Below are 72,089 nucleotides of genomic sequence, written 5' to 3'. Positions count from 1 at the left end.
TTATGTAAAGCTCAAATAAGCAGGGGTAAGGATCTTGCCCACCTAGGAACATCCTCCCTTATACGTCACCTGAATAACCTTCATAGTTCAGTGGTTAGTTCAGGAACTGGGGCTAGGACCCTCATCGGTGAAGGGACACCTAAATCCCGTGGTCCAGTTGGATACACACCAGCAACACCCTCCTCGTCAACTTCCTCCACAATCTCCATCAGATTCAGTCCTGCAGCCCAAGTCAGCAGCCAGACTGAGTCCTCCTCAATACGGGATTCATCCGAGGAATCCTGCAGCGGTACGCCTACTACTGCCACTGCTGCTGTTGCTGCTGTTAGTCGGTCATCTTCCCAGAGGGGAAGTCGTAAGACCGCTAAGTCTTTCACAAAACAATTGACCGTCCAACAGTCGTTTGCCATGACCACAAAATACGATAGTAGTCACCCTATTGCAAAGCGTATAACTGCGGCTGTAACTGCAATGTTGGTGTTAGACGTGCGCCCGGTGTCCGCCATCAGTGGAGTGGGATTTAGAGGGTTGATGGAGGTATTGTGGCCCCGGCACCAAATTTACTACCGGGGCCACTCCACTGTGCAGTCCATATTTAGGTGTATCAGATATTAAACAACGGTGACAGTTGATGCCCAATTTTTTAATTATATTGTGGCCTCGGTACCAAATTGTGTACCGGGGCCACCACACTACGCAGTCCAGATACTTGTTTGGTGGAATTCAGACCAGTTGAGGGTTTTATTATTATATTGTGGGGACCACTCTATCTATACCACACTACAACTCTATACCACTCTATTTAATACTTTAATTCTATTTAATACTTTAATTCTATTTTATACTTTAATTCTATTTAATACTTTAATTCTATTTCATACTTTAATTCTATTTAATACTTTAATTCTATTACTAATTACCATAAAGAGGAACTGCCGCTTCTATTTAATACTTTAATTCTATTAGTAGTTACCATAAAGAGGAACAAAATAAACCAATTTTACCAAAAGTATAATATGACTTAGACTTACAAACACTACACTTGAAAGATGGTGCCTTTAAATGAAAAAGTCAGTCTTCATTGCACGACTATGTGCAACAGGGACAGTTTTTTGGTTTACAAAGTCAACCAATAACACTTGGACCCTGTCTGTCTTTAACATACTTGATGGGATCTCAATGACGAATTGTCTGTACCATGTTTGGAGGAGGTATTGTGGCCCCGGTATCAAATTGGGTACCGGGGCCACCCCACTACGCAGTCCAGATACTTGTTTGGTGGAATTCTGACACGTGGAGGGTGTATTTATTTTATTGTGGCCCCGGTATCAAATTGGGTACCGGGGCCACCCCACTACGCAGTCCAGATACTTGTTTGGTGGAATTCTGACACGTGGAGGGTTTTTTAATTATATTGTGGCCTCGGTACCAAATTGTGTACCGGGGCCACCACACTACGCAGTCAAGATAGATAGATGCGTATCATAGATAAAGTACATTCAGTGGTGTGGGGCAAATTAAAAAATATTCAAAATGCACTGACATTATCAAAAACAAGAGGTTGTCACACGCTAAAACTCCAACATGTATATGATGGAGAGGATGGAGGAGCAGCCGTATGTGTAGTGTAATGCAGACCTGTTGAAGGTTTTTTATATATTTTATTGTGGTGCCCAGTGCCCACTCCTCTAGGCAGTCCAGGTACATTTATTGGTGCGATTCATAAAAGTTCAGGGTTTTTAATATATTGTGGTGACCCACTCCTCTACGCAGTCCAGGTACATTTATTGGTGCGATTCATAAAAGTTCAGGGTTTTTAATATATTGTGGTGACCCACTCCTCTACGCAGTCCAGGTACATTTATTGGTGCGAATCAAACTAGTTGATGGTTTTCTTATTATATATATTGTGGTGACCCACTCCTCTACGCAGTCCAGGTACATTTATTGGTGCGAATCAAACAAGTTGATGGTTTTCTTATTATATATATTGTGGTGACCCACTCCTCTACGCAGTCCAGGTACATTTATTGGTGCGATTCATAAAAGTTCAGGGTTTTTAATATATTGTGGTGACCCACTCCTCTACGCAGTCCAGGTACATTTATTGGTGCGAATCAAACAAGTTGATGGTTTTCTTATTATATATATTGTGGTGACCCACTCCTCTACGCAGTCCAGGTACATTTATTGGTCTGATTCATAAAAGTTCAGGGTTTTTAATATATTGTGGTGACCCACTCCTCTACGCAGTCCAGGTACATTTATTGGTGCGAATCATAAAAGTTCAGGGTTTTTAATATATATTGTGGTGACCCACTCCTCTACGCAGTCCAGAAAGATACCTTGTTGCAACGTTTTGGACTAATAACTATATTGTGAGGTGTTCAGAATACACTGTAAATTAGTGGAAATGCTTGTTATTGAATGTTATTGAGGTTAATAATAGCCTAGGAGTGAAAATAAGCCCAAAAACTTGATTTTTAAACTTTTTATGTTTTTTTCAAAAAAAATCCGAATCCAAAACCTTAAATCCGAACCGAGACCTTTCGTCAAGTGTTTTGCGAGACAAATCCGAACCCCAAAAATAACGAAAATCCGGATCCAAAACACAAAACACAAAACACGAGACCTCAAAAGTCGCCGGTGCACATCCCTACTTTTTAAGGCTACGTGTTGATAAAAAAGTGTTGTATATTCTTGTGCTTTATCCATGCCCACCTCCATTACACCTTACTTAAAATTCTTGGGGGCATATTGAATTAGGTCTGTGATCACGGATAATAAGCCTTTTTGCAGTTCTACAGATTACCTTCGCGCCCTGCGTTACCCCGATCCCGGGATGTATTTGAATATGCTCCTGATCTCTGTTCTCTAGATGCTGCTATTACTTTAAAGTTTGGTTACATTTTGGTATTGCATATTAATGTGTTAGTTAGCAATGCTAAATCGACAACCCTGTTACAGAACTGCCAATAATTTCAATCATGTGATGTCATAATGTTCTGTATACGCTTCCCCAAATTATTTCCAACATATTACAAGTTTAAATTGTGACATATTCTGGAAGAAGAAAAGCAGTGAAGTTTCATCATCATAGTGTAATGCCGGTGTCCAAGATGGGCCACACATGCACAACTCACCTGGTCCCGACTATCACAGAACTATATCTCCTAGCATGCCTAGGGATGACATCTGACATTCACAGTCACACAGTGGTGATGCAGATTGGGAACGTAAGGGATGCTGGGAAGAAGAAAGGCTGAGCTTGCAACCAAAGAGAGGATCAAGTGTCACCTGGGCAGAGAGAGGATGAGAAAAAGTCTGTCAGAGGTGAGAAATGGAGCTGGTGACTGAAGCACCAAGATGAGAGAGCAGGAGAGTGGAAGAAGAGGTGAAGAAAGGGAGAAAGAGATTGTTTGGAGAGAAGTGGATGCAACTGTCAGGTTCCATACCTGAGAGAGGCCATGCTGCCAGCGGAAGCTGGAGTCCAGTGAAATAAGAAGCAACCAATTTCTATGTTATATACTTGAAAGGACCGAGTCTTTTGTTGTTGTTAGTTAGACAGGGAACTGGTAGGGAGACCTGAAAATTTATGAGTAAAAAACATTTTGCAGAACTATGCTTTAGTATCAAAGGTGTAGTGCAAGGAGAGATAGATAGGAACTTTGAGACTGAGACACTAAAGAGAAAGAGTGATAAAATCACTAAAAGCAAATTCCTTCCAGTGGAAACCTTACAAGTGTGAATTGTGACACAGGTTAATGTGGAGGAGACAATGAGTTGCAGCATCACAGTAAAAAGAAGGGTACAGTCTGCATTTATTACATACGTTTTCCTGCATCCATTTTGGATTATTCTTATGTGACAGAGAAGGAGTGTTGTTCATAGAATATTCAGAAGGGATCTATTGTTCTATCAGGAAATGATAACCAAAAGTGCTATTACTAAAACGTTTGTGTGATTTGTCAAGTTAAGTGATTCAGAAAATACTGCTGTTGGTTTGTTCATCCCTATTGTATTTGTGTATGTCAGAACTGGGAAAAAGTGGAGAGGATCCACTCTCTGACATCAAAGATGTGAACCTTTATTTTTACTTTTTTGAATGATATTACATTATATATGTTGTTCTTTTTGAAGCAAGGTTGAGTGTGATAATAGTTCATTAGTGTGGCTGGATAACTTATAAATAACTTATAGTATAAATATACTTAAAATATTATTGCACTTTTCCATAGGAAATGTATTTATTTATGAGACAGTGCAAGGGGAGGAAATTTGCTTTTTGTTTTGTAACTTCTGAAGGCAGACTAATCATGCTGATTTTCAGGTGCCGTTTGCACACTGACACTAGGGGGTAAATGTATGAAGCTCCGGGTTCTTCCACTCCAGCGAGTTTGGCGTCTTCAGCGCTTAAATTTAAAGCGGCGCTGCCTTGTAAAGGGAAGTTTCCCTTTACAAGGCAGCGCCGCTTTAAATTTAAGCGCTGAAGACGTCGAACTCGCGGGTGTTGAAGAATGCGGAGCTTCATACATTTACCTCTAGGTGTGAGAGGCGGCCGCCTCCTTGCCCCGATCTTTGCGTCCCGATGCTATTCGGCTTCCTGTCGGCGGTGACCACCAATAACCACCCACCTATCAAGGCTAATCCCTGAGATTAAATAGCAGCCTCTGGCACCAATAGGGTGCCAAAGTATTGGTTCTCTCCTGCTACGGCACCTTGTTTGTTTACCTAAACCTGCTTCCATTGTTACCCGGCTTTCTCCTTGACTTCCCTTTGGATTACATTTTGGCACCCTATCGCTAGTTCTGGCTTTCTGACTCCTGGCTTGCTTTAGACTCTCCTTCAGATCTCCCCTTGTACCTAGCTACTTGGCTGGTTCTGACCCGGAATGATTGACTATGCCCGTCCACTATATTACTACATCGGAGGCAGTCTCGGAGAACCGCGACCTACGCACCCTCTTGCAGCGAAGCCCAAACTCCCTTGCGGCGTTCCCTGGTGAACACCAGGGGTATTTTTAGAATCCATAATACAAAAATTTGGGGTTCGCGCTTCTAAACCTATGTATAAGCAGTCAATAGGAAGTGAATGGGGCTAGTCCTATTCCCCAGCAATATAGTTGATAGAAGAGATAATCCCAGGCGCTAGTGTATAAAAAGGTATAGAAATGTTAACAATCGGCTAGAAGCCTGATGTCACGACACAGTATAGCGTACCTGCTATCGTTGGCACTACTCGGAGGAAGGTGCGGAGTCTAACGTGCCCCTGGTGTTCACCAGGGACCCCCTGCAAGGAGGTATGGACTCAGCTGCAGGGAACACGCAGGTCGCGGTCCTTCCACGAGTCAGATAGCGAAGCACGAGAGAAATGTCAGACAGGCCGGTTCAGCAATGGTGCGGGCAATGCAGGTACACAAGGAGAATCCGAAGGGGTGGTGAGTCAAGCCGGGTCGGTAGCGTTCTGGCAGCGAGGTACAAAGGGGAGATCCAAAAGGGTAGTCAAGGCAATCCGGGTCACAAGGGTCACAGGCAAACGGCAGATAATCAGGAAGCAGGCAAAGGTCAGGAGACTAGTAATCACAGGTACACAGGAAACGCTGGAGGACAGGTAGACCTGAAACTCTGGCACTGGAGGTGGACCAAAGAGAGGCTTAAATGTATCCATTAGCCAATGAGGCTCAGCGCCGCAGCTCTTGTCATAATCTTAGTGCCATAGCGCTTCCGCAATACAGCGCCAACGGGGACGCTACTACTCTGTAGCCGGACGGCCGAGCGGGGCGGAAGTGACGCGTCTGGTTGCTAGGCAACCAGACGCTCTGAGCAGCACAGCGGGACATCCATCCCGATCTCACAGGCGGTGCCTGACACCTGATTTATTTGACACAATAATGGTAACCAGTAAATGATGTGCCGGCACACATAAAAACAATAACAATGTATTGAAAAGCACAGTACTTCAATAAACTTGTGTAGAGGTATAAGACAATGCTGTAACACTGGTACTACACCATAGTGGCTCAATAGTTGCGTGTACCAGATGATTGGTGACAGAAAGTCAGATAGAGTCCAAAACTGTATGTAAATAAGTGCAATAGTCTTTATGATTGTTGGAGGAACAATTAAATTCACAAAGGTAAACGCGGTAATTACTCCTGAAAAACATGCACTGGAGGTGCAGATAGATAGACACTAAGTGTGATCATGGATAATGAGTTCATACACATAGTGTGAGACCGGTGATACTGAGCAGGCACTAACCTAGATCCGGAGGTAATACCCAGAACGATCCTGGTCCGGACTTCAGGTTTTCACGTGCAGCTGGACTGCTTTCCCGGGTCTTGTAGCAGAACGTTATGGAGCTCCCGGCCGGCCGCCCCTCTTCTCTGTGCAGCTGGATGTCCGCGTCTCTCTAGGTTGCCACGAGTGATGCGCATGCACAGAGGCGCGATATCGATGTGAGAGTAAAATAGAGAACGATGATGCTCATGAGCTTAGTAGTAAATGGTGTGTATCAAACCTACGCGTTTCGCCCACGTGGGGCTTCGTCAGGGAGAATAAGACGAAGCCCTACGTGGAATGGAAAATGGAACGTTGAAGCTCTGACGACCACCTTTTGGCAGGGTATGTCTGAACAAATTAAGGATGCTCTAACCTCCCGGGATCTTCCTTCTAACCTGAACGATTTGATTTCCCTGAGTATCAAGGTGTCACGGGCACTAGGAGTCTTTGCCCAGGATATCACCAGATGATGATCTTACCAGAGTAGTGTGGGTTACACAGTGGTCCTCTGGTAGCAGGGTGACTAGCGGAACATATGACTCAGCAGATGGTGAGAGGATGCAAATAGAAAAGTCAATGACTAGCAGCAATCTGGTTAATGATTAGGTAGATATGAACACGAGGATCTTGATGGACGTGAAGAAGTGCAGGAAGGTAACAGGGAAGTCAGTGGTCTGCGTACAGCAAGTTGTACCACTGCTTATGGTGAAGAGACTTGTCCAGGTGCAGGTAGGTAGCGGGGAAGTCAGTGGTCTGCGTATAGCAAGTTGTACCACTGCTTATGGTGAGAGGACTTGTCCAGGTGCAGGTAGGTAGCGGGGAAGTCAGTGGTCTGCGTATAGCAAGTTGTACCACTGCTTATGGTGAGAAGACTTGTCCAGGTGCAGGTAGGTAGCGGGGAAGTCAGTGGTCTGCGTATAGCAAGTTGTACCACAGCTTATGGTGAGAGGACTTGTCCAGGTGCGGGTAGGTAACTGGGAGTCAGTGGTCTGCGTACAGCAAGTTGTACCACTGCTATAGGTGGGGATAGGTACAGGTGTCGATGAGTGGAAACATAGAATGTAGACACTGAGAGCACAAGGAACTTGATCCCAACCAGTATGCACAAGTCTATGTTGGTGTGGCAGGTGCTGCTTGACAGAAACGAATTCACTACTGGAATCCAGGCTAATAGCAGAAGGTCAATTAGCATAGGTATCTTACGACTGAACAAAGAGGTAAACTTCCCAGCAGATATGCGGAGTAATAACACAGTCTCAGGGAGATAGAGGATTCCGTGGGTAAGTGGAGAACAGTCCAAGCGGATATGCAGTAAACAAATACAATCAATAGAAAGTAAGCATACCGCGGTTCAGTTGAGCAGGCTGTCCACGAGAGGATACAGGAACAGATGAGCGGCTGCACGCCAGCACGAGTAAAGAAACCACAGGTGAGTGGTAGCGGTAATCGGGGTCCGGGTCAGCACACAGAGAACTTGACACGGGTAGAACAACGATGAGCAATGCAGGAATCACTGGAGATAGAGAAAACGAGTAGAACACTGGAGGTAGCAGCGGTCTGGAAACCGGCAATGAGTTGAGCAGGAATCAGCAGGAAGCTGAAGACATAGTAGAACACAGGAGACTTGAAGCGGTCTGGAAACCGGCAGGAATCAGCAGGGAACTGAAGACATAATAGAACACAGGAGACTTGAAGCGGTCTGGAAACCGGCAATGAGTTGAGCAGGAATCAGCAGGAAGCTGAAGACACGGAGGAGTACACAGGAACACCTTCAGAGACTCACAGGGAATGAGACTCCAAGATCAGGCAACGAGGTAATGAACACAGGTGCTTTAAATAGGGAGCGTTGCCTGATCAACCAATTAACTAAAAGCAAAGGTCAGAAGAGTTCTTAGGAACTGCGCATGCGCAGACCATCAGGATGGCGGGCGGCCACGGTTCAGGATAGGTGCTGGCAGGAATACTGGAGAGCCACGCACCAGTGAAGAGGCACTCACGGTCCGGTGAGTGACACAAGGTTGATATTCGCCACCAAGAACGTTCCCTGGAGAGGGAGCAGAGCTGACGCGATTAGCTCCCTGCTTCCAGTCTCCTGTCCCCCCGACTTATGAGCCTATGCAAATTTGATGCTCCCGTCTCACCCAGGATGAACGGGAGCGCCGGATAAAGAACCATCTTTGTCTTTATTGCGGAGAGTCCGTCTGTCACGAACACGCTCCCAGCTGCTGTGACTTTATTGTGTTCGCTGTATGATGTCACACACGATTTCAGCCCGCAGTCTCTCTCTACCTATCAAACAGGTTATAGACCTATGGAATCGCCTCCCAAACACACAAACACAGCGCTCTCACACCGCCAGACACTTCAGATTTGCCACTACCTATTGAATATGGGCAATAGGACCCCAATACACTGTCCCACACTGGCACACAGGCTTCTAGCTATTCACAGACTAGCAAGACCCACACCAGCACACAATGAGTTACCTCTTCACACCTCCAGACTGTTACAGAAATGTAAATACAAGCACACACAGCTTGTTAATCAAATGTATCAACAAATCACACACTGGCATTCCAAGGGTTAACTTGGTCGAACAATCTCTTCTAATAGGCTAATGAATTTGTTTAGAGCAATAAGGACAGAACTATTAAATTTTCGATTTAATATACAAAAAGTACAATGCTTACAGAGAATAAAAAAACAGTTAGATAAAGATTCGACATACAAATAAAAAATGGCAAACAGTTATAAAAACAAAAGGGATAACAGTACAGAGCATAACTTACTTATAATCTGTATGCCTGGGGGTAGGCAGAAAAGATGATTCCCCAAGAAGTGGACCGTTTGTCCGTTCAAAACACAGGTTTTTAAGCAAAATGAAATGGAATGGTCTTCACAGGGGCAGAGTTTAATGCTAATCGGGGGTTGTGGCCTGCAACAATTTTTCAATCACCATTTTCATGTTGCCTGATTTACTAACCAATTCTACTATGTGATATATTTTTTTCTGTAGAGCGTTACATCGATCCAGTTTTATCATTAATAAATCCCCTATGACTCTGTCCATCTTTTGATATCAAACACGCCTTACTACAGTGTATTCGCAGAGCTTACACTCATTTCCTTCATTTCTCTGTGGGGCAGAATTCTTAATTTAACATATGAGCTGCCCTTCATCATACTACTGAGGAATATGTGGTTGCTCACTACTTTTATTGATTTTAAGTAGCATTTTTTTTAAAACTGACTTTTTGTCTATGTTACATATAGGCTATGTCAGCACATGGCCTCTTTGAGCCAGACCACTTGCTGAGCGGTACCTAAACGTCTATTCAAGTGTCACAACCAGGCCATATGTCACCCCGGGAGCTCTTTGAAGCTGCCCCCCAGGTGACACTTCTATCTTCTCACACTGGGATGTGCAAAGCCATCAAATATATTTACATCAGACTCTCTGGCTTCACATTTTACACTTCAAATTTATCAATGGATTCATTTTATATAACCTAATTACACTGCAGTTATGATTTATCCCTTATAAACAACTGCAAGCTCTCTATGTTCACGACACCGGCCATTTGTTATCTGCATGCACCAAGAGGCCAGGAAATGCCACCTCCTAGACGATAACAGGGAGGTCGTCCTAGGATCCAGTTTCAATACTCCCTGCTCTCTCAAAGATTCCAACTTCTTGATGCCTGTCACCCCTATACTTCGGATGCCTTCTTGGAATGTTCCGCCTTCGTGGATTCTGGATCCGCAGGGAACTTGATATCCGCTACTCTCATGTCTAAACTCCATGTTGCCTCCCATCCGTTGCCGCAACCGTTGGTGCTGACCGCAGTGGATGGCAATCCCATCAGCAACGGTTCCATCTCGTAGGTAGGTAGGGGTTCTCCATCACGAGTGTATCAATTTCCTGGTAATTCCGCAATGCGTAAATTGCATCATTCTGGGGTTGCCGTGGCTGAGAACACATTCTCCTCAATTTGATTAGCATCATGATCAGGTTTCCTCCTGGGGGTCCTCCTACATTCAAGCTTGCCTTTCTAAAGTTTGTCCACCTGCTCATCTGCCGTGTCATTCGCTCTTCCCTCCGACTACACTCCCTGAATCATACTTGGATTTTCTTGATGTCTTTAGCAAGTCAGCTTCTGAGAGACTACCTCCATATCATACTTGGGATTGTCCCATTGAGCTCATTCCTGGCAAGACCATCCCTAAGGGTAGGGTGTATCCTCTATCTGTACCACAGACGAGAGCCATGTCCCAGTACATCGCTGAGAACCTCCAGCGAGGTTTCATCCTCCTCTCCTGCTGGGGCCGGATTCTTTTTTGTCAAGAAGAAGGATGGTTCTTTAAGACCCTGCATTGACTATCGCCGCCTGAATGCCATAACTGTCAAGAATTGTTATTCTCTTCCCCTCATTCGAGAATTATTTGACTGCATCCACGGTTCTCAAGTCTTCACCAAGCTTGACCTCAGGGGAGCTTACAACCTAGTACGCATTCGTAAAGGGGATGAGTGGAAGACAGCCTTCAATACTCGGGATGGACACTACAAGTACTATACCCCTGCTGTGTTCCAAGAATTTGTTAACGACATCTTCTTTACCAATCGGTGATTGTCTATCAGGATGATATCCTGATCTTTTCTTTTCTCCTGACCAGCGCTCCCATCGGGGTCATGTTAGGGTGGTTCTCTCATGCCTACGGATTCACTCCCTGTATTGTAAGCTTGACAAATGACTCTTTGAATGCTCCCAAGCTCCCTTCCTTGGCTACTTCGTCTCTGGATCCGGTCTCCAAATAGACCCCCTAAAGGTGGATTCTATTCTCAATTGGCCACAACCATGTGGTCTGAAAGCCACCCAGCGGTTCATCAGGCTCGCTAACTACTACTACTACAGTTTATCAAAAAATTCTCATCCCTCATCGCTCCCATCACAGCCTTGACTCGTATTGGAGCCTGTTGCAAGATCTGGCCTCAGGATGCTGTTGCCGCCTTTAAATCCCTTAAGGAGGCCTTTATTTCCGCTTCTATTCTCAAGCAACCTGACCAAGGGAGACCCTTTTTTTTTAGAGGTCGACGCCTTCTCCGTAGGAATAGGGGCTGTCCTGTCTCAAAAATCTTCTGGCTCACTTGAGACATGTGGGTTTCTCTCTAAGAAATATCCCTCCTCTGAATGGAACTATGGGATCGGGGATAAGGAGCTCCTTGCCGTCAAGATTGCCTTGGAGAAGTGAAGTTATCTTTTGGAGGGGGCCCAACACCTAACGGTAATGACCGACCACAAGAAATTGAGCTACCTCCAGGAGGCTCAATGTCTCAATCTTCACCAGGGGCAGAGTATGTGCTCATCACAAGGTTCCTATACAGAGTCCTTCTGGTCTTCTCCTCCCCCTCCCTATTCCAGATTCTCCCTGCACCAACATCACCATGGACTTTATCACCGAATTACCTCAGAGTCATGGCTATAACACTATCTGGGTTGTTGTAGACCGATTTTCTAAGATGGTCCATTTCACTCCTTGTAAAGGTCTACCCTCGGCTCCTGATCTTGCATGTTTGTTCTTGAAGAATGTTTTTTAACCCACGGTTGCCCCCAGGAGATAATCTCCATGGAGTCCAATTTGCGGCGAGGTTCTGGATAGCCTTTTGTGGGAACCTTGGAATCCAGCTTAAATTTTCCTCCGGCTATCACCCCCAGACCAATGGGCAGACCGAGCGTGTCAATCAAGAGTTGGAATGTTTCTTGCGATGCTATTCCTCTTAAACATCAATCCTCCTGAAGTGATCTTCTCTGTTGGGCGGAATTTGCACACCATAATCACATACACTCTTCCTCGGGTTGCTCTCCCTTCTTCACAGTCTACGGCAAGCATCCTACACCTACTGTCTTGTCAAGACTTTAGAGGCCGCTCTGCAGTATAAGGGAGCTGCTGATGGCCATCATAGAAACTTACCCGTCCAGAAGGTTGGAGATCGAGTATGGTTAGCCACTCGTAATCTCCGACTCCATGTCCCCACTATGAAGTTAGCTCCTCGATTTATTGGCGCCTTCTCCATTTCTCAAGTCATTAATCCTGTCTCTTACAAACTCTCCTTACCTCCTTCCCTCAAGATCCACAATGCCGTCCACATCTCCTTGTTAAAACCCCTGATCCTCAACAGATTTATCAAGGAACCAGCCATGCTTCCTCCTATCAAGACCACTCTAGGAGATGAATATGAAGTAAAGAGAATATTGTAGGCTTGCTCTCTCCGTGGCAAGATCCAGTACCTGGTACATTGGAAAGGCTACGGCCCGGAGGAGAGATCTTGGGTTCATGAAACTGACCTTCACGCCCATTGCTGAGTTCAGAGAGAGCTCCAACCCTTCTTTGAGGGAGAGAAGGGGAGGGGGTACTGTCAGGTGCCGTCCAAGGCTTCTTCCCTGCAGTGCAGGGACGGCCGCCTGACAGACTCGGCCAGTGGCGTCCTGTTGCCAAGCAACAGGCATGCAGCGTCCCCGGCCGTACTCTGCCTGCCAGGCGCAGGCGCTCTTACGTGTCCCGTTGCTAGGCAATAGGACGCTTCCTGTCGGCGATCAGCGTGTTCTACACCGGCAACTGGCTAGTGAGAACGTGACCTGCGTTCCTTGCGTAGCTAAGTCTAAATCTCCTTGCAAGGGTTCCTGGAGAATACCAGGCTCATGTTAGACTCCGCACCCGCTAGTTCAGTGGCGTTAATACCGGTTAATGGAACCTGTACTTCTGCACTTCAGCCGAGCCTGACAAATATAGTGTCACTCACTAGACTTCTAGATCTAGAGCTGGCCCAGTTGTCCCTCTGCCGGCGCTTGTGCTGCGCCGCGGCCGTCCACCATCTTGACTAGGCTTCTGCGCATGTGCAGATTAGGAGGTCTCTTTATAACCTTTCCTTTATTGGTATTGGCTATCCATTAGTCTTGTCTCTATTTAAGGCACTCCTGACCCCTCCTTAATTGTCTGATCTTGATTTTCACCTCCTCGTGTCAGCTATGTACCTTGTTTCTGTGGCTGGTGATAAACCTGCCTCCTGCTGTATGCTGTAGTGACCGCTGATTCTCACCTGTTGGCCGGATACTCTTAGCCACATCCGTGGTAAACCTGCCTCCTGCTGTATGCTGTAGTGACCGCTGCTTCTTACCTGTTGGTCGGAAACTCTTAGCCACATCCGTGGTAAACCTGCCTCCTGCTGTATGCTGTAGTGACCGCTGCTTCTCACCTGTTGGACGGATACTCTTAGCCACATTCATGGTAAACCTGCCTCCTGCTGTAGTGACCGCTGCTTCTCACCTTTTGGCCGGATACTCTTAGCCACATCCGTGGTAAACCTGCCTCCTGCTATATACTGTAGTGACTTCTGCTTCTCACCTGTTGGCCGGATACTCTTAGCCACATCCGTGGTAAATCTGCCTCCTGCTATATGCTGTAGTGACTGCTATTTCTTACCTGTTGGCCGGATACTTTTAGCCACATCTGTGGTAAACCTGCCTCCTGCTGTATGCCGTAGTGACCGCTGCTTCTCACTTGTTGTCCGGATACTCTTAGCCACATTCGTGGTAAACCTGCCTCCCGCTGTATGCTGTAGTGACCGCTGCTTCTCACCTGTTGGCCGGATACTCTTAGCCACATCTGTGGTAAACCTGCCTACCGTTGTATGCTGTAGTGACCGCTGCTTCTCACCTGTTGGCCAGATACTCTTAGCCACATCCGTGGTAAATCTGCCTCCTGCTATATGCTGTAGTGAACGCTGCTTCTCATCTGTTGGCTGGATACTCTTAGCCACATCCGTGGTAAACCTGCCTACCGTTGTATGCTGTAGTGACCGCTGCTTCTCACCTGTTGGCCAGATACTCTTAGCCACATCTGTGGTAAACCTGCCTACCGTTGTATGCTGTAGTGACCGCTGCTTCTCACCTGTTGGCCGGATACTTTTAGCCACATCCGTGGTAAACCTGCCTCCCGCTGTATGCTGTAGTGACCACTGCTTCTCACCTGTTGGCCGGATACTCTTAGCCACATCCGTGGTAAACTAGCCTCCTGTTGAAGGCTGAAGTGACTGTTACCTATTACGTGTTGGTCACCTTTCATTCAATCAGCATTCATCATTTCTGGCCAATTGTCTCTATTGTGTTATATCTTTCTCATTGGACTTATTTGCTTTAGTGTTGTTGGGATAACATTACCTCTATTTGCTTATCCTATAGTTTATGTTTCATTATCTTTCCTGCCGGACAAGTGTTGTTACCCTCATTGTATATATCTACATTCACCTGAGTACCTTCACATTGTTTCTATTATCAACGTTATAGTTAGCTGTACACCGTTGCTCTGCGGCACTCTCTTGAGGACCGCGACCTGCGCTGTGATGCCGCGAAACCCAAAGCCTCTTGTGGGGGTTCCTGGAGAAGACCAGTCACTGCGTTAGACTCCACGCCTCAAGAGTAGTGATAACAACTAGCAGAGCATTGGGTCAAGAACTCTAGTGACCGTGACATATAGACTTATGATGAAAGTGATACAGAAAACTCAACAACCAGTTTTAGGAAATCAATAGATTGATGTAAATTTTGTTAAAGCTCAAATTGCGTTAGCTCCATGGTAAAAGAATATATTACATCCTAATGTTAATTATTGAATGTGATTTATAAGTCTTTGCAGAGCCAGGATCAGGGGGTGGTTACCCCCTACTAACATGTGGCTCATAATGTGTATAAAAATGGCCCTGTTTGACCATGTAATGTATTATACCATCTGTACTTCTGGAGATCACTAGTACCTTAAACTAGTATATGTAACTGTCCTTGTTAGGACACTTAAGCTAATAAAACATCAGTGCTTGAAGAGCTTGCCTTGACGCTTACTTGCCTGCTATAAATCCTGTGACCTGCAGATTAGACCAAATCTAATCCGTTATCCAGCTGTCCTGAGGTTGGGATCCAGCATTCTAGTTCCAACACTCTGCCCACTACCGTGCAGCTGGCCAGTGTCATAGGCCAGGAGGAACCATCCACAGCAACCCTGATCTATAGGACGAGTTCAGGGATACCAGCCCAGGTGCCCAGTGAGGGTACACCAGTAGTAAAAGTTACCCAGAAGGAAGCGGCTCTAGATGCCTGCGAAGGAGCTTCGTGGGGGCAGCAGGCTCCTCCTACTGGGACAGGAGGGGCGCATTCAGGATAAAAAAAGGCGGGTTTTAGTGCACCAGTCAGGAGAGCCGAGTTATTCAGGAGAGGAATAACTGCCGCCAGGAGAACACACAGGATGTCTGATTACGCAACATGTCCAGGGCAGACCTTGATACTCTGTGCATTGGCAAGGGCATTGATATCAGGCATTCGTCAAAAGGCAGATATGAGAGAAATGGCACCTACAGCATAGTATCCCAACAGAGAAAACTCATGTCAGCAGTTGCCAAGGCGGCAGCCCAGTTGATAACCGGGAACAAGGTGAACCAGACCCCTAGACAGTAGCAACCTTTTCTCAACAAACTGTACCCGCAGAACCACTCCCTCTGTCCTATGATGAGGGTAGGGCAGCCGGGCTAAAGATCCAGCTGGCGGACTTAGGTGACAAGGCAGTGGAAGTTGAGCGGGCACAGGCCATCGAGGCATGGTGCCAAGTGGGAAGGGCACAGCCATGTAGCCCAGGAGGGAGGCGCACCTAGGGGATCAGGACTGTCATTTTTACCTTACCCTAAATTTGAGGACAGTGTTGGGAATATTGATGAACACCTACAGGTAATTGATAGGACCTGACGGCTACTCGTTGTACCCAGAGAGGAATGGGGTAAGCATTTGGTGCCCACACTGCAAGGACGTGCAGTGGAGGCCTACTGTGAGGTGCCCTCAGAGGACTGTGTGCACTATGATATAGTAAAAAAGGCACTTCTTATATGGTACACTATTACCCCAGAGACCAACTCTCAGAAGTTTCTGGACTTTGCCAAGAACCTTCACGCCACTCATGAGGAATTTGCCAACCTGTTGCGGGGATCGGTCGGAAAGTGGGTGCACGGAACTGGTGCCCAGATGGTGGAGGAGGTAATAGACCTAATGTGTCAAGAACAGTTTCACCGCCGGTGCACACCGCAGGTGAAAGAATGGGTGCTGGACAGGAAGTCAGCCACCTTTGAAGCAGCTGTCCAATTGGCGGATCAATATGTGGCTGTTAGGCCACACTGGCAGAAGCACCAGGTTAACAGTCAACCCCAAAGGACTGTACAATGAAGGGGACACCCCTCTTCTTCTCACCCCCAAAAGTCAGTATCTAACCCTCCTGGTGTCTTTCGCCAGCCACCGCCCCGCCTTGTCCCTGGGAGTTATCAAAGAACATCAGAGCCCAGGCTGGAGAAGAAGTGCTACAGCTGCGGGAAAACCGGTCACCTAAGGATGTATTGTTCCACAACCCCAACACCATAGACTTGTGCCTCTAATCCGAGTCCCGGGGCCCAGCTGACTTGCTTAACTGGCGAAGGTGAGCCAGTAGAGACTGTTTCAACCCCTGCCAGCTCAATGGAGTTTGGCATGTCTGAAGGTGACTCAGTGGAGAGTCACTTGTTTACCCAAAAGACCCCCCAAAAACATGTGGAAGAACCTGCAGCCTGACCCCTGCAAGGAGAATTACTGTGGTGAGCCCCAACTTATCGATCCTGCCGCGGTATTGCAGGGTTGCACTGTGAGAGTTACTGTGACAGATGGACTTGAGAAGGAAGTGCATGTAGCTAGGGTGTATCTGGAATGGGGAGATGGCCAGGAGTTGTGAGATGTTGCCGTTATGGATAACCTCACAACCTATGTGATCTTGGGCAACGATTTTGGGGGTAGAATTGTGACTGCATTTCTTAACCAGAGCTAAGCTGCCAGACTACACTCTTCAGGATCTCCAGCACAACCCAGCCCAGAGGAACAGACCACAGCTGCTAGACAACATCCATCGCCAGCAACCACAGCATCAGCCAGCTGAGTCTCAAGCTGCTATTTCTTCTGGAACCAGCCAACTCTTTGCCTCTGGAAAGACTAGGTCCCCTAGCGACACAGATGATGTTGTCTCCGGCCAATCTGATCTTGTTAGGGTGCCCAGTGATGCTTCTGTTCCTAGCAGTATGCCAGCTCCAGCGGTGAGTATAGCTGACCACAGTGACCTCCCTTTGACTGGCCCTTTTACTGATCCTAGTAACCCTAACATAGACCCCCCTGCAGAGTGTCCCAACTCAGTCAATAGTGAGGGCCACAGGAAAGAGTTCAGCGCAGCTCAGCTCTCTGATCCCTCCCTGGAAGGCATGAGGCACCAAGCTGGCACCAGCCTTCCAGGGATGGAGGTGGGGAGTGTGACCTGGCGTAAAGGGTTGCTGTAACGGATAGCTAGAAATGTAGATGAGGATAGACCAGTCCGGGAAAAAGTTCAATTGGTGGTACCACAGAGCTTTTGTGCGCAACTGATGTTAGTTGCGCATGAAATCCCTATTGCTGTCACACACCGCTCCTATAACTAGATATTGTTGTGTGACTTTCCCTTTAAGGAACGTTGTTGGTGCATATCTCCTGCTTCAGAGTCTCTACCCTTTGCATGGCTGTTTTCCATCACCTTAATTGGAACCTCCCTCTGAAGCTAATTGGTTGCCACATACTATTTTAACCTCCTGTGATCAGGGATTCATTGCCTGATCTTCATGTTACTTACCTTGCCGTGGTTCTGGCTGTATACCTGATTCTCTGAGTGTTCCCTGGAGTACCGGTTACCGTGATTGCCTGACATCGCTGATCACCATTTGGCTCTGTGATATTTCATCTCGTTGGTTATCTACAAGCTGTAACTATTCTTTGAACTTTCATCAGCACATTGAACTATTCTGTGAGCTGCCTGTTACAACTGTGCTTATACTGATTGCTCAGCTACTCCTGTATCAACTATCTGCATTTCTTATTTGAACTACAATTAAACTCTTGTCATCTGTGGTTCTAAGACCAGCCGGCCGTTTCTACTACTGCTGCTATTATTGCTGGACTATTTATAAGAAGTGTCTCCGAGTTAGGAGTGAGCTCTGCCAATTAAGTTCTGTGCTTTGCAGCTGTATCGTTATCAACCGATGAACTTTTAATGCTATTTGGATTTCCTGATTTCCACGATTACTCATCGTCTGATTATTATTGTCACACTGTACTTCCAAGCAACCTTCCGCTGCATGCTCCTGTGTTACCGTTATATCTGGACTGCATATAACATCTATTGTTCCGCTGTTATGAACTATGATTTGCCTATAACCATTCGCTACTGAATCACATTCTATCTGGATCAGCAAGTCTACATACATCTTTTATTGACTTTCAGCTGTGTCAGTGATTCTTCCTATTTGCTGTTTGTATATTAAGGCTCATGAGTTCGAATTCCATCTCAGCATTTTGAACTGTATTTGCTTGTCCTCGTGCCATTGCTACTGGTTACCAACTGAAGTACTATTGGGTGATATTATTATTTATGAACTGCCATGTGTTCAGCATAGCTGAATTGTACCAACTTATCAACTGCTGTTGCACTACTAAAGTAATATACTACATTTGCAACGTTACTTCATCGTGTCTGCCCTTATTTGCTGTGTATCCATTATCTGGACTATACCCCAGTGTGGTCTGTCTCCGCTACCCTCTGCTTAATCCATCTAAAGTAGAGGTTGGGGATCCACAAAATTCCTAAGCCGTGACAATTGCTGGACACCGGGGTAGAGGCCGTACAGTAAAGCACCTGATACAGAACTTCTTCTGGCCTGGAATGTCAAATGACGTCCAGGCATACTGTAAATCCTTTGAGGTGTGTCAGCGGCTTGGGCACCCTAGTGCTCGTGCTCCCCTCAGGTCCTTGCCAATAATTGTGGAACATTTTCAGAAAGTGGCTGTGGACATAGTAGGTCCCCTGCCTGTGCCCAGTAGATCGGGGAAGAGATACATCCTCACTGTGTTGGATTACGCCACAAGGTATCCTGAGGCTGTAGATTTGTCCTCGTATCACTGCGGAAAAATTTAACGGACGCGCTGCTAGGAATATTTAGTACAGTAGGGTTCCCTAGTAAGCTCCTAACCGATCAAGGGACACAGTTCATAAGTGAACTGGTCCAGTGTCTCTGGGCAAAGTGCAGAGTGCGGAAACTTCGTACTGCCCCCTACCATCCCCAGACTAATGGGACAGTGCGAGTGGTTCAGTGGCACTCTGAAGCACATTCTACAGATATTTGTAACTTCAGAGGGGGCTGGGAATGCTACCTACCACACCTCCTGTTTGCTTATCATGAGGTGCTGCAGGAGTCTACCAGTTTCTCCCCCTTCTCTACTATATGGCCACAGAGTCCGTGGACCTCTTGACCTGTTTCGGGAGTCTTGGGAAGGAGAGCTACCCACCCGCAGTCTCTGTAGTGGAGTATGTGTTAAAGGTCAGACATCTGTTAGAGAATCTCATGGGGCTCATGCAAGCTAACCTAGCAGAAGTGCAGACCATACAGAAGACTTGGTATTATCAGGTTGTGCATGCCAGAGAATTTGTGTCATAACCACAAGGATGAAGATGGTGATACCTACCAGCAGTTGGCAGTACTGAGGCGTGCAGTCTAACACGCCTCTGGTTTTCACCAGGGACCCTGCAAGGAGATATGGACTCCACTGCGTGCAGGTCGCGGCCCTCAGTATCGGACTTCCTTGGTGATGCATCATGTGGACACTGGTGAGTATAGGCCAATTAGGCAACCCACTTATCGGGTCTCACCAGAGACCAAGAAGTGCATATACAGGGAGGTGCGGGATATGCTTGATCTTGGTGTGATCCAGCCATTGCGCAGTCCATCTGCTTCCTCCATTGTATTGGTTCTCAAGTATGACAAGACTATGCAGTTTTGCTTATACTACTACCGTTTGAATAATGTGACAATGTCTGATCCCTATCCCTTGCCCTGTATTAACACTTTGGCAGATTTGCTGAACAGAGCTCATGTTTACCTAGAAGACATTTCAATTTTCAGTAAGGTTTATAATAATCTGGAGCAAGTAGGGCTGGTGTTAGGAAAGCTTGGGTGGGCAGGTCTGACTGTTAGGGCAGACGAGTGCAAGATGGGGATGTCAGAGGTGCAATACTTGGGGCATGGTATGGGGGAATGAAGGGTTAGGTCAGAACCAACTAAGGTAAAGGCTAGGGCCAGTCTGAGACTGGCCCCAGCCCACGACCCAGTTACATGTATTGGCATTCTTAACGACTGCAGGGTACTACAGATGTTCTGTCCCAGACTTAAGTATTGTAGCGAAGTCCCTGACAGATCTCACTAAGAAAAAACTACTCAAAGTAGTGGACTGGACACCCGCTTGTGAGCTGGCATTTCAGTTGTTAAAGGAAGCCCTGGTTCGCCCGCCCGTACTGTTGGCGCTTGATTATGACAAGGACTCTATTGTGCAAACTGATGCGTCACAGTATGTACTGGGAGTAGTACTTAGCCAGGTGGGGCCAGATGGGAAGGAGCACCCTGTGGCCTATTTGAGCAGGAAACTGCAAACCCAGGATGTGAGGTATGCCACAATTGTGAATGTTTGGCAATTGTTTGGGCAATGAAGCAACTTCAACCTTATTTGTACGGACAACATTTTACTGTGGTGACTGACCATAGTCCTTTAAAGTAGCTACAACGCACCTCAGGGGAGAATGGCAGACTTTTGCAATGGAGCCTTGGAATTCAAATTTATAAGTTTTACATCATTCACAAGCAAGAAAAGGCCACAGCAATGCGGATGGACTATCTTGGCAGGAAGAGCAAGATCCTCCGGATCACCTCCGGTAACCCCAAGAGACTGCGGGACCAAAGGCCAGATCGTGGGGACATGACCCGCTGGTTGCTCGCTTGGACAAGGATGGGAAGGAGTGTGGCTGGTTTACTTATAAATAAATTATTCTATAAATATATTTAAATTATTAGCACAGTGCGCTAATTTATATAATTGCAAATGTACTTATTATTTTATTGTGTTGCACTTTTATATAGGAAATATATTTATTTCTGAGATAATACCAGGGGAAGAAATTCACTTTTTGTTTTGTAACTTCTGAAGGCAGGCTAATCATGATAACCTAGGGCCTGATTCATTAAGGATCTTAAATGAAGAGGTATCTTATCTCAGTCTCCTGGACTAAACCATGTTACATTGCAAGGGGTGAAAACTAGTTTTCTGTTTTGCACATAAGTTAAATACTGACTGTTTTTTCATGTAGCACACAAATATCAACTTTAAATTTCAGTGTACAAATAAGCTATCAAGTATGTGTGTGCTACATGAAAAAACAGTCAGTATTTAACTTATGTGCAAAACAGAAAACTAGTTTGCACCCCTTGCAATGTAACATGGTTTTGTCCAGGAGACTGAAATAAGATACCTCTTCATTTAAGATCCTTAATGAATCAGGCCCTAAGTCTTTTCATGTGAAGTCATGTGAACACAGGCAGGAGGTTGTTATCTTTCAGTCCTGTGTAGGTTTTCTTCCTGTATATTGGAACCTGTCTGAATTATATAGACTCAGGATGAAAGTAATACAGAAAACTCAACACCCAGTTTTAGGAAATCAATAGATTGATGTAAATTTTGTTAAAGCTTAAATTGTGTTAGTTCCATGGTAAAACGCTATATTACATCCTAATGGTAATTATTGAATGTGATTTATCAGACTTTGAGGAGCCATCTAGGATCAGGGGTCAGAATGTGTATAAAAATGGCCCTGTTTGACCATGTAATGTATTATATCATCTGTACTTCTGGAAATCACTAGTACCTTAAACTAGTGTCTGTAACTGTCCTTGTTAGGACACTTGGTGGAATATTTACTAAATTGCGTGTTTGAAAAAGTGGAGATGTTGCCTATAGCAACCAATTAGATTCTAGTTATCATTTATTTAGTACATTCTACAAAATTACAGCTTGAATCTGGTTGCTACAGGCAACATCTCCACTTTTTCAAACCCGCAGTTTAGTAAATATACCCCTTGAGCTAATAAAACATCACTGCTTCAAGAGCCTGCCTTGATACCTACTTACCTGCTATAATTCCTATGACCTGCAGATTAGACCAAATGTATTCCATTATCCGGCTGTTCTGATGTTGGGTCCCAGCATTCCAGTACCAAAGCTCTGCCCGCTACCTTACAGCTGGCCAGTGTGACAGGCCAGGGAGAACCATCCACAGCAACCCTGATCTAAAAGAAGAGGTCAGGGATACCAGCCCAGCCCAATGAGGGGGTACACCAGCAGCAAAAGTTATCCGGAAGGAAGCGACGCTAGGTGCCGATGAAGAGGCCTAGTGGTGGCAGCAGGCTCCTCCTACTGCGACAAGAGGGGCGCATTCAGGATAAAGAAATGGGGCAGTGGCAAGTCAAGCCCAGCCATTGTACAGCAACACGGGCAGGGTGGCGTAGGAGGTCCATACTGTCACAGATTTCCATAAGAAGTATTTATGTGATTAGAGTTTTGTGTATGCACTCAGCTAACTTGTAGATAAGTGGGTCAGAGGTACCTAGTGGCCCACGCCTCTGCAAATAAACGTGGCAGTGTGGCTTCTAAAGACCAGTTTGAAGTATTGAGATTTCATTTGTGTGTCTGAGGTCATAAGTAGATGTGCAGAGGGTTCCTTAATCTCCCTCTGGGAATAAATGTATCAAGCTGAGAGTTTTCTGGCGGGTTTGAAAAACCAGTCAGATTCTAGCTATCATTTATTTAGTACATTCTACAAAATGACAGCTAGAATCTGATTGGCTGTTATAGGCAACATCTCCACTTTTCAAACCCGTCGGAAAACTCTCAGCTTGATACATTTACCCTCTGGTGTTGCAGATTCACTTAACATCACACAACAAAAATACTTCTGAATCCTGACTAAAGTAAAGTGCACACCCTGCTTCCCACACACACCCTAGGGAAAAGGGGTGTAACAATAGTTAATAGGAGGGAGCAGCTACCATTTTGTTTACACCTGTTTCTACCTCCATTTTGAAAATTATTAAGTGAGGGAGAAGGAATGTTGGATATTATATTCGGGAGAAATATATATCTTTCTGCAAGATATTTGTTATTACTGCTGGCTTTTATGCTCTGCCAAGCCCAGTGATTCAAGTGAGCTGTGATATTTCTTTATTCATCTGAATTGCACATGTGTTACTACAGTCTTATTTCAAGAAAGCAAGGATTTGTACTTTTGATACTACCGGATATCAAAGATTTGGACATTACTACATTACCCTTTTGCATGATTTCTGTATTTTACTGTTTGAGAGAGTTTACATGTGTCAGCAGCTTATGTTTATTGAATACTTCCTGTGTAATTAGAGCATGATATACGGTTTTTAGTAGCTAATGTTGTTTGACCAGTGAATACAGTGATAAGTGGTCCTGAAGGACCTTTTAGTTTAATAAGGCCTAGAAGGCGAGAAAAGGAGAGGCCTTTTCTGTAGTATAAAACACTGTTTATATGTATATTCCTGTTGTGTTTATGTCATTGCACTGAAAATTCTGTTTGATACACTATTTCACTTGACCCTTTAAAGGTACATATTGCAGAGCAAAGTTAAGACATTTAGTAGTCCCCACGCTTTAGAAAAACTTGCCGGTGTGGCTTGCAAAGACCAGTCTGAAGTGGCGCCATTTGATTTGCATTTCTGAGGTCATGGATAGGAGGCGGGCAGAGGGTTCCCTTATTCTCCCTCTGGTGCTGCAGGTTTCCTGGACATTACCCAACAGAGACGCCACATGATTTTGACTAATGTGGAGGCACTCCATAGGAAAGATAATGGTGAGAAGTACTATTCTACTACAAACACCTTTTGATATCACACTTGGAATATGGATAAGGCACATTGGGAATGGGGAATTGGGTGAAGATATATGACCTTATTTAGAGTGGAACGCATGCATAACTTGCGATTGAAAAAGTTGCATGCAAGTGTATGTGAATGTACACTGTATTCGGAGATGAAGATGCATCCTCTTGTCAGGTCTGAATGAGTAGCATATGCTTCCCCATGACACCAGACACCCCTCAGACACTTATGTCCAACTTCTGATTGAATCATTGAATCAGGACTGCTCCCATTGATAGTACATAAAGCGTTAGTATATTATATCATGTTTGTCCAACTACTCACATTACTTGATATTTGCATTCAGACATCGGCAGGAAAGAACATTCCCTCTTGATTGTTAAAGGAGAAGACTGTGGATGTTATTATTGTGTTTATGACACTTCATTACAGTATTATATTGTGTACAAACTGGGTAATATGACATTGCTGAAACCTTCATTAGATTAGTATCAGGTAATATACATTCATTTCAACTGTTTGTTTGACATCCAAAGGTGAAGTTATCCTTGAATCTCTTAAAATACATTTGCCAGACATGCACAGTGCTATCACAGCTGAGGATTCCCCCCATCTGCATGCCCCAGGGTTCACAACACACTCACTGCATGGTGGACCAATTTACATTGGATTAATTAATATCTACAGTAAAGGCAGTGTCAATGCAGAATGACACTTATGGAACAAGGAATGCATAACTCCCCATTGTCCTTATTCCGGCAGGACAGTCCAGAATTGAGGGGACTGTGCAGCTGTCCCCTAGTCGGCACTTTTGTCCTGACTTGCAGGAAGTTGGTTGGTATCGTGGTGAGCCAGAGCTGCAGGAAGCAGAGGCAGCCAGGGACGTACTAAAAGGAGTGACAGTTCCAGTCTGCTAAAAGGAATGCCAATTGACTATAATGAAAGGAAATTAGTCATTTATGTATATTTTATAAAATCTTACACTTTTAAATTATATGTTCCACACACTTATTGCTAAGATATTTGGTCATGTTTCACATGTGGAATGACATGGTATGCTGGCCAATTATTATGGAATGACAGCTGTTTTATTCGCTATGGCAATGCAGAAATATCAGTAAAAACTTGCATTTCTTCCATAAAAACACTCTTATTTTTCCCAGATCCCCTAATCCCACACACTAAATCCTTTGCATATGCGCTCCCCCACACCTGTACCCCACTGCACAAGTATCATAATGTGAATTGATGGACGATTACTATGGAATGACAGCTGTTTTATACACCATGTCAATGTAGAAATATAAATAGAAAGTTTCATTTCTCACATAAAAACACCCCTATTTCTCCCAGATCCCCTAATACCACATACTAAATCTCTTGTATATGCACTCCCCCATATGTGTACCCCAATACTCAAGTGTCATAATGTGGAATGATGGACAATTACTATGGAATGACAGTTGTTTTATAAGCCTTCTGAATGACACAGGAAAATATTTAAAACAATAGTCAAAACTGTAAAAGGAATATAATACAATGTGCAGTACTCACACAGTCTGGAATAAGGCCCATTCTTTAAGAAGAGTTCTACTTGACAGCAAACCATTAATGGTCAATATCCAGTTGAAACGTCAGGGCCGATGGACAATCCAGAGTATGGTTAGAACCAAATGAAAAGGTTAACACAGTCAACAATCCAAGGACTAGTCTGAGTCAGGCAAAGGTCAGAACTGGCAGCATAAAAAAAAAAAAAATTTGTCCTGCAGCAGCAGGAACAACTTTCGCCAACGCGTGTCTGAGTGTCTGAGAGCACCGTTCTTGAAATATTTTTTTTTTTATGTTTAAATTTAAAAAAAAAAAAAAGTTCTTAAATGCTTTGTTACAGTTTACTATAGAGGTGTTTCTACATTGTTCACGTGTTCAGCCTAAATATCACAGAGGTAACATAATCATATTAAAGTGTCCAGTGTTACATGTGCTTTCGCTCCGTCTCCTGCGATGGCAACATGCTTATCCCGGTCTAGGAGGAGAGGAAGTGGGGCAGATGCCTGGCGACATGACCAGCATTGGCGTCTTGGTGTTATTGTTTTTAGAACCAGGGAAGTCATCATAGTAGATTCCAAAAAGCAAAAAGAGAGAGATTCTTTTGACCATTGCAGCAGCCTGTCATCAGTTGGCGCATGTATTGTTTCTCTAAAAAGAATGAAAGGTGTACTTATGTGAAGATGCTATTCAGAAAAATAATTCCTATGACTGTGGTGTATATGCAGTGTACATAACTGTGACACCAAGGGCTAGATTTACTAAGCTGCGGGTTTGAAAAAGTGGGGATGTTGCCTATAGCAACCAATCAGATTCTAGCTGTCATTTTGTAGAAAGTACTAAATAAATGACAGCTAGAAACTGATTGGTTTCTATAGGCAACATCCTCACTTTTTCAAACCCGCAGCTTAGTAAATATACCCCCAAGTATCTTAGCAATAAGTGTGTGGAAGATATAATTCAGTATAGTATTTTTAAAAATATACATAAAATGTCAGTTTGCTATCATAGTAGTAATTTGGCATTCCTTTTAGCAGACTGAAGCTGTCATTGTTTTTATTACGTCCCGGAAGCCATCTCTGGATGCTGCGGAAAGTGAACTGTGATTTTTGGGGACAGGAGGGGTGTTGAGGGTGTACCAGCATTTCAGAGCGCAGGGCACGCCTCTTGGGTGTGTGACCATGCCTATTGCACTGTGACCATGTGCCATAAAATGACAGACATGCTCCCTTTAGATATTAAGAATATTGGGGGGTATGGGAATGTTTATGCTGCATTGGAACTTGCAAATGTGTAAATTCTGTACAGATAGTGCACATAGTTGCCAATCTTTTAAAATATTTTCCAGGAACACAGCCTTTACTGCTGAGCCAATACACACAAACTCAGTGTGTCTACAGAGTACTACAATCTCCATGTTTACTGAATAGTGTACTTTCCACATTTTAACCACTTAAATAAATTGGTAAAGCTTGAAACTAAGAATAGCTGCTGACATTTTCAATGACAAATATTTCCAAGGACACATATTTAAAACCTGGGATGCCCTTGAAAATTAGGTTAATACATTGCATCTGCCATGCAGCCTGCATGCAAAGTTTGAAAGGTGCTATAGACAAGGGGGAATTGAAGAAGAGAAGAGACTGCCTCCCATAGTGGCAATAACATCATATGTTAGATAGGAGGGGGGGAGCATAGCATATCAAAGGAACAACTGTATACAAAGCTGAAGTTAGCTTCTTATTCATCCAGGTTCTTATTCACTTCATATTAATGCTCCAGCTTCTTATTCAGAAAAGCTTATTTTTAAAGGATTAAATCAAGTTGGATCACTGATTTCACATCAGATTAACACTAAAGTGTGTCCCTTATACAAACTGCAATAGTATTTAGCTTGACCCAACAAGGTTTTGGCCATGAAATCAGTGGGCAAATTCACCATATTTTATCATTTTGAATAAGTAGCTGTAGTTGTACAAGGGTTGATGTTTTTATTAAAAATTGCAACAAAAATAAATCCAATATCACTTTGTCCAAGATAAAATAGACTATATACATTATCCAAAGGATAAAAAGGACCAATATGAACAAACCTCCACACACCCAATTCTACTACAATCCCACCACAAAACAACTAATACACCACTTCACAAATATAAAAAAAGACAAAAAAAAAACAAATCAAAAACTTTTCACGAGAGAAACATGCCAACCCTTAGCACAATACTCTGCATTACCACAACCCTGCCACCAATCCTGCATTACCACAACCTCGCCACCAATCTATAATACCACCCACAGATCCTTTACTGTCAGGTAATGAAAGCAAACTTTAAATGTATGTAAACCTTACTAAAAAAAAGGGTTTGCACAAAATCTAATAGTGATAAAATAGGATAGATAGCCAAGAAAGGAGAGACTGCCAGGTGTTAAGTTACCGCTTAGGGAGGTCTCAGCCCCAGCCAAAGTCTACCCCAGCTCGCAACATCCATCCGGCCCCTCTCCATTTACCTTATTTTCCAAACCGCGTGCAGAATACTATCCACCACCTCACTACAGGGAAAGATTTTGCCCCTAATGGACACTAAACACTGAGCGCTCCATGTGTAAAACCTAACAACTACGCTAACTAAAAAACGAGTGCTTAAATCAAAATCCCCACACCTTTTGAGCGCTCCATACACCCACTCAGGGTAACTAAGCCCCGAAAAACACGGAAGGCCTAAGGCGTGGGACACTCTCTTGTAAACCTCTATATTAAAAAGACACTGAAGCAAGAAGTGGTCCATTGTCTCCACCTCCCCATGACATTCCTACCGTGGACAACCACGATTATCGACACCCCTATGCTTCAGGTTCCTTTTAACAAAGAGCCTCCTGTGAAATGCAAGCCAAATGAGATCTCTAAACTTCCGAGGAATCCGCTTGGATTTCACCAAAGACAGACCCTTCAAGCTCATATCACCTGTGCAATCCTTTAGTAACAGGGGCACATCAAAGTGAGTACGCAAAATCCTCCTCTCCAACACCCTTCTAGAGGAGTTTTTTGCCACCTCAGTCTGCCATTTCCTTGTCACCTTTAAACCCTGAACCACATAGGCCGGGAGGTATCCATGCTTAACTCAAAGATTTTTTACGGGACCCCCATCCAACCATGCGTTCAGAAATGGGTGCACCCAAACACGAAAGCCAGCTACCCACCGAGGGGGAGACTCCAAAAAGAGACTCCCGAGATGAAGCTTCAAGAAGGCAGAAGGCAGTACTAAAGAACAGCACTGGGTTTACTATTCCCTGGCCACCTTCATCCTTCGGTTTGTAGGTCACATTCCTCTTGATGAAGTTCAACTTGTTCCCCCATAACAACTGAAAGAACAAGGAACTGACCTTGACCCTTAATGATTCTGGCAACAGACATATGTAACTGACGTACAAAAAAATTGGGATCAAGTAAGTCTTGATCAAATCAATCCGTTCTCTGTAGGGCAGCTTCCACTTCTTCCAGTTATCCACCTTAGAGCAGCATCTGCCAATTTCACTGGGCATAATCACCCGAACCAAATAGAATGCCTAAGATTTTAACCTCTTGATTGGCCTGAGGGAACGCCCCCGGAAGGACAAACTGCCGTCCTACCTCCCCTAACTAGAGAGCTTCACTCTTTTCTTGGTTTATCTCAAGCCCGAAGCCTCAGATTATTCGCAGGTTAGATTTTCAATGCCACGCGCCTCGGCCATGTCTGACAAGACGACTGTGACATCATCAGCGTAGGCCGCTACCTTCAAGGGAACATCCACAGCCAGCTGCACTCCCCTCACTGCACCATTCTCAATCCTCCTGATAAAAGGATCAATCGCAAATACATAGAGGAGAGGGCTCAAGGGACAACCTTGTCTGACTCCAGATGACACCGCAAAAGTAGGACCCACTCAACCATTTACAAGAGGGAAGCACTCAGCCTGCCTATAAATGGTATGTAGCCAATCAACCAACCTCACTGGCAGACCATACCTCTCAAGAAGTGCCCACAGATATTCATGATTGATACGATCAAACGCCTTAGATTGATCCAGCGCCAGAAGGTACTTGCCCCACTTCTCAGCCCTACACCGCTCCACGGCCTCCCGGATGCCAAGGACAGCATTAAAGATGCTTCGACCCTTCACCATACAGTGCTGAGAAGTGGAAAGCAACATGCCTGATACTTCCATAATCCTGTTAAAAATGACCTTTGCCAGAATCTTTCTATCAGAATTGAGAAGAGCGATGGGGCGCCAATTCTCAATCCTGGATGGGTCTTTCCCCTTGGATAGCAAAATAAGGGCGGCTGCCTCATGGAGGGAGGGAGTAACCCTCTACCCAAGCTCTCGTTAAAAACCGCCACTAGGTGCGGGGCCAGGAGGTCCACAAAGGCTTTATAAAACTCGGAAGTTAAACCATCCGGGCCTGGGGATTTCTTATTTGATAAACTATCAATCGCCCTCCTGACCTCGTCCACCATTATCTCAGAATCCAAGGGATCAAGAGAAGCCTGATGGCCACCAAGCCCAGACACCCCCCTCAGAAACCGTTCCATCTTCTCTCTGATAAGTAACCTTCCCAGACAAAAGGCCAGAGTAGAAGGAGTGCACGACTGACAAGATACCTCCTTTTGTCTTTCCGGAGGACCCCTCTGTCATCGCGCAGTCCCTCACCTCCTTCGCATCAACTGAACTCTTACAGTTAAGGTAGGGATCCGGAGAGTGGTACTTACCGTAGTCCCTTTCCAAAACCAAAGAGGCATAACGGTCATACTGGCAGTCTTTTATCTGGGATTTTACCAGGGAGATTTCCCCACTATCTCCACCCGCAGAAATCAGGAAATCCAGTTTCCGTCTCAAGATATGGCAGTTGTTCTTTTTTATCCAATTCCTCTGAACTACCAGTTCCCTTAAGAACCTCCGAGTTCTTCCTTTGAATTCCTCCCACCACTCTGGTCTAGCCCAACCTGTGTCCAAAAGTGTTTCTTGGGTTTCAAGGAAGTCCGTAAAGGATTGTCTAACCTCCTCATCATCCAGAAGGCTGGAGTTCAGATGCCACAGGCCTCTGCCTTTCTGAGGGGTATCTGAAGTGTTCATAGACACGCAAAGACAAACGTGATCTGAGAACTCTACCGCCATCAACTTTGGATTTGATGTGACAGAGCTCCCTTTAACAAAAAACCTATCTATTCTTGACCTACTTCTACCTCTAAAAAAGGTGAACCCCATGAGGTCTGAAGAGTGACGAATATGCACATTTACCAGCCCAGCCTGACTTACTATATTAACTAAAACACCTGCATTATAGCCCAGCGATGTCCACGACCCTTCCCTATCCTCTGGCCTAACAATGGTGTTAAAATCACCCCCGAAGACAATCTGCCGGCCTGTAAAAAGGTAAGCTTTAATTTCCCTGAAAAGGCATTTCCTGCCCCGTTGGGTCTGTGGACTATAAATATTTATCAAATTCAGGACCTGCCCCCTTAGGGAAACATCCATAACCATACATCTGCCCATGCTTATTTCTATAATCCGCTGAATGGTTACCATGCCAGTAAAAAGGACTGCCACTCCACCGTACGGCTCGGCCGCAAGAGACCAATAGGAGGGACCTCGCCTCCAGTCCCGTTTGCATTTGTGGAGGTCTGGGAGGCGCCCAACCCTAGTCTCTTGCAAAAACAAAAAATCAACCTCAAGCGTGTTGAAAAAAATCAAGGGCCAAATAACAAGCTCGATCGGAACGCACAGATGCCACATTAATGGTGGCAAACTGTATGGGTTGGGGAGCCATCATTAAAGATTATAGGCATGGCATTGCCTTCATTACCTCTCAGCATTATATTACCTAACACCTATAAGACCTTTGACCCTATCCCCAGATCCTGTACACCATCACTTCTGGCCAGAGAATCTTCGAACCGAACCACACCGTCAATCCCAGAAATTGTCCCTCCCGGGTCCTCCCCTTCTGGATATATTTCCTCCCCCTCCCCCCCTCACTCCATCCCACCCACCTCCCTCCTATCCTCCTCCCTATCCCCCCAATTCCCACCACCTGAACTACGAACTACCTCAAAGATGGTGTCAGTATCCTCAGAAACCTTAGTAGGTTCCCCACCTACTTGAATTACAGACTTGCGAGGAAATTTTACACCCACAATATTGATCTCCCCACAATTCTCACCCCCTGCTACACCACCTGTTCCGACCTCAGTACCCACCACCTTTGCCCTAGTTCTCTGCACTTTGGGCCTCAGGACCATCTCTGCACCAGCAGAATAAACCCTGTTTCCTAGGTTTTGCCTTAGGAGGCCTCCTCTCTTCTCTCTCCACCTCCTTAGCCCTTTCAGCCATCTCAGCATCGGATTCTCTATTGTGGTGTGTGCAGGGACAGTTGGTGAAAGAACGTCCCACTTCACCACACAGGTAAATCTGATTACTTTACAACCTTTTGCTGTATGTTCAAGATCTTGGCAATGCGCACACCTGACAACAATCCCTGCTAAAATGGCGGAAAGAACCGCAGCAATAACATGTCCGGGGCTGGCTCGGATAGAAGCATTGGATTCTGTTCCTGCCTATATAGGCTGCAGATGGAAGGTGTACTGTCCAGAATCCAGTTGACTTAGGCTAATAACATCCATCCAGGCCCCACCCCAGATGTGCTTCTCTGAATCTGGAACCTTAACTAGAGGGGATTCCATTACTGCATACCGTTTTACCCAATAGGAAAGGTCTTCCACTATTAAGAATTCATTGCGTACCAATATAGTCATTCTGATGTTATTCTGCTTGGTGATGGCTAAAGCCTCATAATCCACCCAGGAAGACACATTCTTGACACTCCCCCACCATGCCCAGAAATTCTGGAGGTCATAGGGGGTCTCAAAACTTAGATCATACTCAGATGTCCCCACTGGGTGAATACAGGCAAAGAGATCCTTGGCCACAAATCCCAATCCAAATACCTGGTCCAGAAAAGTACCCCTATCTGGCGGGGAACCCTCCCCTTTCCATTTTAGTTGGACTACATTCCTTCTATTTGGTGATCTTCCCAAACTTGGCTGTGCTGGGGCTGATTTTTGCCCCCCCCCCCCCCCCCAGAATTCTGGCATATGAAATGTATGGCCGCTTTTCCTGACCTCCCCCTCCCCCATCGTTAACCCCTTCACTCCTTACTTCTCCACTCATACTCTTATTCCCCTTCATAGCCTTTGTTTTGTGCTCCTTTTCTAAAGAAAAAAGTCAATAAGTAATTTCAGATTCCTTAACAGAAACACCCATTTCCAACAGGCTATCAGTCACTTTCTTTACTCTCGTTGACACATCTCAGTCTGCTTTTAACTTGCCTCTGGCTGCTAGGCAGTTCTTGGTCACCATAGGAATTAAATTACTTCTTAAACTGAGTTTAGACAAATTAGCATCACTTGCACTAGGCATGATATCACTTTTCGCAACATTTTCACCCGAAGCAGTCTTGCACAAGACTGCCTGAGGTCTCTGCTGCTCGCAAACCTATGCCTAGTGCATCTGCCTCATCTCTGTCATGTCCAGGAAAGGGGATGCCAGCCTTCTCACATATTTTTGCTACAGCTGCAGGAAAGTCTACCACAGCCAGTGACATTTCTGCAGACACCCACTGATTATTTCTGTACTGCGGCTGCAGATCGCCCCTTGCAGATTTCTCTGTGGATGTTATTAGCCTGGGAATCCTTACTATGGTCTCTGAGACTTCTTGGGATGAAATTACTGCAGGGATTTTCTCTCTCTCCCTCTGCTGGATGTTCTTTGAATCACATGCTGACACACTGCTAGGCTCAGTCCCAGACAGGATGAGGTCACGACCTGGAAGTGCTCTCCCTGCTGTATCCATGTTGCCAGTGTCGAAGTCAGCAAATTGGATAAAGTCATTTCAATTAATATCGAGCAAACTTGGTTGTCTTTGTCTGAAAAGATGCGTAGAGCACGCTGCGGCGTGGAAGGGCGTACGCAGCCGCAACACGTGGCAATAACAGTTTTTACACATTTACACATATTCGCACAAACACGCACATTTGTAAATAGTACACATTAATTGTAGTTGCAACACATAGTTATTTATGTCGAAATATAGTAGTATTCATGTTTAATATTATAAGTTATATGCATGTTAGTAAAACATGGTTCAGGTTAAAGAAAAAGTGTCATGTCTGGTATCATTTTAATCCCCTATTCATCAGCAGTTGTCTGGTTTCTTCACCGAAGAGATCGCACATTGCATACTCTAGTTAGCGATGTTAGGGAAAAAATGTTTAAGGTAATACTGACTATAAAATGCTAATAGACTAGTTGAGACTGGATTCTTGGCGGGAAAGTCGGAGCACATCCCCTGGAGAGATGACCCCCACCTTTGGATATTTTGGTTTGAACTAGCCTATGACCTGCAACATCCTGGACCTTCCTGAAACCTGGACCAATAGAAGCAAGCCACATCATCTGCATTGTTTTACTGTAAGCAGGAGCAGTCACCTTTGACCACAGACCTGAATGACTGTTCACTGGATCCAGAGCGCCTGCGATAAGTAACGGCTGTACTTATTATTATTTCGCTTGAATTATTCTGCTACTTTTTGAGAATAAATATTTGTGCATTGGAAACACAAATCGAGATTCGACAATCGTTATTGGATAGCGACGAAACGTGCATAACACCAGATCCACTTTTCATGCTGCCAGAATCTTCCACAGCTACCCCTGACTGCATAACCATTTGTATACTGTTTTCCAATAAATTAATTTGTTCTAAAGTCACATTGTCTGTATTTTGTACATAGTCTGAATGAACAGGCAAATTAGGTACAATTTGTGATCGCTGTGTACTCTGAGAGCTTTGCATGCTTGTCACTGATTCTTCCTCTGCACTTGTAGATTCAGCTTTCTCTGCATTTATCCAGGCAGGGCCGCCATCAGGGGGGTACCCTTGTACCGGGCCCACTCTTACCAGGCGGCCCGCTATCTTCAGCCTGGCTGTCACTGTGACAGCCAGACTGAAGACAGCAGCGAAGACATAAAATACACACATATATATATATATATGTATTTTATGTATAAAAAAAAAAGTGATTATGTGTGTATATATATATATAAAATCACTTTTTACACACATATATATATTTGTATATATATATCAGCCCCTCCCCCCTTAACTTACCTTTCGATCGCCTAAGTCTGACCCTCTTTATGGAAGAGAGGACCAGGGAGGGAGCCGGATCGTGACCACAAAAGGTCCGGGGTTTTTTTCTACAGGAATTTTTTTTCCATTGCCTTGGGCCCCCTTTCCCCCTGGGCCCCCAGGCACCTGCCCATCGTGCCCAGTCGGAAAGATGGCCCTGGTTCATTGTGGGGGGGTCGGCCCTGCCTGCTTCATTGTACTGGGCCCCACCATTTCTGATGGCGGCCCTGTATCCAGGCACTTAGTAAACGCACTGTTGCTTCTTTTATTTCTTGAGAAAAAACTGCATTATTTGAGCTAAATGCTGTTTCTTTTTTTTTAAGCAGCAGTATCTTCTCCTTTAACTTCTCCACCTCACTTTTGGCTACTTCTAGTTTACTTTTCACTTCTTCCAATTCCATGGTATCACCCCAGTCACCAGAAGCACCATTCTCTTTATTATTTTCACAGTTAGTATCCATTACAGAGGCATCCTCTGCTGAAATTGTGGACTCTGTCGTGATGTTATCTTTCTCTTTACACCTCACTGTCTCCCCCAGTATTACACCACTACCTTTAGCCACCGCAAAATCTTCTGGGGCCTTAACCCCCTTTCTCTTTGCTTGCACAGGTTGAGTTCTTTCTCCAGGTTTTACCTCCCCAGATTTGGGGGATTTCTTGGAAATCCCTGAAACACTTTCAGCTCCCTTTTTCCTACCCCACCCGGAGTAGGTTCATCTCCAGGTCTTACTACCTGGCTGCTGGTACTCACTGGTGTTTCTGTGAGTAGGCCTGGACTAGGCTCAACAGCCAGGGGACTCTCCCAGGGAGGATCCCCAGGAGGCTCCATCAATTCTGAATAGACAGCAAACAACGGTATGGAAGTCAGGAGCTCACAAGCACACCTCAATGCCGTTGGGCCACTAATTTGATAGTAGGAATCAACACAGAGTGGTCAATTACATATAAAACACTTGTCTTTTGCCTGGCCCAACACTGTTTTAAGCATGAAATCATGTGGAAATTGGATACAGATAACATTTTAATTATTTTGAATAAGTAGCTACAGTTTTGCAAGGGTTAAATGCCGTTGGGCCACCAATTTGATTGTGGGAATCAACACAGGTCAGTCAGTTACATATAAAAGACTTGTCTTTTGCCTGGTCCAACACTAATTTGGGCATAAAATCAGGTGGCAAAATGGGCAATGGGCACAGATAGCATTTTGATCAAAGAAACATGACATCCTCTAACACAATACTCTGCATCACAACAACCCCGTCACCAATCTATAATACCACCCACACACCCTTTACAGTCAGATAATGAAAACAAACTTTAAATGTACAAGAAAAAGGGATTTCCACTTGGGCATGAAATCATGTGGCAAACAAGTGTTTTATATGTAACTGACCACTGTTGATTTCCACTATCAAGTTGGTGGCCCAACTGCATTTAACACTTGCAAAACTACAGCTACTTATGTAAAATAATAAAATATGATGACTTTGCCCACTTTGCCCCCTGATTTCATGCCCAAAACCTTGTTGGGCCAGGCTAAATACTACTGCAGTTTGTATAAGGGACACTCTTCAGTTATAATCTGATATCAAATAAGCTTTTCTGAATAAGAAGCTGGAGCATGAATAAGAAGCTGCCCGAATTAGAAGGTAACTTCCCCCTCGGCACATGCATTGGACTCACAGCAGTGAGGCAGCGCCGCCACGTGACACTAGTGAGCGGAAGTGTCTCTCCTAGAACGGGAAGTGGATAGCTGGGGGTGGGGTGGAGGCTTCCTGTGTGGAGTGAGAGTTGGATTCACACGTGTCTGTGCTGCGCGGGTTCCAGTCTTTATCCCCGGTCCGGAGCTGAGCGTCGATCCCGGTTCAGCCATGCTGGTGCTCTTTGAGACCGCGGCGGGTTACGCCATATTTAAGGTAATTGCGAGTTATTTGATATTTGGATTGACTCATGAACAGGTCACACGTGGGGTCGTGGCACATGGCAATCCCCTCTAGTAACACGTTTAAGGTGTTGTTCTATGCCGCGGGACCCTGTGTTTCGAGTGAGATATATATATATATATATATATATATATATATATATATATAAATAAATAAATATAATCTCTTTATCATCTCCTTTATCTCTATTTGATGTGTGTGTTTTTTATACATGTGCGGCACGTAACGGCGGGTGGTCGGTGCACGTTTGTAGAAGGACTGGAGTATTATGTAGTGGTACGCGGAGGTCTTCTATTTCTGCAGAGACATGATTTTTATCAATTATTAGGTTTGTGTTGTGTATTCAAAAAGAAAGTTAACTCCGCTTTTGGGGATTTCTGAAACATGTGCTGAGCCTATTTTGGCTCTTTTTGGACTCGTTGCACCCGAGAATTTTGATCACACACAAATCATACTTTGTGTTTCTTCATAAGACTGAAATTGCATTACTGTAAAGGGTAACGTGGCAGTGCTCTATGATTTTATGGTAGTAGTGTGCATAATTACTGTTGCGGTAATTTCAACGCTGGCTTTTTGCTTGCAGCTTCTTGAGTTGCAAGCAGAAAGCATGGTTAAAATTAGCGTATTAACAGTAATGGATTTAGCACTGTTACTTGTGGCAGAATTGAATCCCCACCCTGAATAGGGCTGCTATTAAAGGTACCACCATTATTATAGTAATTTTAACTCTTCTTTCTACTGTAAGCAAAAAGCTGGCATTGAAATTACTGCATTAACGGTAATTATGCACGCTATTACCATAGCATTGGTAATAGTGTGCAGACCGCGTTACTTTTGGCAGTAACGCGACCAATTGAATCCCCCCATAGAGGCTGATTCAATTGCCAGCGATGTGTCTCCGGTCTACCAGATGAGTCTGGAGTATCCATACCTTGGTTAATTACTGACTCTTTTAAAAAGAATAGTGCCACTTTTTGGATTCTCCGTAGTTACTCTTTCCAAAGTAGATCTAGAATGTAGTGCTACAAACATTTAAACAATGGACAATTGTGTGCTGTAGAACTTCGTCTATATAATCTGCATGCTATCATACACAGCAGCCCACAAAAATGATTAAAATAAGCAACTTTTCCCCCCTACTCTTATTTCTGTACCACATTAACATTTGTGGTGTCTTTCCTAAAGCCAAAAATACCCATAGAAATTCCACCATTACTCCAAGAATAGTATAGTCAAATAGAATGTTTACTCTGTACCTATATGTTGATTTGGCCTAATATTGCTACTACATTTGTGGCCCCAAAATGATGATGCCTTTGTTAAAACAATCAAATTTGAACTCTTGAAAATGACAGACATGAGCTACAGAAGGGTCTTGGTGTATCATCATCATCATCATCTATTTATATAGCGCCACTAATTCCACAGCGCTGTACAGAGAACTCATTCACATCAGTCCCTGCCCCATTGGAGCTTACAGTCTAAATTCCCTACTATAGAGACACACTCACACACAGCCAGAGGGAGAGACTAGGGTCAATTTTTTGATTGCAGCCAATTAACCTACCAGTATGTTTTTGGAGTGTGTGAGGAAACCGGAGCACCCAGAGGAAACCCACGCAAACACAGGGAGAACATACAAACTCCACACACATAAGGCCATGGTCGGGAATCGAACTCATGACCCCAGTGCTGTGAGGCAGATGTGCTAACCACTAGGCCACTGTGCTGCCATTGGTGTATAATAAGATGTCTCAAACCAAATTAAAATAGTCAAGGCAACCTATTTTACTTTGCAGTATTTAATTTGTTGCTGTCTATTTGATAGATATTTTGAAAGCGGTCCTGAAATCTGTTTTCTAATCCAGCTTAAGAATGCATATTGAATTTCAATAGGGTGGATTCCATTGTATACCAATCATATTTTCTTGTCTTATTTGATCCTGTTATTTTTCAATTCTGCCTTTTGTGCCTATATAACAATCCTTCTGATGTCTTTTGCAAATAGGTTCTGGATGAGAGCAAGTTGCAAGAAGTAGACAGTATATGGAAAGAATTTGAAACACCAGAGAAGGCAAATAAAGTGTAAGTATTTATAAGATGAATAGATGTGTCAAGTGTCATTTGTTTTTAATATTTGACCTGTCTCCTACAGTACAGAACTAAGGCATGCATTGCACACCTTCTATTGTAGTTATTAACATGTAAGAAAAGGGTGAATAACAGATGCCAGTAAATTACTTTTTTATTTTCTATAGAACAGTGTAGCTGACTTTGTGCTCTACACTATAGTTACCTGTCACTGGTGGCTGATGGTAATGCACATTATCCTTGCACAGAGTTGCACACACTTGGTTTTATATTGCTGATACATGCTGGCCATCATACCATTTACACTACTCAAAATCACAGAGACGAGAGATATAAGAACTTTTTCAAAAGTGCTCGCAATGTAAAGGAACAAATGACCTGAAGCAAGGCGCGGGCAGCTGTAAGGTGTCGCTCAGTGAATGTGCATTGTAAGCATTTATGGTATTAGCTGGGAAGTTACCAACACTCAGTTTAGCTAACCAATGCTATTTGTTACTGGGTCAGGTTATATGCTTGCTGAACTAGCAGACTCTGTATAAATCATTTAAAGGCTTGGGCTCTTTCAAAGAATAGGCCTTACACATAAAAAATTAAAAAATAAACCTTGCCTCAGATAACCATATGTATCCCCAATAATCTTTTGCTCTTGGTAAACAGTATCCAGTTGTGCTGCATTATCAGGCATTGTGTGACTACTCATCCAGTAGGAAGATATCTACTGTCAGTAGTACAGTCTGCTTCCAGCCACTTTCACATCCACCAGCACAGAAGGGGCTGGGCCACGGGGCCTGAGGCCCAGATAGTGGAATCTGATCTAGTTTGCACACTCAGTGCATGGCCAAACTAGACACTGATCCTTTCGTCAAGGCCATGTGACAGTGTGTAGCCACTTTATCCTCCTCCCTTGAACATTTGCCATCAGAGCTAATTTGAAGTTGCCAATGATGGATCCATAGTTGAATCGAACAACCATGATTAAACTCAACAATTTCGTCACTACCACTGAGACAACAGCTACTGCATTTTAATGCCAAAATATTGTATGAACTTTCCATGGAACGATCTGGCATACCTGCTGTAATGTGATTTTGCTATAAGTAAAATATAACAAAAATATCTGTTTTGTTTTCAGTAAATCTTCACAATACAGAATTTAACGGATTTTCTTGTTTTAGTGTGAAATTGAAACACTTTGAAAAGTTTCAAGACACAACAGAAGCATTAGCTGGTAAATATATTTTTTGTATTTAATCCATTTTATTTTGTCCATTGCCAATGATGGATTTTTGTTAAACTGAAATAAAATGATTTTACTTGTAACATTTCGTCACTACCACTGAGGCAACAGCTAATCCATTGTAAGCTTGTAACTGATGTTTAATACTAAATGAAATGTAATGCTGTTGCTGTTGTTCTTTTTCAAACCTTTATATTGGTTTATGTTTTCAGCGGCCACTGCTCTGGTGGAGGGTAAGATCAGCAAAAAGTTGAAGAAAGTCCTAAGAAAAATTGCCGCAAAAGAAGCACATGAGCAGTTAGCCATTTCAGATGCCAAACTTGGAGGCGTTATCAAGGTATTAATATGGCATATGTTCTTCTAAATTTATCCTGACTAATGCCCCTTGTTTATACTTGGGTTGCTATGGGCTTAATTCACAACTGTTGATTAATCTCTACAGGACAAAGTCAACATCGGCTGTGTTCACAGTGCCATGGTGACAGAGCTGATGAGGGGTATCCGCAATCAAGTAGATGGCCTCATCACAGGACTTTCAACCCGGGAAATGGCTGCAATGTCACTTGGCTTGGCCCACAGGTGATTAATGGGTTTTTGTTTCTTTAACTCTGACATGGTGCGTCTTATTAACTGCTGGGTGGACACGTTTTGGGTTTTCCAGCTGTTTACTAAATGCATCCCTCAGAATACATGGAAAAATGATCAGAGATTGGTTGAGGTTTCTTAAGGCATTTCCTATACATGAGAAAAGCTGGTGTTGTTGCCGCCGATGATGGATGTTTAGTTGAGCTGACTATCAATGATTTCATTCAACGTTTCGTCACTACCGCTGAGGCAAAATAACACCTTTTTTTTTTTTTGTTAAAATAAGCAATGTACTTATAATATATATATCATCTATGGGTGGGACATGCAAAATGAAAGCACGTCAACCATTTGTTAAATCGGAAACCTTATTTTATACAGCTACCATTTTACGAAAGACGAATCATGTTTTACTCCAGTAAATGCTGCTACTTGGTGGGAGTTATCATCTCTGTAGCTCTCAATATCTGCTGTGTTGTCAGTAAGGAAAAATTTGCTGCTGATATCTTAAGATAATGCCACCCAAAACTGAAAAATACCTGTCTTGTGGTATCCTTCTCTCTTATGCACTTGTGTGACCCTTGAGGATCTGACCTGCACAGGATCAGAGTAGACTTTAAATTTTGGGTGGCGTTTAGTTTTTCAGTGACAAATGTTGCACAAATGGCTGAATTGCACGACCATTTCTTTGCCACTTCAGTGTCAGTAAATTGTGTTGTAGGTCAATCTGTTTGTGCTCCATTTCACAAAATACATCTTTTTATTGCTTATTGTGGCTAATGTATAGTCTCTTTACAGCCTCTCTCGCTACAAGCTGAAGTTCAGTCCTGACAAAGTGGATACAATGATTGTGCAAGCTATATGTAAGTAAATGACCAATAAAATGTTGTAGTTATGGAAGTCTGACTGCCCTAATGTAATGTGTACGTTTTAGGTTGTTGACTTTTGCAGTAATTATATACTTGCTTCCCCCCCAGCCCTTCTTGATGATTTGGACAAGGAGCTGAATAATTACATCATGCGGTGCAGAGAGTGGTATGGCTGGCACTTCCCTGAGCTGGGCAAAGTTATTACCGATAACCTGGCATACTGCAAGTGTGTGCGTGCTGTGGGTAAGTGGAAGAAAATGCATCATACTCTGGTTACACAATATAGAAGCAGGAACATGATGAAGGCCCTTATACAATCTTTTACCATCTTCTTAATGAATTATATTTCAATTTATTTTAAGACATTCCTTTCCCTTTATGTATATAGTGAGAACATATTCCTTAGTGCTTTAGACAGGATGAAAAAAAAATCTAATAGACTATTTAATGACTAAATACTGTACAAACAATGAAACAAATGGTGAGGAGAGGGTCCTACATCCAGATATTTGCAGGAGTGTTGAGGGAATATAGTTGAGTTAAACTTTCATTGGTATATTTCTTGATTGCCGCTGTCTAGTCTGTGATGATGATTTATGTCTAATTGCCTGATATTTTCATGAGGGCAATTTCAGTCACTACCTCATCTGAGGCTGGGTAGAAGGCAAAGTAACTTTGTGAAATAGGTAGTTTTGATTCTTATTTTAAGGTTTATGCATTGTGATGCTCATTGTTTTAAATGTGTGCTTATTTCAGTTTACTATTAATCTGTACTAATCCTGGAAGAGGATTTGAATGTTATCTTTGTTGAAGTGCTTTGATAAATTCAGGCTTTTCCCTTCCTTTCCAATAGGTGACCGGATAAACTTTGCCACATTTGACCTCTCTGAGATCCTCCCAGAAGAGGTGGAGGCCGAGGTAAAAGCTGCTGCAGAGATTTCAATGGGTACAGAGGTATCGGAGGAGGACATAATTAACATCTTGCATCTGTGTGACCAGGTATGTGTATAAGGCCCATGACAGACCTCTAATTTCTTTGCCAAGTGAATAACAGGAGGTGTTTAATTTTGAATGTTTGGGGAAGGGTTTCATTAAAGTCTACAGAGAACATTGGTTATTCCAATGTTTTCAACTATTCTCAATGCCTAAAAGGTATGGCTTAGCAAATAGTTGTAGACACATACTCCTTTGTTAGAGCAACAAGATGATTTTTCAGACTAGCTATACAATTATATATTCTGGTGCATGTAATATGGTAGTTTTTTTTAGCTTGTTCATTGCAGGCTTTATTACATCTACCCTGAGATTGTCTTCTCTACATATACAAGTGTGTATAGTATTTTAAGTAGTTTCAGGCCTATTTTGATCCTGAACCTCTTAACTGCTATTTTAGCCATTTTAAAGAGTACTATCTGCTCTTCTCATTCACTGATGTATTTCCAAAGAGCGCACTCTGTTCTGGAATTGGTAAAATGTAAAGCAATAACAAGTTAAACCGGGATAGAAGTAGCTGTAGTTGAGCAAGCACCCTATGTATCAATTTAGTACTGTATGCTTAATACTACTTGTGTGGCTGTAGGTGATTGAGATTTCAGAGTACAGGACGCAGCTGTATGATTACCTAAAGAACAGAATGATGGCCATCGCTCCAAACCTCACTGTCCTGGTTGGAGAATTGGTTGGTGCCAGGCTCATTGCCCATGCGGGTAAGTTTTCTCTTTCCAATGTGTCCATGTCAAAATGTGTCTGTACATGTGTTCGGTGATGATGATTATATACTGTTGCCTGATTTACTATGAAGGCAGTTTGTCACTACCTCATCTGAGAGCACTGTTGTTTTTTTATGAGGTGATATGTATGTATTTGGAAGCTTTCACTTTGAGAGCGCATTCAAGCACTATTATTGTAAATCTTATTTCATATGCTCCTTATTGTTTTTGTGCGGGCTGTTTGCACATTTATTTGATTCCTGTTAACTTTGTTGTTCTTGCATGGCATTGGTGGCTCCTCCATTATTGATGTAGTCTTGTCTCCTCTAAGGCTCTCTTCTGAATCTGGCAAAGCACCCTGCTTCCACCGTGCAGATCTTGGGGGCAGAGAAGGCACTGTTCAGAGCACTGAAAACAAAACGGGACACCCCAAAATACGGTCTAATTTATCATGCTTCCTTGGTTGGCCAGACTACACCGAAAAATAAGGGCAAGGTGAGACAATGTGAATCCAGAGTCTGTTCACATTTTCAGCTTCTTATATATTGATAAAAATGTTTTTAAGGCATCCCTTACTTTGTCCACACTTGTAGTAATGAATCATATGCACTGCATCAGTCTACACTCTGTGTTGTGCACATTTATTACATTGCTTTCTCCACAGCCACTGAGGTAACAAGTCAGACAAGTTCTTAATTATAATTGCAAATTAACTCGGTTATTGGTATTTTAAAAATACTTACCAGTTGGTAGTGTTTGAGCAAGATTTGAAAAACAAAGAAAAATCAGGCGCTAAATAGAGAACAATAATATACTGATACCAAAACTTACTACAGCTGATAAAAAGGGGAAAGTGCTAGTCCCATTCAAAATGGAGCCAATAAATATCCGCGCAAAACAGTTTGGGTACACAGTAACCAAAGTAAATAAAACAGACTGAACAAATAATGGTAGTATCTATTTAAAAAACTGTTTTATTCAAACATGATTAATAAATAATAGGTAAATAAAATCAACATAGAGCATACTATAGGTGCAAAAATTACTCCACAGATAAATGCATCAGTTTAGCAAATACATATACTAATCAACCATCACATCTGATACCAGATTTCAATAAGTCATCACACTACGGATTTGGCATCAATCAGTTCTGTCCAGTTTTTTCCCTTGGGAATGTACCATCATTAGTCCACAAATGTTTTTCTTTAGCACTGTTTATTATGTATCTTTTATTTGAACAAGATTTAGCCTAGTTTAATACCAGGTAGACACTCTGTGGAGCTGGTGTGTTTGATAAGTGGAATATTGGTTAAGTGTGTAATTTTTGTATTTTTGCTCCAGTTGTCATTTATGGTTGTTGAAAAATAATACATTTTATCATGCTTTTAACCTTGAGATAGTTTCACTGTTTGACAGGTGATACGGCTGGTGTACTAACATCTTATGTTGCTGAAAAATGTTCAACCGTAATCAATTGGCATTTATTTGGTGTGCATGTTAGGCAGTGAAAGCAAGTGTTTGGTTGGCTTATATTGCTAACTGCAAATTTTGCATTTAAATGCTATGGTATTGAATTAGGCCTTATATATTGGATAGTATGCAGTGCTTTAAAGTCTAAGTTGTTGTATAGTGTTCGCCATCTTTTTACATGAGATATTTTAGGTATTTAGTGACTCCATTCTTCATGTTTGTAGGTTTACATACATTATCCAACTCCTCTGCTTTCAGATCTCCCGTATGCTGGCAGCTAAGGCAGCACTTGCCATCAGATATGATGCCCTCGGGGAGGATACAAATGCAGAACTGGGGGTAGAGACCAGAGCCAAGTTGGAGGCGCGTCTACGAAACCTGGAGGAGAAAGGGGTATGTACTATGAACACCCGTGACACCCGCTTACAGGCTTGTGGTCTGTGATGATGACTCCTTTTTATTGCCTGATATTACGATGAGGGCAATTTCAGTCACTACCTCATCTGAGACCTCCTAGAACTACTCTAGAATTTTGTGTGTTTAGGGAGTTAGTAGGCCTTTGGGTCTCTATTCTCTGTGTTTCTAAATTGTAAAGTGTTCTAGAATGTCTGACACATACACAGACAAAACTGATGTTATGCTGAACTGATCTTCCTCTCCTTAGATAAAGAGAATTAGTGGCACTGGAAAAGCACTTGCAAGAGCAGACAAATATCAACATAAAAGGTAATTTCCACTTATCTACATTTTTATAAATTTGTATAACTTCTCTGTTTAAGTTGGAAGTTTAAATCTTTTAATTGCCTGTGTTGCATAGCTTTTAACATTTTACTCAACAGAATTAACATTAGTGTGGTTTATGTGCTATATTCAGCACTTTATAAATATCTACCTTTCCATTTTGTATTTGAAAAAAAAAAAAAGCATTTTATGGCTGTTAAAATTAATAATGTTGTGGAGTAATACTTATAATAGAGTAATATTTGTATTTTATTTGTATTGCATCATATGGATGTTTTCTTTGGCGCTGAAAACTTACAAATTCTCTGTTTTCAGTGAGGTCAGAACTTATGATCCATCAGGAGATTCCACTCTGCCGTCTGTTCCCAAAAAGCGGAAGTTTGAAGAAGTGGAACAGGAGGAAGAGCAGCCAACTGAAATCAAAGTAAAAAAAGCTAAAAAGCCCAAAATAACAGAGGTTGAAGTAGTAAAAGGTATGTTCTCATATAGAGATAATCTTGTATAAACCTAAATAAAAAAAAAAACCACAAAGGTTAATTTAAAACGCATCTGCTGGGTTACGTTTGCAGCATTGTTTAGGACATTTATATATGTAATGTCACTTTTAGTATTGTCTAATGCAGTGGTTCCCAAACTTTTGCAGTTCGCGGCACCCTTAGAGTCTCCAAATTTTTTCAAGGCACCCCTCCAAAATAATTACTGAGCAGTCCTGTTTTAAAGTAGTTGGGTCAAAAAATTGTAATAAGTATTTAGGTGACGACAGAAATACTTATTTAGTTGTATGCAAAAATGCCCTTCTGCATCCAGGCACGCTGCCCCCTCTGCATCCAGGCACGCTGCCCCCTCTGCATCCAGGCACGCTGCCCCCTCTGCATCCAGGCACGCTGCCCCCTCTGCATCCAGGCACGCTGCCCCCTCTGCATCCAGGCACGCTGCCCCCTCTGCATCCAGGCACGCTGCCCCCTCTGCATCCAGGCACGCTGCCCCCTCTGCATCCAGGCACGCTGCCCCCTCTGCATCCAGGCACGCTGCCCCCTCTGCATCCAGGCACGCTGCCCCCTCTGCATCCAGGCACGCTGCCCCCTCTGCATCCAGGCACGCTGCCCCCTCTGCATCCAGGCACGCTGCCCCCTCTGCATCCAGGCACGCTGCCCCCTCTGCATCCAGGCACGCTGCCCCCTCTGCATCCAGGCACGCTGCCCCCTCTGCATCCAGGCACGCTGCCCCCTCTGCATCCAGGCACGCTGCCCCCTCTGCATCCAGGCACGCTGCCCCCTCTGCATCCAGGCACGCTGCCCCCTCTGCATCCAGGCACGCTGCCCCCTCTGCATCCAGGCACGCTGCCCCCTCTGCATCCAGGCACGCTGCCCCCTCTGCATCCAGGCACGCTGCCCCCTCTGCATCCAGGCACGCTGCCCCCTCTGCATCCAGGCACGCTGCCCCCTCTGCATCCAGGCACGCTGCCCCCTCTGCATCCAGGCACGCTGCCCCCTCTGCATCCAGGCACGCTGCCCCCTCTGCATCCAGGCACGCTGCCCCCTCTGCATCCAGGCACGCTGCCCCCTCTGCATCCAGGCACGCTGCCCCCTCTGCATCCAGGCACGCTGCCCCCTCTGCATCCAGGCACGCTGCCCCCTCTGCATTCAGGCACGCTGCCCCCTCTGCATCCAGGCACGCTGCTCCCTCTGTCACGCTGCCCCCCTCCTCTGCCCTCTGTCACGCTGCCCCCCTCCTCTGCCCTCTGTCACGCTGCCCCCCTCCTCTGCCAGGCGCCAGCTATAGAAGAAAAGAAAGCAAACAGAAACTTACCAATCCGCGCGGCGCTAGGACCCTGCAGCCTCCTTTCTCGCGCAGCTGTCACTGACGTCGATATTCAGTGACAGCTGCGGGAGAGAGAAGGCTGCAGGGTCCTAGCGCCGCGCGGATTGGTAAGTTTCTGTTTGCTTTCTTTTTTCTAGGGCTGGCCCACGGCACCCCAGTGACGCCGCGGCGCACATTTTGGGAACCGCCGGTCTAATGTGTAAAAGTATAGACTTAGAAACCTCAGTCCCTCTTTGTTTTTTGTTTTGTTTCTATTTTAATTATGCTGTTTATTTTCAGAAGAGCCATTAGAAGTTGAAGAGCCTCCAAAGAAGAAGAAAAAGAAGAAAGAGACAAAGATTAAAGTGGAGGAAGAAGAACCTGTGGAGATAGTTGAGGAAGAGCCTACAACTAGCACAGCTGATGAGGTCAGTGGTTAAAACTTTAAATACAGACTACCATTTGTTAGTCCAAATCTGCACTTTGAGGTATAGTGTTTTCAAGTGTATAGTTTTCTAATCTCATTGTTTCCTCTTGACAGCCTTCAAAAAAGAAGAAGAAGAAAAAGAAGATTAAGCAGGAGGAAGAGGATGATTAAGGAACATTTTGGACTCTTTATGAACTGTTAAACCTATTCATTGAATGAGGGAGATTTAACATCACTTTTCCAAAAGTCTGGAAAAGTGGCAAATGTTACGGCCTAGGTTTATAACATTCTATACATATTAACAAAGCGGATCATCCTGGTTATTTGTTTATAAATCTCGGCCTGCATGGATTGATATTTCAAATGGGCCAACTAAACTTGTCTTGGTAGATGAAGATTCAATCATTTTATTTTTTGCGATTGCATAGATTATACTGATTGGACAATATACACTCACCCATCCAATATAATTTTATAACCGTTATTCTCGTCTCATTCATTAAAGAATGTAGATTTTTTTTTTCTTTCCTTTGTTTAATCTATTTGGTATATTCGGCTCCTGACAATAGATGTTGCAAACTAAAGAATATACTGATCGTTATTGTAGAACTAGGGACATAAAGAAGTTTATCAATTTCAGTTCACTATGAGTGATCACTTTTGATTGTGTGGTAAGAGAGATGGGAAAGACAAACAGACCACTTATAGTGCCCAAGCATGTTGGTTATATGCGCAATGCCAAGACAGAACGAGAACAGTTCAAAGCACTGACCAGTGCAGCGAGGCATTTTTTGAATGCACATAATGGAAACCCTACGGAACTGTAGGTCCATAGGTATTGTAAAGAACTAATTAGGCATCCGAGGAGGAGATTTTTTTATTTATATGGCGCCACAAGCTTTCCGCAGCGCCTTACATAATACAAACAGTAGACCATACAGGGAAAACAGTACACAACAATAAACAAGTAATAAAATTACTTCAGAGGCTACAGGCATAGCAATTATAGCGAAGTTGGAGCACAGAAGAGTAGGTAGAGAGACAGGAGGGAAGAGGGCCCTGCTCATACAAGCTTAGATCCCCTTTGGGATCTTAATAAACAACTATTAAAGAGACATGACTTATGAACAGCGTGACCCCTCAAGGACTACACAAAAGTAATAATTCAGTCTTTCTGTAAACCGTACAAACTTTTGGATAGTCATAATAATTAGAAATTGACTACTTGTCAATAGTAACATTAATTTATTTGACAAAATCCCCCCCCCCCCCCCTTATCTTGCAAAACAACATCAAATAATAATAAACATTTGTCACCTTATTTAACATTCACTAATATACTTTATAGAAGTGGGATTATATAAACCTTATAAATTAAAATAAGATAATACTCAATATCTTTGTACAGAAATGTTTAATTTTTGTTTATAGTAATCAAATCACACAGCACAAACTTGGTTAATGATTTGAATTTTAGTCACTCTTTGTAGATATTTATTAATATACATTTTATAATGAATGAGGAATTCAATGGAATGCCCACTAAGGGGTACTTTAAACATAATTAGAAGCAAGATTATTGGGATTATGAATTACATTTTATTTTCTATTGAAAACTATTCAATACTTTTATTAAAGATGAAATCTAGTTATAATATTCTTATAATGAAAAATAATTGGACTACTATGTCCATTAATAAGGTTAAAGGCAGGGTGTTTGTTACCATGATTATTTTTAGTATTGCAATAAACCATTTACCATCATCATCATCATTATTTATATAGCGCCACTGATTCCACGGCGCTGTACTCATTCACATCAGTCCCTGCCCCATTGGAGCTTACAGTCTAAATTCCCTAACATACACACACAGAGAGAGACAGGAGAGAGACTAGGGTCAATTTTGATAGCAGCCAATGAACTTAATAGTATGTTTTTGGAGTGTGGGAGGAAACCAAAGCAAACACAGGTGAACATACAAACTCCACACAGATGGTCGGGAATTGAACTCATGACCCCAGTGCTGTGAGGCAGAAATGCTAACCACTTAGCCACCGTGCTGCCCCATTCATATTAGTGATAATATATATACTTTGAAAATAATTTAGGTCCACCTATTTAAAATTAACGGGATGGATTCTACTTTACTGTAATGAGTGTTAGAGCTGAGCAACAAGCATTACATAAATGTAATTATATGACAAACTGCACTGTTGAGTGTTAGTGTGTATAACTTTTTTTTTTTGGCAAATGATCATGAATGTTACATGATTGGCCAGAAGCTGATGGTTTTGCAGATGTGAAAGGTTTTGGTAATTGAAGAAAACCTGGAAGCAAACCAATTTTTGTTTACTGTACTAATCATTACATACTTACCACTGTGAGAGAAACCACGAGCCGAAACGGCTGATGTCTTTTGAGTTGTGATTTTGGACAGTGCTCACCTCACTTAATCAACCCAGAGTCCAGACCAAATGTTGGTACAGGTTTGAGATACCTAATTCTCCTTTTGCTGTTTGTTAGCGAATTGTTAACGGTCTATGAGGTAGGAAATCAAGAAAGGGGTTGTAGGGTTTTGGGTAGATAGGGAGAAAATTAGGAAAAGCACTTGCTTTAAGGGTTGTATGTTTGCTAAGATATTACATTGACGGATAGGATCTTTAGATGAACAACATTACATGCTCAACAGTATGAGGACACCCTTTCTAATTATGGTTTGGGCATTTCAGCTACACCCATTGCTAAAATGTGCAAAACCAAGTATTCAGCTGTTTCCTAAAATGGGTGGTATGGAAGAGCTCAGTAATATGGTCAAAGGATCACCTTTCCAATAATTTGGTTACATATTATATATACAAGCTCACAGAGAGAGGCTGTTAAGTGCTCAAGCACATAGCACATAACACATAAAAGTCATCTGTCCTGTGCTGCTATACTCCCGAGTCTGCATTTGAAAGAAGTGAAGAAACCGGGGTGTACCATGGCACATGTGCACCCAGCACCATGCTATGAGAGGCTGGGTTGGCTATACTGATAGTGTCAATTTAACAGCTGAAGCTATAAGGGTCTTTTATAAAAACCAAATCAAAATACATTTTCAATGACAAAATGCAAAGAAGTTTTACTTACAATTGACCATAGGGGTTATATTTGCAAAATCAAAGGTGAAGTGCATACTGCTACTTTGGTAGGATTTCATGGGTTACACTAGTGGTTCCCAAACTGCGCCTAGGCTCCCTGGGGTGTTTTGGAGATCTCACAGGGGTGCCTCGGCCAGGGCCAGTGGTAAGCAAGGCAGGAACTACTTGGTAAAAAAAATAATTTGGAGACCCTAAGGGTGCCTTGAACTGAAAAAGTTTGGACTAAACTGGGTTACACAGTCACAGCCAAAAGTTTTGAGAATGACACGAGTATTTGTTTTCACAAAGTTTGCTGATTCAGTGTATTTGGACATTTTTGTTAGATATGTTGCTATGGTATATGGAAGTAAAATTACAACCATTTTATAAGTGTCAAAGGCTTTTATTGACAATTACATAAATTTTATGCAAAGAGTCAATATTTGCAGTGTTGACCCTTATTTTTGAAAATTTCTGCAATTTGCCCTGGCATCCTGTCAATCAACTTCTGGGCCACATAGTGACTGATGACCGGCCATTCTTGTCTAATCAATGCTTGGAGTTTGTCAGAATTGTGGGTTTTTGTTTATCCACCTGTGTCTTGAGGATTGACCACAAGTTCTCAATGGGATTAAGGTCTGGGGCGTTTCCTGGCCATGGACCCAAAATTTTGATGTTTTGATCCCCAAGCCATTTACTTATGTCTTTTTTCTTATGGCAGGGTGCGCCATCATGCTGGAAAAGGCATTGTTTTTCACCAAACTGTTCTTGGATGGTTGTGAGAAGTTGCTCTTGGAGAATGTTTTGGTACCATTCTTTATTCATGGCTGTGTTCTTAGGCAAAATTGTGAGTGAGCCCATTCCCTTGACTGAGAAGCAACCCCACATGAATGGTCTCGGTGTGCTTTACTGTTGGCATGACACAGGACTGATGGTAGCGCTCAACTTTTCTTCTCCGGACAAGCGTTTTTCCAGATACCCCAAACAATCTGAAAGGGGATTCATCAGAGAAAATGACTTTACCCCAGTCCTCCGCAGTCCAATCCCTGTACCTTTTGCGCAATATCAGTCTGTCCGTGATGTTTTTCCTGGAGAGAAGTGGCTTCTTTGCTGGCCTTCTTGACTCCAGGCTATCCTTCAAAAGTCTTTGCCTAACTGCATGCAGATGCACTCAAATCTACCTACTGTCATTCCTGAGCAAGCTCTACACTGGTGGTGCCACATCCTGCAGCTGGATCAACTTTAGGAGGCGGTCCTGGTGATTGCGGAACGTTCTTGGCCACCCTGAAACCTTCACAACTGTTGAACCACTCCTCTTGAATTTCTTGATGATCCGATAAATGGTTGATTTAGGTGCAATCTTACTAGCAGCAATATGATGACTGCACATGTTTCCTTGCAGATAACCATGGTTAACAGGAAGAAAAATGATTTCACCCTCTTTTTAAAGTTTCCAGTCTGTTGTTCTAACTCAATCAGCATGACAGAGTGATCTCCAGCCCTGTCCTCATCAACATTCTCACCTGTGACCTGATGTCAGTTGGTCCTTTTGTGGCAGGGCTGAAATGTTGTTTTTGGGATAAAGTTCATTGTCATGGCAAAGAGGGACTTTGAAATTAATTGCAATTCATCAGATCACTCTGCATGACATTCTGTAGTATATTGCCATCATAAAAACAGGCAGCAGACTTTGTGAAAATAAATATGTGTCATTCTCAAAACTTGTGGCTATGACTGTACTGTTGTGATCAAAAAGATTTCACACATTCCTTTGTGAGCAACAACATTTCACACATTCACATCAATTTTTTTCTACTAGTTTCAAGATAATCTCTTCCATAGGCTTAGGTTAACAAGAAAAAAATGTGGGTACAGCCATGTATAAATAAGTATTCTCATTTATATAATAAACTAGTAGATTAAATGTACATATTCAAATATATAACAATTTAAGATACAAATCATTACCAAAATGTTCTGTCTGCATTACCCAGTATTGTTGTATTACTGGGTTTGTTCCCAATTGTAAAGTGCTACGAAATTTGCTGGTGCAATATAAATAAATGTTGATGATGAAATGGGGACGTAATATTGGTATTATAAATCCAAAAGTTTCTCTTTTCTTAAAATGTAAAGTATATCTCCACATGTATAATTAAGATGCAATGTTCAATACATGTTCTAAGCATTTTAGAAAAATAAGATGACTGTTATGAATTAATTTAAACTTCTGGACTAACACTCCGTGTGAGCCACAAAGTTTGTCTGAAATAGTCTCTAAAGAGTCAGCTTTTCTGGGAGTCAGAACATTCCCAGATTTAATATTATTAACTGCTCTCTTGCTGGAAGACCACTTGGCCCTTCAGTTCTGGGCCAGGCAAAGTGGTTTTACATTTGAGCTGAAGACATAAGAGAACAGTTACAAAGTAAGACATGTTGTCAAAGGGGAAAAGCTGCTCTGCTCCCTCTTTAAAACGTTATTAAAGGTACTACGACAAGATGACGCCCAGCTCCCGGAACATAGTTTATCAAATATTTTACCGAAAAATGAAAGCACTGACGCGTCTCGTCACACTGGTGACTTTCTCAAAGTTGTTTGGTTCTATACTGCCTGGCACTTTCGATAGGCTTGGAGATAAGTAGGCCGGAACTAGGGTCTAGATTTTCAAATGCTGGCAGCAACTCCACTGATGTTCTGAGAGCTAGTGGGAACTGCAGGAGTTTGATCTTCAACCCCCTCCCCTCACTATAGGTTGGACTTCTAGAGGCCCACACCTAATCCCTTTAGAAGTGGTTGGGCGTACCTATAACCTATAGATGGAGAGCCACAGCGCCCACAGGTCCAATGAAGGCGAAATTGATTTAAAATAAGAGAGAAGACTGAAAAGAAGTGAGATTAAAATCCTAGACGAACCATTTGGTAGAACCAGATATGACGGTGTGCAATGTTATAATTGAGTTTCTACTGTCATTCGTTCACAGATTTATTATTAATTGCTGAGATTCCAATAAATATTTATATTGAGATCATTGTCTTGTTTATTTAATAAACCTTACACACGATGTATGTCCTGCTTAGTTTGTTCCATTGCACTTACTCATTGTCAGAAGTAAATTTATTACACATACCTAGTGTTGTGGAGTTGTGGTGCAGTGATATGTCATAGCCCAAATAGGGAAATTACATACACACCTATGAGTAAAGACTTAGATATGTAGTCTACCTAAAGTATGTACTTTCTGCTCAGGGAAAGAACAATGGAAAAAGTTCTATACAGCCCTATTATAAGATGTTTCTTATTTTACAATTGTTATGTCTGGTTATAATCTCTTCTTCTAGCAGGGGCGGATCTAGAGAATATTTGTACCCGGGGCGATTTAGGCCCCGCCCCCTTTTTGACATCTGAGGCTGCCGGCGGCTGCACACTGTGCAGGTCCGTTCAGCAGTGACAGGCAGGGACAGTGTGCTGCCCGGGTGCTCTGATTGTGTTTAAAACACAATCAGAGCAGCCGGGCAGCACACTATCTGCCTGTCACTGCAAACGGACCTGCACATAGTGTGCAGCCGCCGGCAGCAAGCCCCTGCTAGGGGGGGCGATCGCCCCCCCCCCCCCCCCCCCCTGGATCCGCCACTGTCTTCTAGTTGGTAATTGTTCCTTTCTACTATCTCATTACCTACCCTAATACACATTCATTCACATCTCTCTATCATGCACCTACTCAAATTACAGTCTCTCCTATTTACTATCACTATACTTCTCTCCAATTGTTCCTTTCTACTATCTCATTACCTACCCTAATACCCTAATACACATTCATTCACATCTCTCTATCATGCACCTACTCAAATTACAGTCTCTCCTATTTACTATCACTATACTTCTCTCCAAACTCCTCTTTCTCCATCATCCTATTTCTCCCTCCCCTATTATGATTTCCCATTCACTACTTTCCTCCTCGCTAGTCTGTACACATGAGCTGTTTTGTCTCCTGCACACACCACATTCACCAGCCTACATAAACAGAAAATAAACCTCACACTCACAAATCCTCCTTGCATGTCCTCTTTCTCACCTTCTCATGGCTGCTGGTGACATCTCGCCTAACCCTGGGCCCTGCACAATCCCCATTATCTGCTCACGCTCCTCGCTGCACCGCAAACCTTTCCATCCATCCCTTACTTCCAATCCTACCAACCTTATCCACATATACTACCCTCTCTTCCCTTCTCATATGCACTATGGAATGCCAGATCTGTTTGTAACAAACTTACATCCATCCATGATCTATTCATTTCTAAATCCCTCAACCTAATTGCCATTACAGAAACCTGGCTCACCTCCTCTGACACTACATCCCCTGCATCTTTCTCCTATGGGGGCTCTCCCTCAGCCACACTCCCAGACCCGAAAACAGACAAGGTGGTGGAGTAGGCATTCTACTTTATCCAAGCTGCACCTTCCAATTCATACCCTCTAAATCCTCCCTCTCATTCTCTTCCTTTGAAGTCCACACTATCCGCCTATTTTATCCTCTTCACCTACGTGTTGTTGTCATTTATCGCCCCCCAGGTCCAGTTTCCCAATTCCTTGACAGCTTTGCAGCCTGACTGTTATGATTCCTAGCGAATTCAGGAAGTGGCATCTTAAGGGTCAGGGTCACAAGCGAATAAGCATAAACCGGTAATCAGGCCGAGGTCAGGGCAACAAGAGTTCAAGCAGTATCCAGTATCTAGGCAGAGTTCAGGGTCACAAGCAAATAAGCAAAAACCGGTATTCAGGCTGAGGTCACAACGGGAGATCAAGCAGCAGTAGCACAGACACTGGAACAGGGAGAAACAAGCAGCAGTCAGGGATCAACGATGAACTGTACAGAGCACAGATTGAGGCAGGTATTTGAAGCTGTGAGACAGGTGCAGTTCTAATCAGGCAAGGAGATTAACTCCTACAGGTAAAGTTCAGGAGCAGAACAGCAGCACCTCTGGTGGATTTTAGGTACTGCTGCTACGTACAAAATATAGGCAGAGTTGTAGCACAGCCCCCCTTTAAGGAGCGGATTCCAGACGCTCCATACAAGCTCCCTTCAGGCTTTTCTCCTCTTATTTTTCTTTTTATAGGATTTCCCTGGGGACACAATTGGGCTCTTCTGCAATGGAGTACAGAGAAGACCCAAAATATAGTCAGAGTCGTAACACTGGCTCACTTATTTCCTATCCTTTGACCTGCCTACACTCATACTAGGTGATTTCAACATTCTCATTGATAATCTCACTGTCTCTTCTGCCACTAAACTACTTTCACTTATTTCCTCCTTTGGTATCTCCCAATATCTCCCAATAGACCTCATCTCCCACCCACTGTGATGGGCACTCCCTTGATCATGTCTTCTCCCATTACTGCTCCATCTCTAGTTTCTCCAATTTAGCCTTCCCACTCTCCGACCACAACCTCCTTTCCTTCAGCCTAACCTTACCTCATGTCCTTCTCCCTGCAACAAAATACACACGTACACAATGAAACCTATGTACTCTTAACCCAATCCACTTCTCATTTTCACTAAAACAACTATTTTCTCCAATGACTGCATTGTCTTGTCCTAATCAGGCTGCCTCTTTCTATAACAAAAACTCACTTTAGCCCTAGACAATGCAGCTCCAACTACTACATATAGTCTCCGACAATCCAAACCCCAGCCGTGGCCCAACAAACAGACCCGCTACCTGCAAAAGTGCTCCCGCATTGCAGAGCGCCACTGGAGCAAATCTCATTCTTATCCCGATTTCCTCCACTATAAATTCATCCTTTCATCTTACAGCACTGCCCTTTCAATTGCCAAACAAACATTTTTCAAATCTCTAATATCCACACAGTCTTCTAACCCAGGTCGCCTCTTTGCTACCTTCAACACATTTCTCTGCCCACCTGCATCTCTTCCTTCTTTCTCCCTCACTGCCCATGATTTTGCCACCTATTTCAAAGGCAAAATTGACACCATTCGACAAGATATTTCCTCATGCCAAATTCCACTCACTCCACTCACTTTACCCACCTTTACCTACACTCCCCAATCCACCCTTAATTCATTCTCTCCAGTAACTGAAGACGAAGACTCTGCACTTATCTTATCATCTCACCAAACAAACTGTCCACTATTCCCTCCCAACTACTCCGCTCCCTCTCCTCCACTGCATGCCCACCTCTAACTCACCTCTAACCTGTCTCTTTCCAATGGCACATTTCCATCCCCCTTTAAACATGTGCTCATCTCACCTATTCTAAAGAAACCATCTCTCCAACTACTACTCTATTTCTCTCCTCCCCTTTGCCTCCAAACTACTTGATCGATTAGTGTTCAAATGCCTGTCTCACGTTCTCTCCTCTCATTCCATTCTCGACTCTCTGCAATCAGGCTTCTGCCCCAAAAATTCCACTGAAACTGCTCTCACAAAGGTGACCAATGATCTACATACTGCAAAATCTAATGGTAATTCCTAGACCTTTCTGCTGCTTTTTTACTGTTGATCACCGTCTTCTCTTACACACCCTTTACTCCATTGGCCTTCGTGACACAGTCCTTTCCTGGTTCACTTCCTACTTAACCGCTCCTTTTGTGTTTCTACCTCTGGCACATCCTCCCCTCCACTCCCACTATCTGTTGGGGTCCCACAAGGCTCTGTTCTTGACTCTTTACTTTTTTCATTGTACAACTCTTCTCTCTGGGCACTAATTTGCTCATTCAGCCTCCAATACTATCTCTACACTGATGACACCCAAATCTATATCTCTTCTCCTGACCTCTCTCCTTCTATACTTTCTTGTGTAACCAACTGTCTTTCTGCTATCTCCACATGGATGTCCCAACGCAACCTAAAGATCAACATGTCCAAAACAGAACTTATTATCTTCCCTCCTGCCAGAGTCACCACCTGCCTTCAGATTTCCCTCACTGTGAATAACACCACAATTTCCTCATCTCACAAGCCCGCTGCCTTGGTGTCACACTTGACTCCGCCCTCTGCTTTATTCCTCACATCCAGACTCTCTTCCAGTCCTGTCGACTTCACCTTAAAAACATTGCCAGATTACGCCCTTTTCTTACTCAACATGCTACCAATGGATTTATCCATTCTCTCATCATCTCCCGTCTTGACTATTGCAACCTCTTGCTATCTGGCATTCTTGACACCCATATATCCACACTTCAATCCATCCTAAATGCTGCTGCAAGACTAATCTTCCTCTCTCACCATTCTACATCTGCTGCACCACTTTGCAATTCCCTACACTGGCTCCCTGTGTTCTCCAGAATCAAATTCAAATTGCTCACCCTTATCTACAAAGTCCTCAACAACAACATCCCTACATACATCTCAAATCTCATATCAAAATACTATCCCTCCCGCCTTCTTAGAGCTAACTCTGACTTGTGCCTTGTCTCGTCAGTGTCGGAATGGGGAATTAAGGGCCCACCGGGGGACTGCAACGCTAGGGGCCCACCAAAGGGGGTGTGGCCAGCCATAACAGAGGCAAGACCAGACCCTAGAGGGGTAGTCGTCAGTCCACGAAGGACAGCTAGCACCATAGTGTATTATATAAAGAATGTAGTGTGTATATAAAGAGTACACAGTCTTGACCTGCCCCTTAGATTGGGCAGAACAGTCACCAAAAATCGAGATTGTCCCAATAGAATCAGAACAATTGACAAACTGTCCTGCTCTCTCCTACCGGTTCTTGTCACTTTCACCACCTGTGGCAGCTGGTTTCTTTAGTTGCGGCTTGTCTGGATCCTAGAATGTTTAAGGGCCCTATTTGGAAAAAAATAGGTACATTTAGAAAATTCCAATCAGACCCGGCATTAAATCAATAGGACCCACGATAAATACTTAGGCCATCCTCCAGCCCCAACATTAAATAACATTATAGTAATAATAGTATTCCCATTTAATAAATAAACCTATTTCCCTCCCTCCAAACAGCCTCAGCAATAAATAGCATTTACGAATAATAAATATACCTATTTCCCGCAACCGTCACTGCCATTAAATAATTCATATTCACATTTAATAAATAGACCTCATGCTCCTCAACCTCAGCCCCACATTCAAATAATAGCCCCCAAACCACCCCATCTTAAATTAATAGTCCCCACTCTAAAATTAAATTGCCCCACGATCACCCCACAAACAAATTAGCACCTATTAGTTAGCTACCACCTACCACACACACATTACATTTCCACAAGCCTGCTGTGCCATCACACAAACATATTACTGTGCCCCTTCTTTACCATGCTGTGCCCCCTTATGATTACACTGTGCCCTCCATGATGCTTTTGCTTTCCCCTTCTCCTTGTCCCACTTCATCACCCTGAGCCATGCTGCTTTGGCCCCCTTCACACTCTGCCATGCTGCTTTGACCCCCTTCACACTTTGTCATGTGGCCTTTGCTCCCCTTCACACTCTGCCCTGCTGCCTTTGCTCTCCCTTCACAATCTGCCATGCTGCCTTTGCTCCCCCTTCACACTCTGCCATGCTGAAATGTACTGAAATGTACTGAAATGTATCATTATTGTTCCTTTTGACTTTCTCATCACTGGTACCTTAAACCAGTGTGAACTGTACTTATCAGGACACTGGAGCTAATAAACAATCTCTTGCGTCAAGATCCCGCTTTGACAACTTATTCCTTGCTGTATTTCCTGTGACCTACAGATTAGACCCAAAACTAATCCGCTTCCGGCTGTTCTGGGGTTTGGACCCAGCTTTCCGGTACCACCACTCTGCCCACTACCCAGCAGCTCTGGCCAGTGTGAAAGGCCAGGAGGGATCCATCCACAGCAACCCTGATCAATAAGAAGAGATCAGGGGTACCAGCGCTGGGGCAACAGCAACTAGTAGTGGCAGTTACCCAGAATGAACGCAGTTCTGGATTCCGTTAAGGAGTCCAATGGTTTCAGCAGCTTAAGCCCCTCCTACTGCGGTTAGAGGGCGCATTTGGGATAAAGAAAAGGAATGGTTGCAAAGTAAGCCCAGCCGGTTCCCAATAACAACAGACAGGGTGGCATAGGCATCTTGTCACACTCTGTTCTAATCCCTCTTGAGACTTGATAGCTGTTACTAAAGGTATCTATTAATAGCCCTTAGTAGAATTTATTTACTTTTAAAGCACCATATAAGATATTTCAAATAGGCATAGTGATCGCGGCTGAGCAGCGCTTGTCAGTTCTCACGTCCGGCTTTGTGACGTCATTTGTGACATACCACCCGACGCATGTTTCGTCCTGTCAGCTAAATCATGGGAATCACCCATCTACCACTGAATGTTCTTATTTATAGTCCAAATGACCAATCACTGAAATAATATCATAATGGATGTATGTACTGGCCAATAACATGAAGGTATGTCTGAACCAATCCATCGATGTTATTGTGACTGGCAGTTGTGAAGGCAAATAGATTGAGGCCATGTGTTTGTAAAAAAACAGGAAGAAGTCACATCAAAGAAAAAGCAGAATAAAGAATATGCAAGCCTAAAGATCAAAGTAGGGATTTTACTATTCTGAGCACATTCTTTTGGTGAGTACTATCAAAAATTAACTTAGTCAGAATGGTATAATGATTCAATTTACTCAGGCGGAAAATGTATGTTAATCTCTCTCTCTCTCTCGATATAGATATATATATATAGATATATATATATATATATATATCTATATATATATATATAGATATATATATATATATATATATATTATCGTTTTAGTCCTGTCAGAGTTATTTCTGTGTCAGTGGTAGTATAGTGTAGTTAAGGTAGTGCTTTTTGTGTCAGAGGAAGGAATTGAAGAGAACAGGAAAAGGGGACAATGGTGTTAGGACTCTTTATTTTGTATGTGATTGCAGTACCTCAATACCACCAGAGGTGCTGCTGTTTTGCACCTGAACATTCCACCTCGTCTGCAGGAGTTAATGTCCTTACCAGATTAGTGCTTGCACGTGTTCCACTGCTTTATATACCTGCCTCAGTCAGTGTTCCTTGCAGTGCCTCTTTTTTTCCTGGCTGCTTCTGTTTCTTTGTGAAGTACCTGCTCCAGTTTGTACTTTGGTTTGACCTCTGCCTGAGACCTGACCATCCATGATCGCTGCCTGGTCTGATCCTTTATCTGTCGCCCCGACTACGCATATCGCTGCCTGTATTGACCCTTATGTCTGTGATCCTGACTATGGATATCACTGGCTGGACTGACCCTTTGCCTAGTATTTCACTCTGCCTTGTTATGTGTAATACCTGACTCTTTGTCCAGTGCCTTATATCTCCTGGCTATCTGGAAACCTGATTCCTGCCTCCTTCACCCTGTGCCTCGTGCCTTTTGTCTCCTGGCTATTTGGATTCATGATTCCTGCCTCTTTCAACTCGTGCAACGTGTCTTGTGTCTCCTGGCTATCTGGAATTCTGATTCCTGTCTCCTTCATCTGGTGCCTCCTGGCTATCTGGAAGTCTGATACCCCCTTCCCATCATCTGCTGCCTTGTATCTCTTGGCAGATTGGGTATCTCTGTCTCCTTATTTTTGCATTGGAACTGTACATTGTCATCTGAATTATTCCTTGGAACCTGTTGCTTCTATGAACTAATCCTGTCATTTTTCACGCCTGTTCCTACTTTGTGTACGAGAGCTATTGAAACCTGCAAATTCCATGAACTGAATCTCTGTTTATAATTATCGGCCTTCATACAGGCACTTGGTTCCATATCTGTTGCCTCTCCCTGACTTCTTATTTGAATCATAACAAATAGCAGTGAGAGTGTGGAGGAAGATAGGGAATTAGGGCAAGAAGTGGAATAGGAGTTACAGAAGGATGGAGACGAGGCAGGGCCTGACAGCAATGGTGAGGTTGGCAAAACCAAGTCAGTTAGCAATGTAAGATCCCAGCTCCAGAGGAGTGGAGAATATAACCGTGCCAGTCACAAAGTGATTCAGACTATGCAGAGAACTCAGGTGATGGGTTAGGGTGACTTCATCAAGCTGAACTGCAGGCTCCAAATGTGGGACTAAGCTCTCCTGCGGGAAGCGCAACTAATATTAATCTCTGTGCTTTCAGTGATCATAGCACAGGTGGTGCTCTGAGCTAGGTATGGGCTGAGTTGGTGTGCGCTGGAGCTGGGATTTACTGGAAGTGAAGCGGCAATGTCGGCATGGGCACTTCCGGTATATTGGTGTGGAGGAACCCGTCCTGTGGAGACACTGGTGGATGAGGTAAGAACACCGCCCGGAGTTACAGTGGGAGCCAGGGGTCAGGTTTTAGTCTATAGGCCACCATTTAGTGACTTTGCCAGCCGGAGGAATAATGCGAGTATTCTGCTGCGTTGGCTCGCAGTCACCAACCACGTTGTAGGGCAGACCAGTGAGGGAGCTCCATGGGCTGCAGCACCTAGATGCCAGGTAGGTTGTAGATTATCTCTAGCCAGTTGAAGCCATGTCAGGTGCCCAGGGCTAATGTGGCTTCCAATCCCACATGCGGCCGGCCAGTCCTCATCCCGATGATAGTGGCCCAAAGCAGCCATCAGGGAGGCTCAGCCACTCCCAGGTGTATGGGGGAGGATTGGCTCTATATTTACCGGGGGCCGGTAAGTTCAGGCAAGCCAGGAGATCCACAACAATACCACAGAGTAAGCAGGAGCAGAGTCAAACATAGCTGTGGTCATGGTCACAAGTGCAGGAGCAAAATGAAGAGAAAGCTAAGGTCAGATACCAGGGGGTAAATGTATTAAGTGTATTAAGAGTCGTGGAAAACAGCGACTACCATTTATTGCATCCCTAACCTGTGTAATAATAAACCACTTTGTTCCACTTATACTCTCTTAGTGGTTTTCATATTGGGAATCCTGACAGTATGAACTGGCCTAAAAAATTGAGCCTGATGTTACATGCTTTTCCCCCTTGCTCAGAGCATTCCCAGAGTGTTAGTTTATAAACACAGTATTCAACATCCAGAGACCATGTCTACTGTTTCTCAGGTCTCTTCTTTGCTAATTAAGGTGCTTAAACAACTTCACCTCTCCGCTCCAAGTATCTCTTGCTCCAATACCAGCTCTAGAGTGACAAATTATTTTCCCAAGGAGAAAGACATTACTACAGTGCTACATTACTACAGGATTACTACAATCCTCCAGAGACTGTACCATGCTATAAATTGGAATCAAGATATGCTTGGCCAGAAATGGATTCACCCAGGAAAGACAAATTGTGTTTCTCCCAATTCAAATGCTGTTGATTTGCTGCAACCAATTTTGTCTGCTGCTGAATAAGTGCAAACAGCACCTCTTAATAATGTTTCTACAAAATTGCAATTAACCAAGGCCCACTGTGTGAATGGTCTTCAGTGCACTTTCCTCCTTATCCCGGATTTATTTGCACATTGCTTTCTATTTCTACATTTCAACCTGTTCTGCTCACTGGGTTAAGGTCTAATCAGCTACCTCCAGCCTCCTGTCCTGAGATGCCAGCCGCTGACTCCAGCTCCAGGGACACTGCCCTGCCCTTACAGTCTGCTCCAGAGGGGGCCCTGCCCTTACAGTCCGCTCCAGAATCTTTGCCACTCAATACGGTTCAGCCCGAATTGCCACTCAATACACTTATTATTATTATTATCTTTAATTTATAAGGTACCACAAAGGGTCCACACCGTACATGACATACAGAAAACATTGAGCCATGACACAACACTATACAGAAAGAATAAAAAAAATAACAAAAATATATACACAGACACAGGTAACATGGTAGTGCAAATCAAATTATTACTAGGACAATGAGTAAAAGTGATGGTAGAAGTCAGCAAGAAGTAGGTCAAAGCTTAAGAAAATAGGGCTAGGGAAGCAAGCCAATAGGTACAGAGGGTGATGGAATAGTAGAAGGAGCACACAATGAAAGAGGGCCCTGCTCCTGAGAGCTTACATCTTAAAGGTAAGGGGGAGACACAAATATGGTGGTACTAACTGGGGGAGAGAGCCGGGACAAGGAAGTTAGGAGGAGGACTGATAGACTTGAATAAAGAAATGAGTCTTAAGGGCACGTTTGAAGCCTTTGAGAGTAGATGCTAACTTGATGGAACGTGAAAAATCGTTCCACAGCCGGGGAGCAGCCTGGGCAAAGTCCTGGAGATGGGAGTGAGAAGAGATGATCAGTGAATTAGTGAGGCAGCAGTCACAGGCAGAGTGGAGGGGGCGGCTAGGAGTGTAGGTAGAGAGGAGATTGGAGATGTAGGGAGGGGAGGATTGATTAAGAGCTTTAAAGGTGAGGGTGAGGAGTTTAAATATAATTCTGTAGGCCATGGGGAGCGAATTAGTGACTGTTGGAAGGAGACAGCAGAGATAGAGCAGCGGGAGAGAAAAATGAGGCGGGCAGCAGCATTGAGGATACACTTAAGAGGGTCAAGGTGAGAATCAGGTAGGCCACAGAGAAGGAGGTTACAGTAGTCAAGGTGAGAAATTACAAGTGAGTGAACAAGAGTTTTCGTAGCTTCCGTAGTGAGAAAGGGGTGTATCTTGGATATATTCCGAAGGTGGAAGTAGCCGGATTTAGAGAGGGACAGAATGTGAGTCTTGAAGGAGAGGGAGGAATCAAGGATGACCCCGAGGCATCGGACTTGAGGAACAGAAATGAGGGTAGTATTGTTAAGAGAAATAGAGAGTGGGGGTGGGGGAGTCCTGGAAGGGGGGAAGACGATAAGCTCAGTATTGGAAATATTGAGTTTAAGGAAGCGTAGGGACATCCAAGATGAGATGGCCGAGAGACAGCAGGAGACACGAGACAGAAGGGAAGGGCAGAGGTCAGGGGATGAAAGATAGATTTGGGTATCATCAGCATAGAGGTGGTACTGGGGGCCAAAGGAGCGGATGAGGACACCTAGGGAGGATGTGTAGAGGGAGAAAAGCAGGGTGCTAAGAAATGAAACTTGAGGAACGCCAACAGGTAAAGGAAGAGGGGGGGGGTGTGGAGTCATGTGTAGAGACTGAGAAGGAGCAGTTGGTGAGGTAAGAGGAAAACCAAGAGAGGACAGTGTAACAGAGGCCTATAGAATTGAGAGTTTGCAAAAGGAGTGCGTGGTCAACGGTATCGAAGGCAGCAGAGAGGTGAAGAAGGATAAGAAGGGAGTACTGTCTTTTGGATTTAGCTAGGAGAAGGTCATTAGTGACCTTAGTGAGGGCATTTTCAGTGGAGTGGAGGGGGCGAAAACCAGATTGGAGGGGGTCAAGGAAGGAGTGAGTAGAGAGAAACGAGGTGAGATGGTTGTGGACAACCCGTTCAAGGAGTTTGGAGGCAAAAGGAAGAAGCAAAATAGGGCGGTAATTAGAGAGAGAGGTGGGATCAAGGGACGGTTTCTTGAGTATGGGGGAGATAAGAGCATTTTTAAAAGAGGAGGGGAAGATACCAGAGGAGAGGGGTAGGTTGATTCAACTTGCCAGTTGGTACTGTCCAGTCCAAGTCTTCTCGCAGCATTGTCAGGTCCGAGTTGTGTGCCCAGTCTGGGCCTCCTTCCAAAATTGTTTGCCCAGTCTGGGCCTCCTTCCAAGTTGTGTGCCCAGTTCGGGCCATCTCTGGACAATGGTGCGATACCCGAGCCCCCAGAAACGTGTTTTCAACCCGAGCTCCCTAAGTTTTGTACTAAACCCAATTCTCCTTTCAAGATTCTGACTACAACATCATCCAAAGTTGCCAAGGCCTCAAATGTATTTTCTGTTCCAGACTTCCGTTCACCTACCTTTAGTGGGGACATCCAGCAATTTAATATCCTTATAAAATTTTGTATATCTTATTTTCCATCTGTACCCGACCTCCCAGATACCCCACAAAAGCAAGTATTTTTCCTGTTATTCAACTTTACAGGGAAAGCTCTTGGATGGGCAAGCCCCTTCATTGAGACCAAAGATCCCATTCTGTCTGATTTGCAGCTTTTTACTGATGCAGTGAGCAAAGAATTTGCTCCAGCACTTGCCAATTTTACTACCAGTGCCTCTTCTTTGCCACTTTCTTTATCTCCGGCTACTCCAACTTTGAGGTTATCTTTTTATTTGCTCTATTTCCAGCAACCCTCTAAATGCCATAAAAAGAAAGGTAAAAAGAAGAAGAGGAGAAGTGATGCTTTGGGGTCTCTGCATCCCTTGGGCATGGTTCCCGTACCTTTTCTGACTTTTGGATGAGAATTTTTCTGCTACATGCCTGATTCTGGACTATGACTCTCATTTTTTTGACCGTTACTGGTAATTTTTGGTGTCTGGATTCCACCCTTAAAGGGGGATGGGGGGTGGGTCTTTCACAATCTGCCTCCTGCAGCTCCTGTCTGCCAAGTACTATGTTGGACTTTTGCCTTTATATGTATCCAGCTTGCAGTACCACTGTTCCACCAAAGGGGCCACTGTGGTACTTGGACTGCACTACTACCTGCCAGAGCTAAGCTTGTTACTCCAAGATGCTTAGCACCTGTCCCTGGCCTAGAAAAGCCTGCCTGTCCTAGCAGCCTTTGCCAGTTTATCTGTTGTTTTTACTGCTGCTGCTTTTCCTGTGAATGTATCCTGATTGATTTTCTGGTTTTGACTTCTGCTTTGCTCCTCGTCCTGCATATTGGAAACTATACTTCTTACCATATTACCACAGCCTGCATATTGGAACTTGTGCTTATTGCCATATTACCACAGGCTGCATATTGGAACTTGTGTTTATTACAGTAGCCTGCATATTGGAACTTGTGTTTATTACCACAGCCTGCATATTGGAACTTGTGCTTCTTACCATATCACCACAGCCTACATATTGGAACTTGTATTTGATGCCTTACCATTTATTGCATCCCTAACCTGGGTTTTCATATTGGGTATCCTGACAATGGTAGTTGATAAAGTGGCACAGATTGCTGGGAAATGCAGTTTCTTAAAGGCCAGACACAGGTGATTAGGATCCATGGCTAATGGTGAATGCTTAACCCCTTGCAGGCAGGATCTAGAGAAGGCAACCGGAGGCAGATCTTGACAAGAACTATAATTTGTTCCTAACACAGGCTGTATATCTAAATCATGTTACATACATCTAAAAAACATTTCCAGAATATGCAGATATCTCACACAAGATACTGAAAAAACTTCATGCACTGAATCAGACTCTCACACCTACAATCTATTTTGCAAGCAGTGGCTAGATTGATTTCCCTTTTCAACTTCCATTGCTGATTGACAGAACAAAATGGCCACTGAACTCCATTTTATTATTCTTGTACTTTTTTGTGTGTAATATGAAATGTTATCTAACCAAGGCAAAGCCGGGATATGTCTATATACATATATCAGCTAGGCGTTGTTCCAGTGCTAACTGCACATGCACTGTAAAGTCCCGTGTAACTTCACTGCTTTGCACCTGCGTAGAGTAAGTGAAACTGTTTATTACTCATTGCTGTACCAATAAGAAGTTCTTAATTCTGTTTATACCTTATATGTTAGTAACATCCGGCACCCTTAGTTTCCTCACTATAAAAGCTGATTTTGCTGCCACACAAGTTGCCTCGTCCTGGACCGTCCGTAATGGTGCCAGTCATTTGTCTATCCAGCTCGAGAGAGATGAGAGTGGAGCCCTGGATAATTGCTGATTAAAACATATTTATAAGAGAACTATCGAAGCTAAGTATATGATTATTATAATTTTACTTGTTTGCAATAAAAGATTGATTTTTAAATTTTGTGGTCACGACTCTTAAACCGCTTGCAACCTGAAAGAACCTGTCACCGCAAACAGTGATCCACTCTGTTAGTCTCTACATTAATTAAACATAACAATTTTCACCGCACCAAGCTTAACCCCTTACATGTTAAAGAGATCTATTTGTCTCATCAAGTGGGGAGGTGCTCCTACACATTACCAATATATGTATTAAATAAGGAAAAGAGGAAAAGGGGAGGGATGGGAAAATTTACACAGGGAACTCTTTTAGTTCAATATATATAATAGATTTCTGTTAAGAGTAATATCTTTATTATAATAAACAGATGATACATTAGCGAAATAATTAAAAACACTCAGTGAATGAAAATGATGACCAAATGTACTAGGTAGAACACTGTTAAGAAGTAGTAAAAAAGACTACTGTGCTGTCTCACTGTGTTCTATCGGTAATGTTAAGAAATAAGCTGTACCAATATCACATTAATCAAATATTGATATTGAGTTCAATATGTATAGGTATAATGGATTATCCTCATTGTGTGTCCAAACCTTCTATCATTTTATAGGTCTATTTCAGGACACTTAATATCTCATTTGAACCCCTATATATATCTCCTCTCCAAGGAACACAGTCCCATATTATCGCTCCTAGGGGTGGAACTCAGTACTACACTGGTTACAATGATGAAAATATTGTTAATCTGATAGTACATGGGTACATAACCTCACCCCTCTGCTACTGAATAGTAGTATAGATATAACAATATTGCTAAAGTTATAATAGGTTTAGCAATGGTGGAGACTAGGGTTAGGTATCACTACATATCTGGATACCTGACACACCATCTAATCTTTTTTCTAATTAGTAAGGTGCTCTTGAATGTGAGAACCCATAGCCTAACAGGCTGGGGAATAGCTGGATGGTTAATCAGATCTTAATAAAGTATCATCTATAACACTCTTAAGTGATGCCCAGCGTGACCTCGTTAATCTATTAGAGAGGAGAGCCCATAGCCTAACAAACTGGGGAATAGCTGGATAGTTTAACAGATCTTAATAATGTATTGTCTCTAACACTCTTAAGGGTGCCCAGCATAACCCCGTTAGTCTATTGGAGAGGAGTAACGTAGTACAGCTCAATACATATTGATTAATATCAGACAAACAACAGTGAGCTCAGCTGAACGCCAACGCGCGTTTCGCTAAGAGCTTTATCAAGGCATGTGTTCCTTGGAGAGGAGATATATATAGGGGTTCAAATGAGATATTAAGTGTCCTGAAATAGACCTATAAAATGATAGAAGGTTTGGACACACAATGAGGATAATCCATTATACCTATACATATTGAACTCAATATCAATATTTGATTAATGTGATATTGGTACAGCTTATTTCTTAACATTACCGATAGAACACAGTGAGACAGCACAGTAGTCTTTTTTTACTACTTCTTAACAGTGTTCTACCTAGTACATTTGGTCATCATTTTCATTCTATGAGTGTTTTTAATTATTTCGCTACTGTATCATCTGTTTATTATAATAAAGATATTACTCTTAACAGAAATCTATTATATATATTGAACTAAAAGAGTGCCCTGGATACACATTTTCCCATCCCTCCTCTTTTCCTCTCTACATTAATTGCCTGTTTTTGACTGAATCCAATTTAAAATACTGTACTTTTACTAATATTCATCTCCTCAATTGGCCCAAAATATCTCCCAACTTGACACCTCCATTCTGCACAACTTTTGGGCTGCACCCACTTTGTGGAATTCACTCCCTTCCATTATATGTCTTTGTTAATAATTTTTGCAAATAAGCCTTCGAATATTTTTCAGATTAAATAAATTTCATCTAGTGTATTTACCGTATTTCTTTGTGAATTTACAAAGCCCAGGGAGGCTCATGCTACATGTGTATGTGATTTAAGTGTGAATCATTAATAAGTGGTTCTGGTGAACGTAAGGACACCATAATAAATCCTTCGTGGTGGCAGAAATGGTGTATTCATTTTTAATTAACTAAGGTAACAATAGTTATGACCAGCTGTTCAGATTGCTGTATCTAAGACAGGCTGGGGTGTTTGTGACAAACTGGTTGGCAGCTTGGTGGGATTGATAATATTTTTATTTTTATCATAAGAACTTAAGTGAATTAGTGGTTTGTGATTCTATAGAGAGTAAGCATCCTAATTGACCGGAGATTACGCTCAAGGCTTACAAAATTTTAAAGGACATACTGCACATATAGTTTCTCTTTTTCTTGTTATTCTTTTCTATTTTTTACTTGGTGGAAATGTGAGGTCCAGGATGGCCACTGACTATAAGCAGAGGAAAAAGGACGAGCTTTTGGCTTTGTGTGTTGAAAGAGGAATTGCTGTCGCCCCCATCAGGAACCGAGAGCAACTGATTCAAGCACTTGTGGAGGCTGATCAGAAGCTAAGTGTCGGAGGAGTGTTAGGAACAGCAGGTAACTGCTGTTTTCTTTTTGGCTGCTGCAGTGTTGTTTTCAGCTTGGGTGTCATCACTTGAACTCCTTTCACCTGCAGCTCTATCTGGCACCTGCCCTGATTGGCTACTACTGGTTTAAAAACCTGTCAGCTTCATTCTGCCTTTGCCGGTTATAGCGTTCACACGCTTGCTTCTCCATGCTCCTAGTTCTGTGAATAGTCTGTCTGTGTTTTCTGATTGATACCCTTTGTGATCTCTGCCTGGATACCAACCTTGCTTGTTTGCTCATGACCCTGACCTCTGCCTGAATACTGACCTTGCTTGTTTGCTTGTGGCCCTGACTTCTGCCTGGATTCCAACTCTGCCTTTTCATCTGAGAGATCTCCTCCCTGCCACAGGATCGTGGTGCCAGCTATTCACTCCATCAGAGTCACCTGTGTCAGCAGTGTTTCACAGTACAGATTTACTGCTCAATCTTGCTTCGGCATTTTCCCTGACACTGTGCAGCTCTCTAGCTCCATCTCACACAGGCCACAGCTAGTACTACACCATCCTCTACTCCACACTGTCAATCTGTTATACTGGTGGAGGTTGGCACTGCATCCTGTTGCTAACTTAGTGTTCCTGCTTTACGTGGTCCAGGAGTATCTCTGCTCAGCATCCAACTGTCAAGTCCTCTGTGGTGCCTGCCTACCGGAGTTGAATTATAACTACTCGAGGATAAGTCCTAGGGACAACCGAGTACCGGCGAACATATCTGGTCCTATGGGAATGGGGGTTGCTATAGGTGAAGCTCTTGTCAACAACAGGCTCTCATAACTCAACTCGTAGGGCGATTTGTGACAAGGAGGCAGTGGAGAAAATCTCTCTGCTTCAGGGGAGCAGTCAGTACTGAACATTACCACAAATACCTCTGTTCAATCAAGTGAGGAGTTTACCCTGAACAGTTACCTTCACATTACTCTCAAACAGCTGAAGTATGCTGACCCTGCAACATCGCTGCAGCTGATCTAGCAACTCCAAGAGGATGCTGAACGCCATGTTGCTGCAGACAGGGAGGCTGCTGAACGCCGATCCCATAGATAAGTGCCGGCATTGTTGCAGCTTTCCAGGAAGCACTGATCCAGGCTACTACTTCATGTCAAGGCTCCTATGTAGTTGATTCTGCGCATGTGCTGCCTGTTGCCCTGATTTGTTACCTCCTACCGGTTCCCATTGTTGCATAAGATTATGGAGTGCTATTTAAACCTCCCATGGTCCCTCTGTTGATTTCCTGTTCTTTGAGTTACATACTCTTCCTATGGGATAAGGCTCCTGTTGGTTTATCCCCTCCATTGTGCCTTGCTTCGTTTATTTGGATCAGCCAGCTCTACTCCGCTACTACTTCCCTGCTGGGACTGCCGCTATAACAAGCAAACTCACCAGTGGCCAGAATCGCTATTCACCGACCAGTCAGCTCAATCACACTACTGTTTCCATGCTGGGACTGACGCTGTTACAAACAAACTCACCTGTTTCCAGAATCGCTATTCATCGATTAGCCGGTTCAACTCCACTACTACTTCCACGCGGGGACTGCCGCTGTAACAAGCAAACTCACCTGTGGCCAGAATCGCTATTCACCGACCAGTCAGCTCAATCACACTACTGTTTCCATGCTGGGACTGACGCTGTTACAAACAAACTCACCTGTTTCCAGAATCGCTATTCATCGATTAGCCGGTTCAACTCCACTACTACTTCCACGCGGGGACTGCCGCTGTAACAAGCAAACTCACCTGTGGCCAGAATCGCTATTCACCGATCAGTCAGCTCAATCACACTACTGTTTCCATGCTGGGACTGACGCTGTGACAAGCAAACTCACCTATGCCCAGAATCGCTATCCACGGATCAGCCAGCTCAACTTCATCGTTGCCTCTACGCTGGGACTGCCGTTGTACAAGTATCTCACTTGTTATTGGAATCACCATTTACGGATCAGCTAAGTTCTCCTTCCTTATTATGTGCATAT

The 72,089-nt window shown here is 43.5% G+C and overlaps 1 protein-coding gene and 6 non-coding genes across 7 annotated transcripts; all 7 read left to right on the top strand.

The window, feature by feature from the left end:
- Nucleotides 1-36,670: 36,670 nt before the first annotated feature.
- On the top strand, nucleotides 36,671-48,308 carry NOP58 (NOP58 ribonucleoprotein). The gene is made up of 15 exons (XM_075180139.1): nucleotides 36,671-36,831; nucleotides 38,867-38,943; nucleotides 40,125-40,177; nucleotides 40,399-40,523; nucleotides 40,629-40,765; nucleotides 41,570-41,634; nucleotides 41,749-41,883; nucleotides 42,494-42,639; nucleotides 43,220-43,346; nucleotides 43,681-43,844; nucleotides 45,081-45,215; nucleotides 45,487-45,548; nucleotides 45,879-46,036; nucleotides 47,664-47,791; nucleotides 47,905-48,308. Exons 1-15 carry the CDS (start codon nucleotides 36,787-36,789, stop codon nucleotides 47,959-47,961), a joined length of 1,614 nt encoding a protein of 537 aa, XP_075036240.1. The 5' UTR covers nucleotides 36,671-36,786; the 3' UTR covers nucleotides 47,962-48,308.
- On the top strand, nucleotides 39,878-39,967 carry LOC142098742 (small nucleolar RNA SNORD70). The gene has a single exon (XR_012678415.1). It is a non-coding gene; the product is annotated as a small nucleolar RNA SNORD70 (small nucleolar RNA).
- Nucleotides 40,212-40,301, top strand: LOC142098741 (small nucleolar RNA SNORD70). Its single transcript, XR_012678414.1, has one exon. It is a non-coding gene; the product is annotated as a small nucleolar RNA SNORD70 (small nucleolar RNA).
- On the top strand, nucleotides 40,942-41,031 carry LOC142098743 (small nucleolar RNA SNORD70). Its single transcript, XR_012678416.1, has one exon. It is a non-coding gene; the product is annotated as a small nucleolar RNA SNORD70 (small nucleolar RNA).
- LOC142098754 (small nucleolar RNA SNORD11B) lies at nucleotides 42,216-42,298 on the top strand. Its single transcript, XR_012678426.1, has one exon. It is a non-coding gene; the product is annotated as a small nucleolar RNA SNORD11B (small nucleolar RNA).
- Nucleotides 43,394-43,472, top strand: LOC142098753 (small nucleolar RNA SNORD11B). Its single transcript, XR_012678425.1, has one exon. It is a non-coding gene; the product is annotated as a small nucleolar RNA SNORD11B (small nucleolar RNA).
- LOC142098752 (small nucleolar RNA SNORD11B) lies at nucleotides 45,255-45,336 on the top strand. The gene has a single exon (XR_012678424.1). It is a non-coding gene; the product is annotated as a small nucleolar RNA SNORD11B (small nucleolar RNA).
- Nucleotides 48,309-72,089: the final 23,781 nt, after the last annotated feature.

This window comes from Mixophyes fleayi, chromosome 7 (assembly GCF_038048845.1).
Source record: "Mixophyes fleayi isolate aMixFle1 chromosome 7, aMixFle1.hap1, whole genome shotgun sequence".
Taxonomy (NCBI): Eukaryota; Metazoa; Chordata; class Amphibia; order Anura; family Limnodynastidae; genus Mixophyes; species Mixophyes fleayi.
This window is presented reverse-complemented; position numbering and strand designations above follow the sequence as displayed.

Coding starts and splice junctions, on each gene's coding strand:
- NOP58 (XM_075180139.1), top strand. CDS start 36,787: ATGCTGGTGCTCTTTGAGACCGCGGCGGGTTACGCCATATTTAAG. Junction 40,766..41,569: donor TCACTTGGCTTGGCCCACAG/GTGATTAATGGG, acceptor GTCTCTTTACAG/CCTCTCTCGCTACAAGCTGA. Junction 43,347..43,680: donor CAGGCTCATTGCCCATGCGG/GTAAGTTTTCTC, acceptor GTCTCCTCTAAG/GCTCTCTTCTGAATCTGGCA.